Here is a 72,089-nt window from a genome sequence, read left to right as displayed (position 1 = left end):
AAATGGCTCGATAGTGCCACCTACAAAATTTCAATTAAGCACCATTCGCACTACATTTCACGTACAGGTATGAAATTCGGTAGACAGATGTAACAGCCCAATACCTACAAAAAAAGTCCCTGGGTCCAAAATCTGTAAACCCAACAGGAAGTGAGATATTTTGAATTTCCTCTGCAAAATTTTTGCAGTTTTTGCCATTTCCAGACGTTGTACTTTAACAAACTCCTCCTAGAGCTTTAATCAGAGGTCATATTTGGTCAGTCTAATCTAAAGGCCTTAGAGACATTAAATTGTGAAGATCTAGAGTTTTCGCTGGAGGGCGTGTCCGTGGCGGCCTGACAAAGTCGGATGTTTCGCCATGAAGGAGGAAGCTGTTGTAACTCAGACATACAGTGTCTGATCTGCCTCAACCTTCACATGTTTGATAAGAGTCCTGGCCTGAAGACATCTACATGCCAATATTCAGTTAGTCATAGCGCCACCTGCTGACAACAGGAAATGGCATGCTTTGCTCAATAATTCACTCCCAGAAACACATTTAAATATGCCATGAAGTACCAAACATACTAGAAACACGTTAAATCATGCAACACTCTGCTAAGTGCTAATGTATGCGATTAACGCCACGAAACAGGAAGTTGTTGTAACTCAGGCATACAATGTTCGATCTGCTCCAAACTTCACGTTTGATAATAGTCCTGGCCTGAAGACATCTACTTGGAAATATTTAGTAATAGTCAAAGCGCCACCTGCTGGTGGCAACTGTGGTGCATCAAAATGACTTATTTCTCCTCTATTTATCCCCTTAAATGAATATCGCCCACTGTTCAGTTTTCCTAAGGCCACTGGGTGGCGGTAAGCCCGGGTGAGAGGGCCCTTTCATTGCTGCTTACAGCTTTAATTATAATAATTCTCATAATTAATTTATACTGTTCATACTTCATTTTTCTCTAGCATTCTGTCTGCAACTAAAAGCAGACTTGTTTAGGCTTATGGATGTGTAGTGTAATTGCATGCTACTCAAAATTACTGAAAAACGATTCAGGCAAATAAAATGTCACAAAATTAGGTGCAGAAGGCCAAAGCCCTTGGGATTCTGGGATCTGTCTTTTGACCTCCAAAAGCAAAGTAGCAAGTTAATGAACATCCATTACAACAAATCGCACATGGGCTTGGAATGCTAAACGGGTCTTAATTGCAAACCCACTACCAATGGAAAATGCATACCTCTGCAAATGGCAGATGCTTGATCCTGATCAATAGCAGGCATGCAACTATCAATTGCAAAATCAATACTGTTGTATTTGGTTCTCCAATCTTCTGTCTTGTTGGAAATAAGGGCTCTAACAGAGTGGCCACGGATAACGAGCTTGACCACTGAGACCTTAGTCTTTATCTATCAATGGGTCAATCCTCAAATCTCCAATGACCTGATGCTGGTGTGGTTCTTCACCACATCGCCATTTAAACGTATGTGTATGTGTTTTTTCATTGCTTAGAAGGTTAGTGCACCTAAAAATGCAAAATCTGTCACCATTTACTCACCCTTGTGCCATTTCAAATCTGTATTCATTTTTCTACCATGAAAAACAAAAGAAATATGTTATTTATTCCATAGAATAAAGTCAATTTGGTCCAAACAACATTTGACCCTACTGACTTTGTCATTAAAAAAAACATTTTTCAAAATATCTTCTTTTGTTTTCCACAGAAGAAATTCACAACATGAGAATAAGTAAATTATAACAGAATCTTAATTTTTGGGTGAAGTGTCCCTGTAAGCTATCTTTTGACTTCAGTGTTAGCTTCATAAATACCTGAAGGCCTACAGTGTCTTATTATTTTGCAGTACACTGAAAAAGATAGATATTTACTGCTCTGTGTTAATAAGGAATATTTAATGAGACAACACAGGTCGTAAACCAAGCAAATGTTCATTTCTGAGTGCTGTCAAACACCAGAACACACCCTCTTTTTCCATATTTCACATAAGCCTATCTATTAAATGACTTTCAATGCACCAATTTGTCTTTGGCAGATGAATGTTCTTGTTGGCACAAGATTACTTTAGTCCCTGTTTTAGCCAGTAAATGCCATCTGTGATTGACAGAGAGATATGAGCCAAGAGTACATGCCTGGGCAAATGGTGTCCAGTAAATGCTAAAGTAACATGGATTATGGTTTAATTTGCTGAAGGATGATGTTTACTGAGGATTTCACATAAATTCTCTGACGCTACTAGTGTTCAACTGACATGTTTTCGAACCCCTAGAGGATCTTTTTGTATCTGACCTCTGAACTGTAACAGTACATGAAAACTTTTAAAAAAGCATCTTGGTTCAGGTCACACATTTTGACATGATTTGACATTAGACCCCATTAAATCGCTTGACAAGGACAAAAAGGTGGAAATATCTAATGGTTTGGTGCTTTTTTTAAATAGCCAGTAGCCTTAGAAATAATGTCATGTACAAAGATTTGATAGGTTAACATTAGGAAAAAGACAATAATACGTACAATTACTACAGAAAAAACCTAATCATTTAGAAAAAATAAAGTGAATACACTACATTAACATTAATGTTTTACTACATTAAGAAACCATTAGGACCAAAAATTGTAAACATCTATGAGTACAAGATGGGTCATCAATATTGTTGATCTTTTTACCTAGAAGACAAAACTACATTATAAATGTGTATTTTTTCCTTTTTTTTTTTTTTTTTTTGTCAACACATACAGTAGCATTTATAGCATATAGATGAGCTATAAGCCAGGGTTGTGGGTTCAAATGCAGAAAGTCACTTTGTATAAAGGTATAAAAGCATCTGCTAAATGCGTAAACATAAAAGCCACAAACCTCAATTTTAATATCATGGAGCCTTGACTTCCTTTCCTACTAGCATACATGTGCAGCAGGTATATGAATACTTAAATACTCTGAAAACGCTGGTGACTTGTGAAGAGAATTAAAAAGTGAGCTAGCTTTCACAAGGCTTCTTTCACCTTGAGCACAAAGTTATTTTCAGAGAATAATAACGAAGGGCGTCGTAGATAAGGAGCTCGGCAGACAAGGACAAGTGAAAATCATGCCGTGCAAATGCGTCGCAATTGCGGAGGCCCTTTTGAGAGATCACCGGTGGTTTAAATTGCAAAGATGAGCGTCAAAATGGATGAGGCGTCTTCAGGCTCTCTGGCGCTCGCCTTTGCGATTTGCAGTAATTACTCATTGAATGGGGGACATCAAGAAGCTGCTGACGCCGTCTCGTTTTTCAGCAATAACAGAGCGCTTTCCATATCGCTCTGCGTCACAATCACTCAGTCACCTGGAAATGTGAGTCCCTCCCCGCACAACAACACATACTAGCAAACTTTTCACGTGCTTCTGCTGTGTATTGATCAATGCGGAGGAGAAACGGAACATAATACTACATGACCTCTGTTGACATTATAATGTTGCATTATTGTGTAATAGTGAGAAAAGTGATGACAGCTTAAAAAGGCCGCTGTACGAGTATAATAGCGGACCCGTGTACATTTTGCATAGACAAAGATAAGGAGATAGAAACCCCCATGAGGGGCAAGAGAGACAAAGAGAGCAAGAGAGAGAAGTGTGGGAGTGAAGCATGAGAAAAGAGAGTGAGAGGGAGAGAGTGTGTCTGATAATGGAGGGCAGGGGAAGGTTGCTGACCTGCAGATCATTCTAGGGGTTGTGTTACAGAGGCAGGACAAGGTCAGCCTCCTTAGTTTACCACTGTGGTTTCATCATCTGTGTTTTATTTAGTATCACAAACAAATTCGGAGATACCCTTAAATAGACATTACCGAGCATCTGACCCAAACGGCATCATTTCTTTTCTCTGTGATGAAAGGCAAAGCAGTGCACGCTCTTAGAAGAAAAGGTTCTATCTAGAATTTTAAAGGGTTAGTTCACCCAAAAATGAAAATAATGTCATTAATTACTCACCCTCATGTCGTTCCACACCTGTAAGACCTTCGTTCATCTTCGGAAACACAAATGAAGCTATTTTTGATGAAATCCAAGAACTTTTTATCCTCAATAGAAAGCAACGAAATTACCACATTCGTGGTCCAAAAAAGTAGTAAAAACATCATTTAAAGTAGTCAACTTTCAAAAAATATTTTTGTGCACAAAAAAAAAAAAGAAAAAAAAAATGACTTTATTCAACAAATTTGTCTCTCCCCTGTCATTCTCTTATGCTATTTGCACTGCAGCGCTTCCAGGTTCTATGTCAGAACGCCGGCTCAGTATTGGCCGTCTCCTGCGTCAGCGTCACACACATGCGTCATGCTGCTCATGTGAACTGGGTTCACTGCGTATAATTCTGACAGGTGGAGATACAAATTTGTTGAATAAAGTCGTTTTTTTTTGTTTTTTTTCACAAAACGTTTTCTCGTCGCTTCATAATTTTAAGGTTGAACCACTGTAGTCACCTCGATTGTTTGAACAATGTCTTTAGTACTTTTCTGGACCATGAATGTGGTAATTTCATTGCTTTCTATTGAGGATTAAAAAAATATCTTAATTTGTGTTCCAAAGATGAAAGAAGGTCTTACGGATTTGGAATGATATGAGGGTGAGTAATTAATGACGAAATGACAGAAATGTAATTTTTGGGTGAACTAACCCTAACTAAAGGAATCTGTCAGGCGCTTGCTTCATATATAGAACCTTCCCAGCATAGTATAATTTTTTGCTGTCTATATACATAAGGATATGAATATAATTTGGGACAACAATCCTATCTAACAACCTGTCACTCACATATCATTTTTCTTGATTTTGTCCATTGATTGGATCGTTGTCGTTTCTCAACAATCCAATCAATGGACAAAATCAAGAAAAATGGAGATACATCACGATTTTTTCTTGTTCAAGAAAAAATGAATATACATCATGATAAAAATAAAAAAAGACAATCACAAATTTTGTGATGACTTTAAAAACAACTGATTTCATTTTTTTTTTTTTTGTTATATGAAGGTCACATTAAAGGGTTAGTTCACCCAAAAATGAAAATAATGTCATTAATTCCTCACCCTCATGTTGTTCCACACCTGTAAGACCTTCGTTCATCTTCAGAACACAAATTAAGATATTTTTGATGAAATCTGAGATCTCGCTGACTTGTTCATAGACAGCAATTTAATTACGACTTTCAAGGCCCAGAAAGGTACTAAAGATATTGTTAAAATAGTCCAGGTGATTACAGTGGTTCAACCTTAATTTTATGAAGAGACGAGAATACTTTTTATGTGTAAAATACATACAAAAATAATGACTTTATTCAATAATTTCTTCTCTTCCGTGTCATTCTTCTACGCTGTTGTTGTACACACAGTGCAGCGTTTTCGGGTTCTACATCAGAACGCTGGCTCATTATTGGCCTTCTCCTGCGTCAGCATCACACACATGCGTCATGGTGCTCACGTGATCATAGTCGGCCAATACTGATTCTTAATTTGTGTTCTGAAGATGAACGAAGATCTTACGGGTTTGGAATGACATGAGGGTGAGTAATTAATGACAGAATTTTCATTTGGGGTGAACTAACCCTTTAAAATGGTCTTGGATAAAGAATAAAGGAGCTAGACACTGTATTCCAAATATTAGTAAATTTCCACCACAAAATGTTATAAAACACAATAACTCATTTGAAAAGTGGTATGAAAGTGTGTTAGTCCAGAAAAATTAAGGTTTAGAAAAAAAAGATGAATTCTCCATTCTATATTGTTAGTATTAAATTAGTAACTCTCTAGTGAGAGTGTGAAAAATGTGTTGCAAGGGAGTTATTTTTCTAAAAGTCTACATGCCCAAAGCTGAAGGAAACACCCAGTTTCTAATTTCATCATTGTTGTTTTCAGGATTTCTAATCCAATCTTATAGTTTCATAATTGGAATCAGTTGGACTCGAGACATCTACTTCCATTATTTCCAGCTCATAAGGCAACTTTATGAAGCATGTCCCTTTCACTCAAGACCATTTTTGCTCCAACGTGGTCACACACATACACTGGCACAATTTCCCAGGTGCCCACAAGCACACAAGCCACAAACCCCTTATTCCCCCCAAAACATATTCTTCTTACGCTGAGTCATCAGCAGCATTGACCTTAACACTGAGACGAATATTCAGCCCTGTGTTCCTTTGCAAGCAGTGTCAGTATCACCCTAGTGTCTTGCTAGCAGTGGGTAGGGGGTCATTGGCTGTTAACCTTTGGTCCTGTAATAGAGAGTAATGGGATTTTAGCTATGAATGGTGGGGCCTGTCCCGTATGCCAGGGCACGAGAGTACTCTGTGCCCTAGACTACCTCCCGCTGTTCTGGTAATGAGTAATCAGGGCAACAGCATGTCAATAGCTTGCCGTGAACTGGACTGACCCTGCTTGCGTTTTCTCCCTGGCAGCTCGGCAGCAAGAGCCGGTAAGCGGCTTGACCACCCACCCCCATTGCCCCAACATGGCCCACTCTGGCCTTCTGTGTGTATATATATTTGTCTTAAAAACATAACCCTCATGATGTAAGACACTGAAAACACAGAGAGATGTGATACAACAGCCAAAGATCTCCAATGGCACACAAGAATCAAAGCAATTTCATCAAAATATATCATGAACCCATTATTTCCAGAAATTGTTTTTTCTTGTGTAATACATTTATGTAAGACTAAAAACACTAAATTCAAACTATGTTTTATTTAAATTATATATATATATATAGTTTTTTGAGTGCTGTGTAAAACTAAAATGAAATGACAAGAGGACAGAGGGTAAAGTCCGAAAACAGTATGAGGAAGCAAAAACAACATTGCTGGGTAAATTCCACCAAGGTGCCCTCCCCGTCCTCTGTGTTAGTCCTCTCCCTCCTTTGATTTTTTGGCTCACTGAAAGAGAAAATGATGTAGGAGAAGACTGCATTGGCCACAGCTGGATAATTCTTCTCTTTGCCCTAATTAAAGATCCTTTCTGTAATTATGCTGGTTGCTTTGGAGTGGGAAGGGCCTGGGCAAGATCCAGTTTATTAACCAGGGACTCTGGCAATCTGAGAGGGATCATAAAAATCAGAGCAATGAAACTTCAAAATGTACATAATCAAGAAGTAGCTCTGATCTGTTAGGATCTGTTACGAAGTTGTACATAAAAATAAACATTAAGCTTGCATTTTGGCATAACTCAAAGTTAAAACATGCTTTGCATCTTAAAAATAATGAACGCTACGTTACTTGATTAGTCAAACCAGCATAAGATTACAATGACTTCATGATAAAGCGAGTCTGACAGATGAATAAAACCAGCCCAGCTTCAAACAGGGTTATATTTCATTGAACCCTCCGGCACAGGGGACCAACTTGAAGTCTTTACTCTAAGAATAGATAGCCTTACTCAAAAGCACAATCCATTGACTCAGAATAGTCTTTGCGATTACAGGCCAAGGCCCTGGTAAATGAGTTCAAGCTCAGGCCCTTGAGACAATGCCCTTGTTCTCTACTTCCAGACAGTCCTTGATGATTTTCCTGTTTTTTTTTTTTGAGAGACCTTCTCCTGCTATCTGATATTCTAATGAGGGATAGGCATAGCAAAGTGCTCCACCCCAACCACCCGTGGAACGAGCCTGGAGGATTACTTCAAGAGCGCAAAGTAGGTCAACAAGATGGGAAAACAAAGCATGCAAGGAGAATGAATGGCACACCACAAAAGAGCGAGCAGGTCTGACACATCGCCGCAGCGCTTTGGCGGGGATCCACTCCCCCTCAGCCACACATCCACCACGACACATGTGGATCAGTGCCTGACCTGCTTCTCAGCTCCCCGTCTGCATGAGCGAGTCCTAGACGGACAATTCTGACATGTTTTTGAAAGAATATAGGACATGCCAGAAAAAGAAACTCATTAAAAAATGATAAAAACGAGCCAACTGTGTTAGTAATCTCTGGGACACAAAGCCTAAGTCATTTGCATTTTGTGTTGTTGACTAGTAAAATGACTGATTTTCACTAGCCTTTTAGTTTTTTTTTTGGACATATAAAATACAAAATACAGAGCTCTCATATCTCTGGTGATGTATGCATAGTCACACTATGCCAAACCATGCCTTGGAAATGCTTATTTTTTCCACTTGCCATTACGACTCACCCACTGTCAAGCGTTCTTGCAGCACTGACAACAAATTTGCATGGACGAATGCGCAATACGACTGCTTTACAATACTTCACCTATAACCTGCAGAGAACAGCATGGCTGCAACCAAAATCACATACTTCCCTACTATATAGTAGGCAAAAAACATTATGTGACAAAAGAAGTAGTATGTTTAAAAGTAGGCAAAAAAAAAGATGACCTACTATCCCATGAGGCCACTTGAGAGGATTTGTGAATGGCAGTGAAATGGTGGATGTAGTACGTCCAGATTACATTCATACTACACACATTCATACAGAACATACTTTTTTAGCGGTCGCAAAGTAATTACGTATTCAAAATAAGTACCTACTCCAACACGTTAGTATATGATTTCGGACGCAGCCCATGTCTTCTTTATACACTATATTGCCAATAGTATTGGGACACCCCTCCAAATCACTGAATTCAGGTGTTCCAATCACTTCCATGGCAACAGGTGTATAAAATCAAGCACCTAGGCATGCAGACTGCTTCTACAAACATTTGTGAAAGAATGGGTCGCTCTCAGGAGCTCAGTGAATTCAAGCGTGGTACCGTGATAGGTTGCCACCTGTGCAATAAGTCCATTCGTGAAATTTCCTCACTACTAAATATTCCACGGTCAACTGTTAGTGGTATCAGAACAAAGTGGAAGCAATTGGGAACAACAGCAACTCAGCCACGAAGTGGTAGGCCACGTAAAATCACAGAGCGGGGTCAGCGCATGCTGAGGCGCACAGTGTGCAGATGTTCATCTTTCTGCAGAGTCAATAGCTACAGACCTCCAAACTTCGTGTGGCCTTCAGATTAGCTCAAGAACAGTGTGTAGAGAGCTTCATGGAATGGGTTTCCATGGCCGAGCAGCTGCATCCAAGCCTTACATCACCAAGTGCAATGCAAAGCGTCAAGTGCGGTGGTGTAAAGCACACCGTCACTGGACTCTAGAGCAGTGGAGACGTGTTCTCTGGAGTGACCAATCACGCTTCTCTGTCTGGCAATCTGATGGACGAGTGCCTGACTGCATTGTGCGAAGTGTAAAGTTTGGTGGAGGGGGGATTATGGTGTGGGGTTGTTTTTCAGGGGTTGGGCTTGGCCCCTTAGTTCCAGTGAAAGGAACGCTTAATGCTTCAGCATACCAAGACATTTTGGACAATTTCATGCTCCTAACTTTGTGGGAACAGTTTGGGGATGGCCCCTTCCTGTTCCAACATGACACAAAACAAGGTCCATAAAGACATGGATGAGCGAGTTTGGTGTGGATGAACTTGACTGGCCTGCACAGAGTCCTGACCTCAACCTGATAGAACACCTTTGGGACGAATTAGAGCGGAGACTGCGAGCCAGGCCGTCTCGCCAACATCACTGCCTGACCTCACAAATGCGCTTCTAGAAGAATGGTCAAAAATTCCCATAAACACACTCCTAAATCTTGTGGAAAGCCTTCCCAGAAGAGTTGAAGCTGTTATAGCTGCAAAAGGTGGGCCAACTCCATATTAAACCCTACGGATTAAGAATGGGATGTCATTAAAATTCATGTGCATGTAAAGGCAGATGTCCCAAAACTTTTGGCAATATAGTGTACTCTTTCAAACACAAATCATTCAAACATGTCTGTTTTTGTCATTCCATATTCGTGTTCTGTAGTTTTTATTGGTGTTTTTTATTTTTTCATCAGTAACAGGCCTGGCTGAAATTTACGTCATCTGCACTGTGCGCGAGCCATAGCGGCAAACAAACAGTTTCGGTTTTACCTCGGACAGAGTGACAAGCTAGATTACAAAATCGATTGCTGTGGACTGTAGAAGTAAAATGAATAATATTTTAAATTTTTTTTTTTTTTTTCCCCTGCCAAAATAATAATGTATTTACATATAGTTGTTTTTTTAACAAATATTAATTTATGCAATTATTTGTGATTTGTATTTAATCAGCACATCATTTAAGTAATTTGATCATATTTTGAATCGATTGACAAGCCTAATTAAATACTTAGAGGGTTATATGTACTTATCAGACATTTGAGCCGAAAACATTCAATGCCGCAAAGCCCTTTAACATTGTTATGAGAACTGACTATAGACTCAGTGAAAGGTGGGAGTGAATAGCTAGATCTGGGCTGTTCAGTGGTGACATTTACCCAGCGTTAAATCACACAAAGGGCTAAGATGACCCTCTACCTGATGACTTAGCCCTGGCTCTGAGCACCTCACCCTGCGGTCCTATTCAACTCAAAGCCTCATTCGGTCGGCTTTCCTTTAGCATGTACCCTAAATGGAAGGAGCGCACAATGAGAAATGAGATACTTGCCCCATTCAATGTGATCTGTGGATTATAACGTGAGATCCTTCACATGGAGGAGACAGTCGCCCAAGGCAAAATAAATGTGGGACCTCAGCACATTGATAAGAGGTATGCTCATGTAGAGATTAACATAAGCAATTTGTCATGGAAAAGTCCAGCTTTTGATAGGGTTACCCCATTCAAATGTAGGATTATCACATGCCTTCCTCAGTACAAAGAAGAAATATTAACCATTTATGCCACTGAGATTCAAGGGAGATTTACTCAAATGACATTTTATTGCTAGAAGGAGTCAAAGCATCTTTTCTAAGTGGAATGGAATACTGATTAATATATTCAACATCAACGTTTTTAAAAATGCATTTCGGATTTCATAGTTTGACTATTCAGTGTATTGGATAAACTATAAAGCAGGTTAGGCACAGCTCATACATCCATAAACCTTTAGATTCCCCGAAGCTAGGTCAGTGATTTTCCATGCTTAAGCATTCAGATAAAAAGGGAACAAGGCCAATGAGAATTGGAAGTCCCTTTGGGAAAATTTGGGAGACTGTACATGGGTAAGATGTGAACTGTGGTGATGCCACACATGGCTGCACAATGTGCACACAGTGAGGCCTTTCCTCTGTAAAACGCCAAGTCTTCCGCCCCCGCTCTCCGCTCTGCCACACAAGTGCAGAAAGCCACAGTGTGTCACAACCCTGCACATAATACACTCATGGGGTTATTTCCTTTTTTTCTGAGTCTCTTTCTCCTCCACTTCCCTTACATTTGCTCTCTTGAGATACCTTAGATCTTTAACCACATTGCCAGTCCCCGAATGCAACTTCTAGCCATTTTCAAGTCACGCATCTGTGATGTCTTGTAAACATCCGATTATGGTTCTTTGTTATGAATAATAAATGTTTTTATTTGAACTATTATTTGATAAGTTATCACGCACAAAGAAGAAACAACATAATGGTCTCCTATCCACTGAGACCTTTTTGGTACGACATTTGTCTTTTATTTTCAGTGCTGCGTCTTTGGACACTGAAACCATGCCAGATCTTAAGCAGCCATAATAGCAACCTTACTTTCTCTGAAATAGTGCCGTATATGCGGGCTGCATGCATAAACAGCAGTTATTGATCTGCATCGCTCAGGGAAATAACGAGGGTTACATTATGATACAAGACCTAAATCCACAGAGTGTCTCACCTCAAACAAGCATTCATTCAAAAGGCAAAAGCCAAAGATGGTGAAACCAACTAAAAGCCACTGACTAAGTATTATGTTCCATTAACCAATCAGTGAGGATATTGACATACTTCAAGCAAAAACAAAAAATTGACACATTAATGGACAGGAAATGCTCCAGTATACAAGAACGCCAGCCACAGGCCAAAACAAGCAATTAACCCCTCTGGGCAATCTGAATGCTTTGCCAAATTAGTTTAAATGCAACTCCTGTCACTTTAAAAGTACACAACAAGATATAGGGGAGACATAGGCAAGTTGTCACACCTTCTACCCCACTGAATATTTCTTAGAGTAGGTTTAGTTTTAAAAGTAAGTCAAATTTAGACACAAACCTTAAAGTCTTGGCTACAATAAGGTAACTGAACATTTACATTGTTATTGCCCATGAAAAATTAATTAAAAACATGTTGATCAATAGCCAGGCATGTTGTACTGCTATATGGGGCAAGTTGTTAAATTGCCGTTAAACTGCTGATCTCACATCCTGCTAATACTCTAATGAGAGTTAGTAAACATGGAGGTGCAGTGTTACTTATAGTCCAGAGAATGTCTAAAGGGGACCATCAAAATAAAGTATTACCAAAATTATTTAATACCACTTTTAAGTGTCTGAAACCAACGTACAAAACCACTGCTAGAAAAAACAAAGATTTGTGTAATTGTACTTTTTACTCAAATCTTTATAGTTACTGACATCGTGACAACTAGCCCCAAACTATAGGGCCCTATTTTAACAATCTAAGTGCATGGTCTGAAGTGCATGGCGCAGGTGCACTTAGGTCAGCGCGCCAGGCACACGGTCCACAAGGGTTGTACCTAGTCTCTTAATGGCTGGATGTGAAAATGATAACTGCGTCGGGCTGAAACTAGCAAAAAACACTTGCGTCGCGCCTGGCGTCACATTGCGCCGGGTCTATGACAGAGCCCATAGTCTTTGTTTGACACAGTTATAGTTCATTTAAAAAGCTTACCATGATAAAACATCTGAGACAGACTGTAACAGGCTGCTGAATAACATCTGACAGCTTTACTGAACTGTTTTTACAGTTATGCTCTGAGACCTTTGAACAAATTGCTTGAGGAAATGAACATTGTCATATGAACATAAAGTGACAACACCTCATCATCAGCAGTTCAACACAACCCTAGACTCACAGCTTGGTTCTGGGCATCAGTTAACACAAGTTTTCATGTAGCAGTGCTGTGCTGTTAACAATAGAGTGCGTGCGTAGTTAGGCAAGTCGATATTCTGATCATATTTTTTCTGGCACATTTTATCAATTCCACACCAACCTTAACAATACTATTATTAATTTTGCATACAATCATTTATAAGCAGTGTTGGGGGTAAAACATTTCAAGTAACATGAGTTACGTAATCCGATTACTTTTTTCAAGTAACAAAAAATTAGCTTACACTGTTCACATAGTAAACACAGTGCAGTGCTTCCAGGTTCTACGTCAGAACCCCGGCTCAGTATTGGCTGACGCTGTACACGTGAGCAGCACGACACATGTGCGTGATGCTGACGCAGGAACCGGCCAACAACGAGCCGGCATTCTGACATAGAACATGGAAACGCTGCACTGAGTTCACTACGTGAGCAGCGTAGGCGACTGACATGGAAGAGAAGAAATTGTTGAATAAAGTCGTTATTTTTGTTTTGTTTTTGCACACAAAAAGTATTCTTGTCGCTTCATAACATTAAGGTTAAACCACTGTAGTCACATGGATTATTTTAACATTTCATCAAAAATATCTTAATTTGTGTTCAGAAGGTGAACAGAGGTCTTATGGGTGTGGGAAAACATGAGGGTGAGTAATTAATGACAGAACATTTTTGTGTGAACTAACCATTTAATAATGTTTGACTTTTCAGTGTGTTCAATCTTTTTTTTTTTTGGCCAATTTTTTCGCTATTATCTGTAAAAGAAATCATGCTGAATAATTACGCACATCTGAATGTAAGGCATTTTTCACTTCCAGCTCTTGTTAACAATTATATATCACTTAGAAATGATTATATACAAAATTAATAGTAGTTATTAAGATTGATGTGGTTTGGAATTGGTAAAATGTGCTTGGAAAATAATATGATCAGAATATCGACTTCCCTAATAATTATGCACACACTTTATTAAATTACATTATTTTGTCTGCTACTACAATCATATTTATATTTTAATGCAGCTACCTATGTAGTCAGCATTCATCTCTCTCTGACTTCACAATGCCCATTTTCAGTGATTGTGTCAATATTGTGTTAAACAGTAATTTTCCTCTCTATGGTGGCCTCTTTGGCAAGACAAGCAACCTTTGTATTTGAGTCCAAAGGGGAGATGGCAGTTTGTGCTTCTCACCCCATATCCTTGTTTGCACCTGCCTGCCCAGAGAGCCTTTGCTCTTCCTGGTCATTGAAGGTTCAAGGGAAATCAGTGGAATCAAAGGTCATTGTCTCCTGGCAGACCTAATGTTTTCCTTTGTGACCGTCATATGCTGAGGCCAAAGTCCCTTTGTTTTTGCCTTTGCTCTCTGATCTGGGATCATTGTTTGAACTGCTATCCGTTTCTAGAGGCACACAAAGGAAAAAGATGTGCTATTTAAACCTATGATGATACTTTAATAGCTTGACTTTGATTTCACTGTGATAAAAAAGGTTTTTTTTTTTGTTTTTTTTTGGTATCTGAGTGCTGGTGCATTTTTCTATAAATGCACAACAGATGTATAACCAATTGTTTTTCAAATAGCATGATATTCCTGCGAATTTGAGTGTTGTGCATTGAGCATCTCATTTAAAGAATTAGTTCACATCAGAATTAAAATTTCCTGATAATTTACTCACCCCCATGTCATCCAAGATGTTTATGTCTTTCTTTCTTCAGTCAAAAAGAAATGAAGGTTTTTGAGGAAAACATTCCAGGATTTTTCTCCATATAGTGGACTTCAATGGGGTACAACGGGTTGAAGGTCCGAATTGCCGTTTCAATGCAGCTTTGAAGGACAATATAATACTACTATATTGGTTTTACTTCTAGTACACAATAGTATTGTATTATTTTTTCCTTGAAAAAGGAAACTGTTATCACTCTGCAATATATTAAAAGTTGAATACATAGTACACCCTACTTATACATACTTATACATATACCTGCATATACTCATGTAAAGCAATATTATATAGCAAATCACAGCTGCCTGATTTTTATTTCATCGCAAACTGTAACTATATTATCGGCCAGGTCTTTATATAAAGTTGGATATATAAGTATGTCCAACTTTATCTGCATACATACTTGTGTAGTGCGATATATACTTACATTGCATATCTCAACTGCTTGATTGCTTGAATCATTGCACAATATAATCAGTATTATTAATCAATATTATTATCAGCCAGCTCTAATCTGCTAAATGTGACTATGAATATATTAAGATATTATTAATATTAACATCATGATTTTCTGTGAAGCTGCTTTGAAACAATGTGCATTGTGAAAAGTGCTACACAATTAAATTTGACTTGACATGTTTTGGGTGGTAACTGAACATTTCACTTTAAACCTGTCTTTAACCATATCTAGTCAGAGCCCTGAAAAACTGTGAAATGTGTAAACATCACAGCTTGTCACACAGTAGTGAAACATGTGACTATCTTGGGAGGGAGAGGGAATCTACTGTAGTAAGGAGGGGCAGCTGGGATGTTAACATCTCTTTGTATGCAAGAGAAAGCTGTGAAAAACTTGATGGCTGATACTATGTCCCATCAGGATATAGCCCATCTGTAACCTCAGCGGGGCATGTTTACTCCAGCCAGAACTGTTGACTGGTCATATGGGGTCCCAAAAGGTGTGAACTTGGTGTAAAAACTGAGACTTCTTAAAGGCTGAACTAGGCAGGCAAGTCAAAGTTTAATGTTTTTGCATTCATTTTAATAACAGCAAACAAAATTAGATTTTAAACTACAGTATTTCTTATTATAATAACATTACCAATAAGATGTATGTAGAAATTAATTAAAAATAATAAAAAATCTAAATAACAAAGTTACATGTTCGAAATATATTTATATATGCTGGTTACCTTTGATCATACAAGTCATGATCTTATTTAAAGCCCAGTGTTAGGAAGAGGACAGATATTTAAGCTGTGGCTTTAAGGGTGGCGTCCATCAGCATTGTGAAGTCCGATTCATCTTAGCGATTCATTTTAGTGAACCGATTAAAATGATTCAATGATTCATATAAATCATTACTCAGTGTTCTCACAAGTCATTTTACACTTCTTTGTTTTGTTATTGTTGTAAAATACAATTAAATACGGGTAAACAACAACAAAAACAAAAACCCATTTACAGCCAAATTTATGATTAACTATAGACTATTTGATGTATCAAATGTCTCCCACTACCCCACAGATTTTTCCATGGTGATCACCGTTGCAACACGCCACAACTGTTACTTTAATAAGGTTAAGTTAAATTGGTGTCAGCAACCAGCTGCTATCAAAAATGCAAGCAAATCAAAAGACAAATTCTGAAAACTTACAGCATTTGAGGAGGGTCCCATCTCAGCTGTTAAATCCAGTTTAAACTGGTAGGCCTATGTTTTAGCTTGTTTTTAGCTTTTCCAATCTGGTTTTAAGCTAGCCCTGGCTGGTCTTGCTATCTTTAAAAACTATCTATCCTGAGATAATTTATTATAGTGTTAGTGGTAATTATTGTTGTAATTATGGTGTTTTGGTGGAAATGTGGTTACCATAATAGTGTGTATATACACAGGTGATTTACAAACGCTTTGCGAATCGGTTCGGCTGAATCAATATAAGAATGATTCGTTTTCGAATCGGATCTCACTAGCGTCCATGAGGGTAGGAGGAGTGAACATGGCATTGCAGAGTGCCGGGGATACATTGAATAAACAATTCAGTCAAGCGACTGACTGCAGGACTCAAGAGCACTAGAAAACCGCGCATGTGGGGAATAGACACTGTCAGCCCCAGTCATCTTTCCGTTTTTACATCTGAATTGTTCGTAGAGAGAAATATCATATGCGCGTCTCTGACTATTCCCTAAATGCAGCATAATTTTCAACTGGATTCTCTTCATCCGAACAGGTAAGGCTGTGTGTGAAAATACGATTTCTGGTTTATTTTTTCGTCATCATTGCATTTGCAGCAAAGCCAGAATCCGCTATGTATTTTAATGGCTTGTGCGTACCATATAATATAACCAGGGGATATAGGGTGGTGGGAGCTGACGTTTCCATTTTGAGTCTTCATTTATTTCTTTCATGGAATGTTTACATGCAGACATGCACGTATAATGTGTGCGGTTGTTTTAAAAAATGCATGTGATCAAACGATTACATGAAAGCGACAAGGACTATACGCATCCTGTATCAGAATATAGTTACACATGTACATTTATAGAGGGTTCACCGGCAAGCACGTGAAATGTGATATAAAAGAGTGTTGTTGTGCTAATCGTAGCCGAGCTCAGTTAAAGCACTAGATACATTGTTACTGTGGTTGTGATAAGAGGATGACTCTGGCACCTTGCTTACCTCATAGTTTATGTTTAGTCTAACCGAGACTCTTCAAGTGCTTGTGTGGAATCTTTAAAGTGCTCCAAGACCTTGCATTGAGAAACAAGACATTATCTCGCATGCTATAAATCTTTTTTCTGAAATTCAGCATTTATACTTACTGAAAATAATATTTAGTTCAGTGTTGCAGACAGTAGTTTATGAGATTTGTAAGAAGAACATTACATTATTCATGTTAATTCTTTGAGCATGTAGGGAGTTTTACAAATTAAACAGCACTTTTGAAATAGCATTACAATTTCTTACACTAATTTGAGACTTTATTTTTATTCTATGTGGAGGTGGTCGCCCCCTTATGGGCGCAGACATGTTGCTATCACATGACCAACTGGGTCATGCAATTGATCAATTTTTTACTTTACTATTAAATTTTGTTTACATCATATTGCACTTTTAAAAAGTAGGTGATTTACAAAGCATAAACATTAAATGATAAACACTACAATATTCCTTTGTCAGCCTCTGTTCCACCGAGAGAAATCGCGACAGTCTGTCAGCTGCGTACCAGCATGTACCACCAACAACACATGCAATGCGATGTGATTGAATCCAAGAATATGTATTTGTGTAGTTTGTATGAGACAGGAAAAAAGATAAACAGATTTGGTCTGTAGTGGCAGCAGTTAGTAAACATTCTACATGCCTCCAGGCCAGTAGGTGTCAGTATAAAGTTACTGAATGCATCTTTATTTATTATATGTTTAGGCCTCTGGCTTTTGTTGCTTTTCTCAAATCAGTGTGGAAGCTGTGTAACAACAGGACCTGCAGTATATAATGTTCAGTGTGTTGACTCAGGTATTTTAGGATAAATATACCTTATGACATAATTAGACAGTATTGAATGAGCATGGTGTTGTGTCATTAGCTCAGCTGTACTAAATAATAAAACATACTGTATATTATGATCCGTATGGACACTCTTTTTTTTAAGCACATAATGCACTGTATGTGGGAAGTTGTGTTGATTTTTATTTTTGTTAAGCATGACTAAATCAAAACCGCCGAGGTGGTTCTCTTCTTACATCAGACTTTACTTTGTTTGTTCTGGTTTAAAAAAGTACCAAATGTTTGCATTTTGGGAGGATCAGCTTGCTTAAGATCACGATGACATGTAACCCAAAAACCTGAATACCCACTCACATTATGTTAAAGTGTACTTTGTTTATAGTGTGGTTTTGTTTAAAATAATGCTCTTAGGCTTTCTTAAAGAGCTGTGAAGTAAGCTTTTGTAAACGATCTTGTCACTGAAGTCTAGATTAAAGAAGTGGATATCTTGGATAGTGATAACAAGCAGTTAATAGTAATATTTGTGGACTCAGTTTCAACTCAGGTTTTCCATATTTGTAAATGGATGACTTCATGTAGCGTTTCTTATTATTAAAGGGATAGTTCACATAAAGATTAAAGTTCAACATTTATTTACCCTTATTTTGTTTCAAACCTGTATGACTTTCTTTTTTTTCTGTGGAACACTTTTTTTTTTTTTTTTTTTTTTTTTTATTACATACAATGAAAATCAGTGGCATCCCACGCTGTTCTTGACCCCAGTTCATTCATTGTGTGGACAAAAGCGGTTTTTAAAAATGTCTTCTTTTTAAGGCTGGGACTGCTGGGTAAAAATTTTGATTTCTCGATTTTAATCTGTTCTTATTTTTTAAAACAATATCGGTTCTTAAATCCCAAGAATCGATCTTTTAGTCTGTGCTGTTTTCAGTTGATGAATGAATGGAATTGTAATGTGCATCCCATCCAATAAATTGCAATAAGCTTTGTGCTTTGTTACTTTGATATGAAACAAAGTCTCAGATTTCAAATTCTGTCAGTTTTATTACAAAATTCCAACAGTACTGTTTTGGTGCTGTTTAATGTGATGTGACAGACCACTGTAACGCCTCAGATCAAGCGGAGCAGCAGTGCAAAGCATATGTGAGCTGATCATGTCTTTCGCTTTACTACTAGTTGCAGCACAAAATAAACACAAATGAACATCAGAAGGTATGTTGAAAAATACAGCTTAGAGAAATCCTTATGTCTCGTGTAATTGCTTGTAAACACCTAATGTTTCATTTACCTCAGAAAAGCCGTTCTGTGACCATACATTTGCTGCAAATGAACTATAGAGAGGAGCATTTCGCTAAATATATGCACCATATTACATATTCATTATATTTTTATTGTTCTTCAATATTTAATGTATGTTTAAATAAGTCAAGTTTTTATGACAGCCACTATTTAAATGTTTATATTAAAAAAAAAAAAAAAAATAGAGTAGAAACATAACTATGTACTTATAAAGTTAGTATTGTAACTTTATTAGAAAAAAAAATCCTTCTGTGTAATATAATTGTTTGTATACAAATCAGTTAATTTTATCCTCTTAGTAATGTAGTAACAACTAGTTTACAGCATTAGTTGAGAGATTTTTTTTTTTTTTTTTTTCTTTGAGAAAATTTGCTATGTACTTTACCTGATATATCTAAAAAATTGCAATCGAATCAGAATCGAGTCGAATCACAAGCTTGTGAATCAAAATCGAATCAATCTGTGAAATTTGTGTCAATACCCAGCTCTTTTGTGTTCACAGAAGAAAATGTCATACAGGTTTGGACTGATTTGAGAGTGAGTAAATTATGACAATTATGACAATTTTAATTTAAGTCATTAGACAGTAAGAGTCATATATATATATATATATATATATATATATATATATATATATAGACTAGTCAAAAGATATGGATATTTAAGTTCATTTTTGTTTACAAACCTGATTCCAAAAAAGTTGGGACACTGTACAAATCGTGAATAAAAAAGGAATGCAATGATGTGGAAGTTTCAAATTTCAATATTTTATTCAGAATACAACATAGATGACATATCAAATGTTTAAACTGAGAAAATGTATCATTTTAAGGGAAAAATAAGTTGATTTTAAATTTCATGGCATCAACACATCTCAAAAAAGTTGTGACAAGGCCATGTTTACCACTGTGTGGCATCCCCTCTTCTTTTTATAACAGTCTGCAAACGTCTGGGGACTGAGGAGACAAGTTGCTCAAGTTTAGGAATAGGAATGTTGTCCCATTCTTGTCTAATACAGGCTTCTAGTTGCTCAACTGTCTTAGGTCTTCTTTGTCGCATCTTCCTCTTTATGATGCGCCAAATGTTTTCTATGGGTGAAAGATCTGGACTGCAGGCTGGCCATTTCAGTACCCGGATCCTCCTTCTACGCAGCCATGATGTTGTAATTGATGCAGTATGTGGTCTGGCATTGTCATGTTGGAAAATGCAAGGTCTTCCCTGAAAGAGACGACGTCTGGATGGGAGCATATGTTGTTCTAGAACTTGGATATACCTTTCAGCATTGATGGTGCCTTTCCAGATGTGTAAGCTGCCCATGCCACACGCACTCATGCAACCCCATACCATCAGAGATGTAGGCTTCTGAACTGAGCGCTGATAACAACTTGGGTTGCCCTTGTCCTCTTTAGTCCGGATGACATGGCGTCCCAGTTTTCCAAAAAGAACTTCAAATTTTGATTCGTCTGACCACAGAACAGTTTTCCACTTTGCCACAGTCCATTTTAAATGAGCCTTGGCCCAGAGAAAACGCCTGCGCTTCTGGATTATGTTTAGATATGGCTTCTTTTTAGCCGGCAACGGCGAATGGCACGGTGGATTGTGTTCACCGACAATGTTTTCTGGAAGTATTCCTGAGCCCATGTTGTGATTTCCATTACAGTAGCATTCCTGTATGTGATGCATTGCCGTCTAAGGGCCCGAAGATCACGGGCATCCAGTATGGTTTTCCGGCCTTGACCCTTATGCACAGAGATTGTTCCAGATTCTCTGAATCTTTGGATGATATTACGCACTGTAGATGATGATAACTTCAAACTCTGCAATTTTTCTCTAAGAAACTCTTTTCTGATATTGCTCCACTATTTTTCGCCGCAGCATTGGGGGAATTGGTGATCCTCTGCCCATCTTGACTTCTGAGAGACACTGCCACTCTGAGAGGCTCTTTTTATACCCAATCATGTTGCCAATTGACCTAATAAGTTGCAAATTGGTCCTCCAGCTGTTCCTTATATATACATTTAACTTTTCCGGCCTCTTATTGCTACCTGTCCCAACTTTTTTGGAATGTGTAGCTCTCATGAAATCCAAAATGAGCCAATATTTGGCATGACATTTGAAAATGTCTCACTTTCAACATTTGATATGTTATCTATATTCTATTGTGAATAAAATATAAGTTTATGAGATTTGTAAATTATTGCATTCCTTTTTTATTCACAATTTGTACAGTGTCCCAACTTTTTTGGAATCAGGTTTGTATTTTAGTTTGTTTTTGATTATGCATAGAAGTGCCGGAGGTTTTCTTCTGTATTTGGTTGGGCTCCCAAATGATGCTCACATAGTCCTGCGGAGATGTTTGCCAACTTTTTCTTTGCTTTTTCGTTGTTCTGAATAATATTATGATGTCAGTTCATCATATTACAAATTGAATTTCAAAGCTCATGTAACTGGGCTTTGACAGAGTATGCGGTTGGCGTTGAGAGACAGAAATACTGTCGTTTAACACAGGGCGGAACAGTAAATGCCATCTGATCATGTGGAAAGAAAGCCAGGATAAGGAAATGGAGGGATGGAGTGAAAAGATGAAATGGTTTGTGTGTGTGTGTGTATGCGTATGGATGGCTGGAAGGGGTTCATTGTTCATGAGATAATGGCAGGATCATCTACCAGACAGGAGGTCACCACACCCCTCAATCATAACCCATAATTGATTGACCATAATGGAGATTGAAGTACATTATTCATAGTTTGCGAGGAAAAAATTACAGCCGGCCCACTGCGAGATCAGGGTCAGATAAATCAGGAGGAGAGGTGCGCATGCAAGCAACGGCTTGTTGAAGAGACAACCGGCTGAACGTGATCTTGTAAACATCAGGGATCAATGAGATCTCAGCAGCGCACCAGCTTTTAAGAAAAAGACATTTACAGTGCCTCTTAAATTGGCTTGTGTTGTGGTCCATGAGGAGGGGGGTGGCGAAAAAAGACAAATGCAAGCAAAGAGTCCCGTATTAAACTAATGGCGTAAGCAAAAGTGGAGGGCAAAAGGAAAGAAGCATCTTAAATCATGTCTCCGTGTGCCAGCTCATCTATCAGCAGTACACCACAGAAATGATTTTTCCATCTGTAGAATAGAAATGTCAGCCTGAGGCAAGCGATGTGTATCAGTGATGTTTTTATAGAGTAGGCCAATATTAGGTATGCGATTTATGGCACATGTGCAACTATCCTTAACTTCACATGCATTAAGACTCAGAAATCAGAAGCCAAACTTAATGGGTTGGTAGTCAGTGCTGTTTGTGAAGGTTTTTATATGATTTTTTTATCCGTTTATACAATATCTCAGTCCGTAATGTACTATTTTATTTACAGATTCCTGTGAAGATTTATAACCAAGCCCACATGGAATATTTGCCCACAGAAAGTTCCATATTTCTTTAGAATTGGAATACCAGTCATTCATAAAATTCTACACATGCCTCCACCCTATATGTATACAATTTTTGGGTCACATTTTTTGTTTTATATAATAATTGGCAAAATGCTTTTTTTTTTTTTTTTTAAAGTTGGCCTGAAATGAAAATTAATCTGCTTACTAAATGTATGTTTGCATTCATTTTTGAGTGCAATGAATGCCCACATCTCAAAATCCAATTATCAACCCATACACAGAACCAAGTCACCGCCCAACACTTTTTCTTTTTCGATAATACATTTCACTTGGATTTGCCACAATACAAAAGAAAAAACATCACTTCTGTTTCATTGTGAGTTTTAGAGGTAGTTTAGCATTTCACACCGTATGACATGTTAACGTCCCAGAAGTATTTCATGTCAGCTACCAATAAAGGCTCCATTTACCATATTTATATCCATACCACAGATTTTCCTCCAAAATCAGCACAGAATATGTGAACATTGTCTGCAGATTCTGTCTGGGGCTGCTTATAACTTACTACAGTAAATGTCATAATGACCTTTGAAACTTTCAAACCAGTCTTTTAGTTGCTTAAGTTATTGACTGATTCTGCAAATATTTTCCAGAAATATTCACCAAAACCACTTCATTTTAGCTCTGTACTGTAGCCATTACGTTCTAGGTCAGTTTTGAATGAGGACGGCGGGGTGAGCCGATCATTTCTAACATGTATTGCCCTGGCTTCTGCGTCTATGTCTCTAGACAGCTTTAATGGCTGTAGGGATAAAGGTTTTCGTAGGTCACCATGTGGCAGGATCAGCATAATTGAAGGCTTGAGAGGACGCAGTAGGGGCGATAGTTAAATTGGACTTAAGACTGTTATTCAATGGTGTCTTAATTTAACCACCCTGGGTTATATGAAGCAAATCCCACTGAGAAAAGTGGCTCACTCGAATGCCAATCATTCCTTACCGATCCTGAGACTTTTGAAGGTTACAGGGCTGTCTGTGGCTGGGCTGACGGATTGATGTATGTCCCCCGTTGAGCAGAGAATTCAGAGTCCAAGGCCGCCGCAGTGCTGTCCTATTAGGGGGGATTGTCCTTCACAACTTCTTAGCCGCCTGTCCTTTCTGGAGCCTACAGAGCTCAGGCAAGGGCATTGTGTCTGCTACAATAAGCCGAGCCGTGGAGTGCTTCACCCACACATAATTATATGGCTTTAATGCAAGCATCTTTCACCGTTCATCCGCTCACACCAGCAAGCGCAAAAAGAGCGGCATTGTCAGAGGGAGCCGGTGGATGTATCCCTACTTCATTATGACTTGCTCTTCGGAGGGCTTTTTTAGAAATTAAATTGGTTCAGCAATTAACTAAAAGGGGATTTTTAGAATTTATGAATGACTGAGAAGATTGATATATTGCAAGAGTGGAGAGCAGCATGTGCAATGGATGTGAGGCAGAGGTAATGGATTTATTGTCACATTGAGAGGCACATGAAACGGCGTTAGGTACGAGAATGACCGTTTCCACATTTTAGGACCATAACAGTTAGGTGATCAGACTTGGTGGCATTGTCTTTGTGTTTGAGACTGATTTCTGCCAGGTACTGTGAAAGAAAAGTCTTTTCAAGGAGCTCTGTGGTGGCATTACGACACGAGTGATTTCACCGGCTGCATTTTTGTGTACCCAGTTCGATAAGATATGAGGTCATGCTTGCTAGATGTTGTTAGGAAAATCTAATCCAACGGTTGCCTGCCGAGACAAAGACGGCTCTATGCCGAGCAGATCAAGAAAAAAATGCACAGCTTGAACTTAGACCTTCGAGGTGTTTCTTAAGAGTTAATTAAACAGAATTCATTACCAGGTAATCTATAACATATGGTGAGAAAAGATTATTGTGCCACCACTTTGAATACAAACGCTGGGTATTACCGTCTGCTCATGAACTGATTATTGGGCTTTTTAGAGTTTGGATTACAGCAGGGTGGTTTGATGATATATTCTTTGTCACAGTGGATATTTTTCTGTCCTGTTTATATTGCGATATATATTTTTAAATCAGGCTGTATATATGTGCTTATGCTTTTTGTTTTATTATTATATTTTAACAACTTCATGTTAACTACTGTCTTTTTAACTGTGTTAGTCTACATAATGAGAAACATATTTATTATCTAAACTAATATATATATATATATATATATATATATATATATATATATATATTATATATTAGTGCTGAAATAACTATTTTATGTAGTTATACACGCTCAAAGGTGCCAATAAAACCTTTAAGCATTACGAGATTACAAAAAAAATAAAATAAAAAAATTACACAAAGCACAAAAAATTTTATATCGTCACTGTCGGGCGGGAAACCTTGTATCTCCAAAAAAAAAAATCATTTTTTTAGGAAATGGAAAAAATAATTAAACACTGCTTTGTCAAAGTTAATATTGCGGCTTTATATATGGTCAGACACTTGAATGAGTCATTATTTTATCAACATTTTACCAAAACCCAGCTCAAATGGAGTTACAAGGTTTTTGACCAGCAAATTTGTGAGAATTTAGGATATGCGTGTTTTGTCTCTCATTAGAACGGCCGCATCTGAGGTAGTAAGTGCATTGCGTTACACTTTGCGTTACGCTTGAATCGATTGAGCTTAGTTTTTAACAGCAGATGGAACTCTATGCTAGTTTTAACCTCATGCTCAAATGCAAACGAAGAAGAGCACTCGTGCGTTCGGCTATGTACTTGCACCTCAGAATGCTTTTATGATGCAAGATTAATGTAAACAGCCCGCTGCAAACACCCTTGTAATTCACTTCGACCTTTTCGAATTTTATTAATGATTATTTTATAGAAGGTTCAAGTGGTGTGTGTAAGGAATTGGAAGCAAGCAGAATACGGCGGTTTCTAAAGCACGCAGCTCTGCTGTTAAAATCTAAGCTTAGAATCGATTAGAGAGGGAATCGCGATACAATCGGAAAATCTCAGTATTTATTTATATATATATATATATATATAATATATATACACATAATATATATAATAAACATAATAAACTGTAGGGCACTTCATTCACTATAGAAGCGGGTGGAGTTATGAGGTTTTACAGACAGTTTGAGGATCCAGTGGAGATACAAAGTTTAGTCGCAAGCTCTTTTTAATACTTTTCATTGGTTAAATATTTGTAAAACCCACAGACAGACATAAAGGGTAACGAATAGTAATGATTTATGAAAAAAAAAAAAGATGAAATGTGGAGATACAAGGTTTCCGCCAGACAGCGACGATATATAATAAAATATTTCATTTTATGTAGTTCTATATTATCTGATATATACTGTTACTTTGCGTTTGGGCCTTTGGCACAGAGTATGAAGATCTTTAATGGGAACAAATTTTCATTCTGCTTTATTTCTTAATAGTTACTCTATGATTTGCAGCCACCCATTTTATCAAATGGGTCTCTCCAGCTAGTAAATGAACCTCTTATGGCCACAGGCGCTGTGAATAAGAGGGAACAACATGTTCAGCCAAATAATATGTTATTTAAAGACATTTAATATTTTCTTGTATGCTACGCGCTGTTTTTTCTAAAGGTGGCTGAAACCAAAAGTTTGTTCCGTAAAATGTTACAGACATGCTCTGTGGTTGTATTGGCATCACAGAGAGGTGTTCAAGGTTTTTGAAAATGTTTGAACAGTCAGAGAGTTCATGGTCAAGGGCTATTTAGCGTGAGTGTCTGGAAAGTCCTCTGGCCATGATTTGGCAGAGAGCGAGTGGTGATGGCCAGCAGATCCACCGCACTAAAGCATAAACTGGACTAATCTGTTACCGAGCAACAGCAGGCACCCCTTCACAACACGTTCTGGGTGTGTAGTTCATGCCGTTACCCGGGGGATGCGGTTTTGTTGAGTTCAGCTCGTGGCACATTTTTTTGGAGTAGTCTGGTTGCCCTCCGTGTTTGGACTGTGGAAGGAATCTGCGGTGTTGGAGAGACAGAAACACCAGGGACAGCTGGGTAAACATTACAGTTCTGTGTTTTCAACATGCCACTTTGATATGTTAATTCTTAGTGCTTTTGAGGTGAGATATGTAGTCTTTTTGTTGTGGTCATGTATGCTTTTTTTTTTTTGTTTTGTTTAAAGGTTTTATTGCCGCCTTTGCGCTTTGAGTGAAAAGTGTCACCTCATTCATCACAAAGAGGCAGCTGTTTTTCCATTTGATAGTCATCAGTAAATCAGAACATTACCCTTCCCCCAAGTAGCTCATAGTCGCATACTAAAGGGAGCAGCTTTCCAAGACCTTGGAAGTGGCGGACATGTCTTGGTCAAACCGTTGAGGATGACGCTATCGTCACCTTTGCGCGTGGCCTTAGACCTGACCTAGAGGGCCAGATTGTTTCCCACCAGGGTGAGATAATTATCATCCAGGCTGCTTTGGAACAGCACTTTACTGTTCGTTGTTGTATTTTTAGTGGACATCTCCAATAATGGGGGCTGAAACCTGATCCAGCTAGCTCTGTTGAGTGGATTAAGGCAGTTTGTCGGTAGTGTGCCATCCGCAGTTCAAGGTTGACATCCACTTTAGGAGTCAAACCAAGGTCAAGCACGGTTTAATAAGCTGTTTTGTCAGGTCAGGACACATGATCTTCCCTCGACCAGTGATTTGGGTTAATTATGACCAATGATCTCTCTGGAGCTGAGGTGAAAACAAGGCTCCAGGAAGAAAGCTCTGTGTGTCAGATGACCTGAACACATGATTTGTTATTTGTGGAAGGTAACGGCCTCAAGTAAGGTGCCTAGGCACTTTAAGGTGAACTGTGGTGAAAGTGATCATTATTTTCATTTGGGGTGGGTAATTTATATAACATATATATATATATATATATATATATATATATATATATATTCAAAAGTTTGGGTGCGGATGACTTTTGGATGCATTAAATTGTTCAAAAGTGACAGTAATTTATTTTACAAATGCAGTTCTTTTGAACTTTCTATTCCTCATAGAATCACTATGAACATTATCAATGTATATTATTGGATTTCTTAACCTAACTACATATTCAGGGTTGGGCTGGCTGACCAAATGTGTAAATTATGAATCAACAATCAAAAAGCAAGAAAACAAGCAGAATATTGGGTGGACAAGTCCTCCATACGTGATGAGAGCCTGGCTATTTTAATGCCTTTGCCTCAAGACAAATTAATATGACCTTAAAGTGTTTTGTGATGTATGCCACCACCAAAGTTTTGTCCTAAAATGTTATTACGGAAAGAGGATTTTCTAAAACCCTCCACTGAAAACTTGAAAAGCTTTAAAAAGGATGGATTTGGTCCTTTTTTCCCCATGCTAGATGGGCAGACTGATGTGATTGTTCTTAGCACAGACCTCATGGTAATTTTTTTTTTTTTTTTTTTGCTGTGCTGTGTTCATTTGTGGCATCAGCAGAAAGGAACTAGAACACAGAATCAGAACTGCTACGCTAGGGTAGAATTATTTGGGCCAAAGTGCATAAAATGGAGGCCACTTGTTGGATTGTTAAATCTTGCTGATAGCAGGACCTTATTGTTTTAATCTGTACATAGGCTATTTTTGTAGATGTAAACATCTACAAGTTCTAGTCCAGTGATCTCACTAGCACAGTATGTGTTACATAAGATAGGATAACTTGTATTAGGAGTCCACTTACAGGCAAATCGATCTGTTTTCAAAGTGAATCTAAGGGGATTTGCGATAATCTAAAATGACAGTTACGACCTTAATACCCTTTTGATACACGACGACGTGACCCTGTGCAAACCAGACCTCAACTCCGGTCAACTGCAGTGACACAGTTTCACATATGCCTCAGTTAACCTCCATTTTATGCACAGCAGGCCAACAATTTTCAGCTTTTATGTGCCATTTTGTTGTTTATGTAACTGTGGTTTGCCTGACATTCATAGCTAGACGTCTCTGATTTAGCTGGCCTGTTTTTTGAAAAGATATGCACTTTTTGTGGTTTGACCTCGCTGATTAGGAGGAGATTAGAGCTGACCTGAAAACATTTGAATGGCGTAAATAAGGGCAATGATATAATTGGAGCTTGGGTCTGCTCATCCACCATCCGCCCGCTCGGTTCGTGTGGGTGGCGAGGCCAGCAAGGAGAGCTGAAGGTGATAAAACATCCAAGTTGCCTGTAAATGAGATGAAGACTGGAGCAGCACTGGGTTCAGCCATTAAAGATGTTTTATAGCAGCCCTGCGTACTCTTCCCCTCCTGAGGTGCACACACGTAAACCTATCTATCAAAGGGAATTGACCTGCCTTTGAATGATCACTTCACAAGACCTGCTGTTGTCATGAAAACATTCACATGTCCTTCATGTAGACAGCAACACCACTCATTTAGGGTACAAAAGATATCTGACGTGTTACTTGAAAAACAGTTCCTTAAAATGTGATTGCGATCACTCAGATTTTGAAATTTAGAACAAATGTGGAGCTTGAAAGTTACAACACTGAAAACTTTACTATTAAGTGGTGTGACCTTTTTTTTTTTTTTTTTTTGAACAAAATTAGGCCAAAACATAGTTTTTTGTTTTTGTTTTTTTTGCGAATTTGAAACATCTTGCAAAAGTCTGAAACTACCATTGGTCTGTGGCGATTGCGTAATGGGTAGGTTTTATCTGGGGCCTTCTTTGAAGTGGAAAGTTCCTCTGGTTAATTTCTTCTGTTCAGTCTGTTGAGGTCAGACCTCTGTGAGTAAAAGCGCGAACACACTGGACAGCTGCTTTATAGTAGAAATTACAGTTGTAATTCTAATTGAAAACTCTTTTTTTTTTTTTTTATGTTTAATACTGTAACGCTGCTTGTTTTATAGGAATCTGTTATAAAAAGTGATACATAAACGTGATGTGACTTTACTGGAGTGTCAAATTGAAGCACTCATGCAGACATATCCCTATGATCTGATGCTTTCTTAATGGCTGTTTTCTCACCGCTGTTATTTTTGTTGTTTATTTTGTTATTGAAAGGAAAACACATAGCACATAGTTACATATTCATCTAAATGCCGCTTGCAGCAGTGTGGGCTGTCGTTGGGATGTATGCTAACCGTATACCGCTGCTCAGGTCTTTCAAACTTTTTTTTACCTCCTAAGTAAAGAACGAAAAATAACTTTGCTGTGAGTATATCAAGGCCTTTTTAGTGTATAAAACCGAAATTAGGTTCGCAAACATTTTGTTGTGGGCTAGCATCCAACAAGCTATTAGCACGCAGAGCTGTCGTATTTCTCTTCGAGTGATATTTATTTCTCTATCAATCTTCCACACAATCTTCCGGTTTGCCTGTATTCGCCGGATGCCCTTGTATGCCCTCGGTAACAGCGGATAGTGAAGCTGCCCTCTGAGCTCGTGGAACAAAGCAGAAAATAAAGTTGCTGCCTGCAAAGTGCTGCAGTGGGTGGCTTTAACATTCCCATCCACTTTCAGCTCCCGCTAACCTTGCTGAGCTCTGACATCATCCTGGAACAATGTCAGATCCATGTAGATGAATATAATTAAACAAGTGCTTATCATCCAGCCGGGGAAAGTTTAGTGGCAGGTCAACCATGTTTGCCTTTCATTCCGCTGAAGGTCGGACGAGGGTTAGACAGGCAGTTTGCAGGCTGGAAGGTATGTGAAAGACACAAAACACACACTGTCGGCCAACACAAGAATCTTTTTCAGAGCACAAAAAAAATCTATTTTTACACTAGCTTGTTATTTACATTGAGCTCTGTCGGGCCAGACTATATTGAAAATTGAGGACCAATGTAAAATTTACCACAGTAACCACAGTTTCCTCAAATTCCAGAGTTATAACTGTAAAACAAAAATGAATTAATATGTGACCTCTTTTTTGTGTCATTTGGTGGCTAACAGAAGTAACTGTGTATTTTAGTGAAAACTATGGTGGCAAATAAAAAAGACTAAGAATTAATAAATTATATGGTAAATTGTGAATATATCAGTATGTAGTAGCATATATATCAATATATAAATATATATCAATATGCTAAAAAAAAGTCCAGATAATTTAATAACAGACAAAAACGTTGAATAGATATTACACAATGTATTAGTGGACAATATTTTTTATTCTATTTCCATATCAGTAAACATAAACCAATCACTGCCAACAGTTCACAGTAATGTTTTGCAATTGATTTTGTCATTCTGTCTGTGGTAGACTCGGGCTGTTCACATTAGACACGTTTGTGGTATTCAGTCTGCAATGTTTTAAAATTGATGGTCTTTGGTTGTTTGTCAGCATCTCATGCCATTAGAGTCGTGTTTAATACATTGTGTTGAAGTTAAAAGTAGTTAAACTTAAAGTAGTTAAAGTAACAAGTAGTTAAAAAAGCAACTTATGGCTTTTGTTACATTCTCTGCACTCCATGAATGTGTCCTGTGTGAAGAAAAAATATAGTTTTCATTACCTAAAAAAATTAGATACAAAATTGTTACATTTTTGTAAACAATGTATTGAAATTATATTATAATCATAATTATTTTTAAAAATTGAAATACTGTTGATTTTGCCACAAATATAGCCATTGCTGCTGATATGGTGTTAAATCATAAATGAATGAATAAATAAATGCACTATATTAACATTAAATTTATAGCCTTACTATTTACGCAAGATTTTAAAGGGTTAGTTCACCCAAAAATGAAAATTCTGTCATTAATTACTCTCCCTCATGTTGTTCCACACCCGTAAGACCTTCGTTCATCTTCGGAACACAAATTAAGATAATTTGATGAAATCCGAGAAGTTTTTTTATCCTCCATTGAAAGCAATAAAATTAGCACATTCAATGTCCAGAAAGATACTAAAACCGTCAATGTGACTACAGTGGTTCAACCTTAATGTTATGAAGAGACGAGAATACTTTTTGTGGGTAAAAACAAAACAAAAATAATGACTTTATTTAACAGTTTTTCCTCAGTCTGTTAAGCAGTTAGTGCAGTGCCGCGTTTCCGTGTTTATCTCCGAATGCCGGCTCATTATTGGTCGGCTCCTGCATCAGCATCACACACATGCCTCGTGCTGCTCACGTGAAGAGGCGTTGGCCAATACTGAGCCACCGTTCGGATGTAGAACCTGGAAGCTGCAACGAAAATAGCGTAGCAGAGGAGAGACGGGGAGAGACGAATTTGTTGAATAAAGTTGTTATTTTTGTTTTGTTTTTGCACACAAAAAGTATTCTTGTCGCTTCATAACATTAAGGTTGATCCACTGTAGTCACGATGACTGTTTTAACAATGTGTTTACTACTTCCGGACATTGAATGTGCTAATTTTGTTGCTTTCAACGGAGAATAAAAAAGCCTCTTGGATTTCATCAAAATATCTTAATTTGTGTCCCGAAGATGAACGAAGGTCTTACGGGTGTGGAACGACATGAGGGTGAGTAATTAATGACAGAATTTTCATTTTTGGGTGAACTAACCCTTTAACATGCATTAAAAAGGAAAACATTAACATGCAGGTGACTTGTAATAACTGATGAGTTGAAATCGAGAATTGTTACAACTTGGATTTGTGACCTAACCAGTGAGTAAACATGTGGCTCCAAAATGATGCAACCTGTCATGGCCAAAGCCGTGGTGTTAGGTCTCAGCTTTGAATTCTAGCGAGTTCCAGCGAAACCATTTGCTTAAGATAGCATGAGGCACAATATGTTACTTAATAAGGCAAGGGATTTTTAGAGTCCTCCGCCATTAGCTGCTGAAATAATCTCCTCCCTGAATGGGAAAAGGCAGCAGTGAAGGGAGTAAAAACGAGTGCGCTGCATAGCCTTTGGATAGGAGCAGTATTTAATTAAGATCAGCCTGTCTCACATACATGCTGGCTGATAAGGGCTCCAAAGCACATCTGGCAATATGAGAGCTTGATCTCTCTTCGCCGGGGTTAATGAAGGTGGTCTCTGCTGAGTTATGTGATAAAACTCAGCTGAACTTTTCTTTTGTCCAGTAAAAAAAGTGGAAGACTATATGTGACCTATTTTCTCCAGCACAAAGCAAAGAGTCCCACTGAAATAAGTTTAAAGGGCTTGGAATGGAATTCGGAGTCTTGTGGAAATAGAATTACATTGATCTGAAAGGTTATTACAAATATAAATATGGCATTGATTCAGTACTCTCTGTATGAAACATTTCTACATAGTAAATCACTATGGCAATAGTGGAATATATATTTAATATTCTTCATATATTTGCAAGCAATGCAAATTATGATTTTGCAATGATTTTAATGTGTTTTTTATATGAGGGTCAATGACATGACGTGCATATTTTTGTGTCCAAGTGAATTATTTTCTTTTAAAATAATTTGATAAATTCATGTATCACTTTATTCTATAAAACTTATTTAGTTTGAATTTATCTTCAGTACATTTTGATAATAAATATTATTTTATGTTTGGTATGTTTAAATCCCCAAAATGTCAGGTGGCGCAACCATCCTCACAAATGAACAGACAAAATTGTATTTTATGGAGTAATTTTATGTTTGAAACCTTTCATAAACAAATTTCATAAATATCAGTTTTAAAGTTGTTGAGGTAATTGAAAATTTTTTGTCCAGCAATTTGTACATTCTCAAATGTCAGGGCGGCGGCTGCAAACATGGCTCTTTTATTATGAATTGACAAGGTAATAACAGTAAACATGATAATGCATCATCCAGAGGCCCCAAAATGGTCATTGTGGAAGAGAGAAAATATTTTTGTAGACCTCTCTCAAATACTGATTAAAAATAGGCAACTTTCAAGTATGGGTAGGTTGGTACACTTTCCATGTCAGGTGGTACAACCAATGTAAAACTAGGAAAATTCTACTCTATCATAAACTTCTTTGTTGTATTTAAAAATTCTGTGTATGAACTTGCTAGCATATAGGCAAAAGCTTATACAGGCATCCAAGTAGAAGCCTGTTCAATGTAAAATTAGTTACAAAAGTCAGGTGGTGCAACTGCAATGAATGTCCCTATATGAAATAAAAAAACATTATTTAAGCTAAATAAATAATACATTTAAGCTAAGATTGCCTATTGCTATTCTATTTTTTTTTTTATTATTATTGTTCTAAAATGTTGGCTTTAAGATATTTTACACTATTATTTTCATGATGATAATTTTTTAAAAAATAATTTTAGATGCCACTATCGTATCAAGTAAAGGAAAATCAGTCACACTTTATATTAAGTGTCTTTAACTACTATGTACTTACATAAAAAGACAGTTGGGTACGATGTACTTGTTCATGTTGTTTTGCAAAACAATAAGTGCATTGTATCAAGTGCTGCTACTGAGGTGGGATACGGGTAAGGTTAGGAGACGTTTGGTGGTATGGGTACGCTTAAGGGTGGGTTAAAGGGTTAGTTCACCCAAAAATGAAAATAATGTCATTTATTACTCACCCTCATGTCGTTCTACACCCATAAGACCTTCTTTCTTCTTCAGAACACAAATTAAGATATTTTTGATTAAATCTGATGGCTCAGTGAGGCCTCTATTGAGAGCAAAGCCATTCAAATTGTCAAGGTCCATAAAGGTACTAAAAACATATATAAATCAGTTCATGTGACTACAGTGGTTCAACCTTAATATTATAAAGCAACAAGAACATTTTTTTTGTGCGCCAAAAAAACAAAATAACGACTTTTCAACAATATCTATATGGGCCGATTTCAAAACACTGCTTCATGAAGCTTCTGAGCTTTATGAATCTTTTGTTTTGAATTAGTGATTCGGATTTCCTATGAAACTGCTAAACTGCTGAAATCACGTGACTTTGGCGCTCCGATACAGTAATTCGATTTGTAAAACACCGAAGCAGTGTTTTGAAATCGGCCCATGTAGATATTGTTGAATAAAGTCTTTATTTTGTTTTTAAAAAACAAAAAAAAAAGTATTCTGGTTGCTTTATAATATTAAGGTAGAACCACTGAACTCACATGAACTGTTTCAAATATGTTTTTAGTAGCTTTATGGACCTTGAGAGTTTGAATGGTTTTGCTCTCAATAGAGGCCTCACTGAGCCATTGGATTTCATCAACAATATCTTAACTTGTGTTCTGAAGATGAACGAAGGTCTTACAGGTGTGGAACGACATGAAGGTGAGTAATTATGACATAATTTTCATTTTTGGGTGAACCTAACCCTTTAAGGGGTAAGGGAAGGGTCGGCATTGTATTAATTATAGATGTCAGTACAGAAATTAATTATGGATGTAATATGCAGGTGTTTTAACTTTAAACCAACAAATAATATGTCAAAGTGAACAAATGGCTGAAAACTAGAGCGTGATTAGTTATTGTATTGTATGCATTTACTGATATACTTGAATTTTTTTTTTTTCTGTCTTTTAAAAGTAAAATCGGATGCTGAAGATACTAAATACCTGGCCACTTTAATGCAATAATCATAAATTACTATGAATAAAATACACAACCACAAAATAATAATGTGTTAGGCACTGTAGACACTCGAAGGGTTACTTTGCTTATAATTCACTTATATGTATTTCAGAGTTAATCTTCAGCAACATCTTACTTTTTTAATTAAAATTTAATTTAAATAGTTATTTAATATTCAGCTCAGAGAGAAAATGCATAAAAGAATGTGTATGAAATATGTATTAAATATTTTTTATTTTCTCAGATGCCTTAAAAACATTTTATTTATTATTCTATTCAATTTCTTTACTTTTTATTTAAGCCATGTCACCCAGCTCTCTGGATCGCCTCTTATGGCCCGTAATGTTGACCTTAATCTTAAAGGAGAAGACAGACTAATCAGTCCTTTCCATTTTGCCCATGAACGTAACCTCTGATCTCAGGGTCACCTCATCTCGGTTCCTATCAGGACCCCTGGCAGTTGTTCAACATCTTGCCTTATAAGAAATGGATACCACTCTTCTCAGATATCCCTACAGAGTATTACCGGTAAGAACAAGGATTTGTCACGGTATATACCTGCACTTGAGTGTTGTGAAAGGCAAATGTGTCCTAGCATTCCACTTACTTGTGTAAACTTAGCTCTGCAGGTCAACCTGCATGCGTTGTATTTTCAGATAAGATATCTGGCAACATGTTTTCAGCCATACCAGGCTGGGATGATGAACAACGCTGAATTCCGTCCCCTCCTGATCACCCTCCTGAGTATAAACTAAAAACCGCTCTATGCAGGCTAAAGCACACCCAAGTGCAGGACAAGAACAGCTGGGTATCAGTGGGGCCACGATTGGCAGGGTGTTGGGTTTCATCTGCCGAGGGGGTCAATTCTACTTCCTCGGAAGGGGGCCCGGGCCTCTGAGAATCTGTCATCGTTCACGTTGTAAACGCTCTGCATGTATCTGTTTTTGACCTGCCAGAAAAAGCCCCCTATCAAGGGTGGACATCCAAGAAGTGTTAATGCAATAGCATTCAGAGTAGTTCAACCATGCATTGAGGTGGCAAGTTGTAATTACGTAAAATGGTGTATATTTAATTAGTAAAAAAAAGGTAAAAATTTTATTTCTTGGCTGAATTTTTAAATTTTATATTTTTACACAATATTTTTAATTAATTATTTTTAATTTAACAACTTTTTGTACTTGAATTAATTTTTTTTTTTTTCTTTGTAATGCCAATCAATCAGATTTAATGTTTTTATGTATTTGATGCAAGTGATCAACTTCTCTCGAAAACCAAAAATATTTTTAGGCATTTTTGGCCAAAATGTTGTTGTGGAAAGGGATACACTGCAAAATTCATGTGCATCCTTTTTGTAATTGCCTTATATGACATGCATGTGGCATGCGACTGTTACGGATGGCGTTTAAATTGGTGCAGCACTACATCGGTGTGCAAAAGCTATCTGACCTCCTTTTAAGCACCCTTATCCCCCCCCCCCCGTGTCATCTCTTAGAGTAGACGATGCACTGCCTTCATATTGCAAATCATATCTTTGGCTTGACAAGCAGATAACTGTGTGATTCCACTGTGGTGTGAGGTTAGAGGTACACGGCTCTATGAAATTTTTCATCACTGGGAATGATAACACAGGCGGCAATTGAAGAAAGGCAGGATATTTGAGATATCTATCAGGGTACCGTGAAGGTTTTTTTTTTTGTCTTGCAGATTCAGTTCAAGGACGCCTGCAGGCAGCACGACCCTCGCTGTGCTTCTGACGTGACTCAAGGTCACGCACACTCACCCTCTGACATTCACTCACTACAGACAGAGAGGAAGAGTGTGTGTTACTGAGCGAGAGAGTGGGGGAAGGGAGGGAGCGAGGATGGGGTTGCAGTAAAAGTCATCTTCCCCTGTGTGCTCTGAGTAAACAGTTCACTTTGCTCTGTGTGAGCGCAGCCAGGGCCTCATTTGCTCAGCCGTTTTTACTCATCTCTCCCATTTGCAGACAACTTGAGACATGCTGTTCTCTGGCTGCCTCTCGGTAGGACCGTTTGTCATGTCAGGGGGTTTTATTTGACTTAAGTATGAGTTATCTCAAACTCGGCTCTGAAATTAATGCACCTTTAAATTCTGTGCTGTTTCAAGCCTTTATAGTTCTTTTATGTGATCAGTACTGAGCACTCAGGATATTGAGACGGCATAGGCTTCCATTCTCTGCTAAACGGATGCTGTTGTTATAATATAAGTAGATACATTACCACATATTATATATTGATGATCTACCCAAAACTACATATTTTTATAATCAACTTGTCAGAACAAAGCTTTATATTATTAGCCTGGTTTAGCATGTCCACCATAAGCATTTCTTATCCATTGCTGATGACTAGCCAATCACCCTAACCCAAAATAATCTGATTCAACCCATCTAAGTACGGAACATCGATTGACGGCAGGCATGACAAGAACATGTTATCTTTCGTAAGTGTTTCTGCCACTGTTTGACGCTCATTAATAAATAACAAAACAGAAAATAGGACAAGAGGATAGAGGGAGGGAGAACAACTGTGTAAATGTTGCTTTTAAAGAGACAGGCCTGTCAAAGGTTTGCTGACTCGTTTAGCTTTGTGTCTTGCACTGTTATCACCTCCCCATTAAGTTTTTAATCCAACTTCATTTCTGCTAATTAGCAACTGTAGGACTGACAGGCCTTGCCATGTCCATCCGTCTGTGTCAGGACAACGATTTGCCTCTCCTGAGTTGTGTTCATTACTTTTGTCTTTTTCAAGTCCTTCAAAAGTGCTTATTATTATTTAAGTCAAACCAATGGAAAGTGTACTGTCAGCTCTTTTGGGAGCGCGCCGTAGTAAAGAGAGCAGGCCAGGAACACAGGAGAGTCAGTTGGAGGTACATAAAAAGCCCATGTGCTGTGGAGGCCTACCGCTAGCTGCTCTGTGGGTAGCCAATGCACATTTTAGATGTCGAGTTACAATGACGATTGGAAAAAGTATTGCTGCTTCGTGAGGCTTTATGATGATTTCATTTAAGAGTGGTTTGTTATTTAACCTAAAAAGTGGTGTGGTGATACCATCTGTGGTACTTTTACTGTATATATAATGTACTAGGGTACAGAACTATTATCATATTCATATACCATTGTATTTATATTAGACTCCAAAGCACTTATATAGAATATATAAGAATACCAGGGCATTACTAGTATCAACTACAATTAAGTTGCTCTTAAATTAGTTATATTACAAGCTACTAAGAAATATATATATATATATTCGGCGCATCCATTTAACATTTGATATTGCATGAAGAATGTCATGAAGAAAGCTGGCATCTAGCAGGAATGAGTTTTTAAATTTAGCAGATGGTTGGTAGTGTATTATTCATGGCACCTCCATGACACAAAAATGAAAGAAACCTGCTTATGTAACTTGTCAACATATCTACATCCAGTTTCACTAACACAGTGTCGACTTCTAGCCCTCACAGAATTCCTTACGTGAGGTAGGGGTGGGCGATATGACCAAAATCATATCACGATATGAGAAATTTTATTTTATGATAACGATATATATCACGATATAGTTATTTTTGCTGTAAATAAGGTTTTAATATCAACATTTTGATACCACTAAAATTTCATAATTCTTATCACCATTTTTAATATAAATTTCAATAAAAATTTTAACCATTTTCAATAAAAAAATCTATCAAGCTTACTGACAAATAAACAGTGATAAAGAGCAAAGAAAACAAACTACAATATAGCAAAGACACAAATGAAATAGACATACCTGAAAAACCTCAAGCACTATAAATAAGAAATACTACATAAAATAATCAAAAATAAATAAATAAATAAATATATAATAAATAAATAATATATAAATAAATAAATAAATATATATATATATATATATATATATATATATATAAAAAAAACAATGCATAGTATTTACTGTGTAAATTAAAAGTGATTCAGTCAAGAGCAGTGAGTGATTTTCTGTCTTTTTTTTGTTGTTTGTTTAGAATTAATAATGACAGCAGGTAAATTTGGATGCTATCACTTTAAGACCGGCTGCACAGATCCTTTATACTCGTGCATTGTTCCTTCTCAATTCCTCAGTTTTTTTTCAATTGTTTGTTGACTTGATACATAAATGACTTGCAAATACATGTCACTTTGACATGTTGGTATGTGTATTTAACTGTTCAATCCCAATTAGGTGGCAAAAAGCACTCAGTTCAGTTCTCACACGCTCTATGAGCAGCACATCACGTGTGCGTGTCTCTCAGACAGCGTACGCATATACCGAAATGAGTTCTCTTTCACTGTTAATTGCGATTCAGCGGTTTAAGATCAACTGTTTTTAAACCGCAGTGCCTAAAAAAGCATGCAAACAATAAGCTTTTATGACCGCGAAGCACAGTAACATCACGTGAGCGTAACCGCGATAGAGATGATAGTCCAAACCTCTACCGATAAATTTCTACCGGTTAATCGTGTCTACCGGTATATCGCCCACCCTTAACGTGAGGACCTATATTTGATGAACCCCTGGATCTTTGGAAATATGACCAAATGAAATGTCAGATAGTGATTTGTTTTTATGTTGATGGAAATGCCTGCAAAGTAGTGTTGTCAAAAGTACCGGTACTTCGGTACCAAGTCGGAACTGAAATTTTGAAAATGTGACGATACCAGCATTTCTGTAGTACCGAGAATCCCGGTATATTCGGTACCCACTGATAGGGCTGTGCCAGTATTTACTTGAATATGACACGAGTGAAGCACAAAGCTTTGTTTACAAAAGAAATAATAGGTTATCAATTAAATGCGACATCGCACCCATGGAAACATTTTGGTTCATGCCGAATGAGAGAGATACGGGAGTCCATACATTTAAGCTTTGTATTCTGTTTTGCGAATCGCGATCTGTCACCCGATTATCAGAGAATTTAACAATATTCCATTAGTTATTCCACTGAACATGGAATCTCTGTTTCTTTTCCCAAATCTTCATTCACGAAGGGGATTATAAACGTTTCTTTCTTTCGTTCGCATTTAGGCCTATTATAGGCTATTCGCATTCTTTACTGTGGTAAAGTAGAAAAAACACCGTAGGACAGAAATCTTTTTGCTTGCACGTCAATTTCTATTTAACACAGTTTGTGCTTGTTATTAGACTTTATAAGGCGCGTCAAGTTTATTTGTATAGCGCGTTTCACACACGCCGGCGATTTTTACTTTCGCTTTCTCTGGCAGCGCTAAATCAAATATAGCCTGAATGTCTGAAGATAAAACTCGCTCTTCAGACCTTTTACAACAAGTGTCAGCTGCTTGTAACATCAGGAGATAACATGAAGATATTATTAAAGAGAAATGGTCTCTTTCCTGCTCGTGTCCCACATCCCTCTCAAAGAGCAGAGCGGTAGGCTATATGACGCATCTTTGTGTGGAAATGAAAAACGAATGTTTTTAAATAATATTTAACTTTCTTATTATTTAGGTTACCATTATTTACTGATATTTATTTCGTAGTTTTACAGGCTGTAGTGTTGTTTCACTGACGGAATAGCTAAAATAAACAGGCACGTCTGTTACCCCTGTTGCAAAAACCAGCATATGCAGGTTAAGGTAGGTTTTGAAGCTGGTATGCTGGTTTGAGCTGGTCCATGCTGGTCCAGGACCAGCTTAGGACCAGCATCAGCACTTGACCAGCATAAACCAGCTCAAACCAGCATACCAGCTTCAAAACCTACCTTTTTTCAACAGTACAAAATGGATGTTTGAGCATTTATTTATTTATTTTTTTTTATATTTCAAAATTTATTTCATTGAGGTAGCCTATATATACACACACAAACATACACACATGCTCCAAATCATATTTAATATGTTTTTAAAAATAGGCTATATAAAATAGTACCAACAGATTTTGCTGTGGTACAGAAATTGGTACCGAGAACTGTAAAATTTTCATGGTATTGGTACCGACTACTGGAATTTTGGTACCGTGACAACACTACTGTAAAGGATGTACTGCCCATCTAGTAGTGTAACGTGGTGTGTTGACATGCTTTTAAATGAAACATATGGTCATAAGGGATTTAATGTATTGCTTAGATTGGAGATATTACAGCATTGGTATTGCATTGATTCGATGTACTGGTTACATATTGAATTGAATCATTTTGAAGTTTCACAATAATAGATGCAGTTTCAAGTTTGGTCTTATAAGGACTCAAGGAGTTTCTTCTAGTTTTAAGTTGACAGTTGACTCTGTCCGGTCACATCCTTGAAAACTCTCTGCTCCTTCCTCTAGACTTATGCATTTGGCTCTGATGACTGCAGAGACTTTACTGTGTTAATAACTTCTCTCTCATCTAGGGAAAAGGCAGGGGACCCAGGCACTGTCTTCCTTTTAATGTGCTGGCTTTTCTTCAATCATTTAATTAAGAAAAGGAGCGATTATTCAGCCTCGAGTCAGCTCCTTCTCCCTTCCAGTGCCTCATTCATCTCTGATTAAACTTGTAGCATTCGGTAACTGTGCTTGCCTGTTCTTTCTGGGGCATGTGAAACAGGAGGAGATTGTGACAGTAGAGAAAAGAGGAACCTGAGGTCTTTAAACAAGTTGCAGGATAAGAAAATGGTCCCCTTTGGTCTCTTCGTCTTAATAAAGGCTGTGCTTGCAGCTGTGTTATCTCTTTTTGCGTTTAAGTTTGGGTTGTATCTTTTTGTGCCACGTAACCTGTCTGAGGGGTTCGACACATAGTTTAACCCCCCTAATTAAGGTCTGCCCCTCCCCCCCATAGGAATTCAGTAAAAAAGACTGGGGTTGTTTCTGTAATAACAAAAAATAGTTAACAAGATTATGTAAAAGTACAAGTTTACATTGATTTTCACCTGGTGCTTAAATAGATGTTCACAGACAGAAGAAGCATTTACCCGAGAGGATAGACGACTGTGTTTTTTTGTTATGTTCAGTATCAGATGGTGCAAAACATTGACCAAACATTACTAGTCATTATTTACAGTAGAGGTGAAAACTGAAGTGTTTCTTAAACACAAAATCAGCATATTAGAATGATTTCTAAAAGATCAAGTGACACTAAAGTCTGGAGTTTTAGTTTATTTCATCACAGGAAAATATTGTGTTTTTAAAAGATTTTAAAATAGAAAACTTATTTTAAAAAGTAATATTTTACAATGTTACTGTTTTACCTTATTTTGATCAAAAGGCAGCCTTAGTGAGCACCGACCTCAAACTTATGAACTTATAGATTAGTGTATGATTTTATTATAGATTTAATGATCAAGTTTAACACAAAATTGACCGCTTAAGACATCTTTAAGATATATTGGATATGGATGTTTGCCTAACTGTGCTAGGGATGGAAAAGAACCTCAAAAGATTCCCTGTTTCCTATCCACCTTATTCCTGACAAGCCTACTGCGTTTTGAAATATGGGTTGTACTTGCGGTTTGGGGAACTTCCATTCAAAAAGACTGAAACAAATCATTTCAAATCATAAGGTTGCCCTACAAATAATGTTTGACTGAATGAGCTGTCAATTTTCCTTCATGTTTTTCTTTCAGACATCATGAGAATAACGTAACCATTGGTTATTTTAACGTGACATAAGAATATCTATGGCAAGAGCTCTTTTCAGTCACTGCATTCTTTTCCTCGTGATTATTTTCTTTTTTCCCTTTGCATTCTGCTGTAGTATGAAAAAGGACAACATATACTGCATTTGTGGTCTGTTCTCCCGATTTAATTTATGATATACCCCATTAATAATTCACTGGAATGCACAAAGAATCTCTTGTTTTTCTCCTCAAATCCTCACGTCTCTTTCCAGGTTTGTTTTCACAGGTAAATACAATTTATCATGTCAAAATGGTGGAAATCACTTGGAAATAGTATCACGTAATGCTGAAGTTCATGAACATTTTTGATTAAGGCAACGTATATCACATAATACAGATCTATCTTACAACAGTGATATTTAACTCATCCGTTATTGCTGTGGAAAGAATCATGCTTTTGGGGTTATTCATGGTCTGTTGAAAGTACCTTGTTTTTTGAAGCTTTTACACTTTTAAATGTCCTTTTAATGTTCGATGGTTGAAGGGCGAGTAGATAATGTCATCTCATTGTACCCAGTTTAAAAAAAAACATTGCGTTCAGAGTAAGGCTTTCACTGATTGTTTACAGCTTAACGGAAGTTACACCCATAATTTGCGCAAAGCGTCATGGGGTGTAGGAATGAAGTGGATAGAAAATCCTTACAAATAAATTGACCCCCTGAAAGTCACTGAATAGTTTGCTCTTAGTGAAAGTAGATGGTAGTTAATATTACACAAATGAAAATGAGCTGGTGAAAGATTCTGAGAATTTTTTCTTTGAATTTTTTCATTAATTATTTGATTATTTTTTTGGCTGTTGTGAAATTTAATTTGACATGATATATTTATAATGACATTTGAACTTGATCACCATTCATTTTCGCTGTATGAAAAACATTTTTGAGTAAGGCTGAGGTTGAGTGGTTGCATTGAATATCCACTTGGCTCGAAATAAAATCCGCTTGAATGCCCATGACTCTTCCATTGACGGCCTTGTTTTCATTGTCTAGATGTGTAGCAGTACCTCTTTGAACTATTGCTAAATGCATTCCTGTATCATTAACAGACACAAACACACAAATGCAGAAGGTATATAGGGAGGCTTTTCCAGCTAAGCACTATTAACAGTTGAGGTGCTATAATTCGAGTCAAGTTCCTCAGCCGAATGTGACAGCGGTTGTAAACAGACCCCACGAGAGGAATTCCACTGGGAGACAAAGTAAGGGTTAGAGAGCCTCGCTCCCGTCTCCCTCTGCTCTAGGGTGGAAATGGTTAACATATCACTGTAATTGGCACCCGCAGCTGCTTGTCCTCTCCACAAACAGGAGGGGATGATTTTTCCCCCGGCCTCCCCCTCTCTTTCTCCTCTCTCCTCTCTCACTCTCTTTCTGCAGTCTCTGCTTTGTGTGACAGCTGCCTAATTGGGCATTCTCCCCTCGTAGCGAGGCTGCCTCCTCCGGCCTCGACTGCTGACGAATGGCAGCGGATTACAGATGAGGACACAATGACCCATTCGACCTTCCCGCAGCAGGGGGAGCAGAGGGAGGGGCCTGACGGGCCGGGCCCGTGCCCAGAGCCTCAGGTCACTGGAGGATGAGGTCGTGAGAAGGTGGAGGATCTGCCAGGTGGCCAATGACAGAGTGTCACATGACAGTAGCTTGATGTCAATGTGTCAAGGGTAGACCGGTGACCCTGCATCGTCAAAAACACTTGTACGGGTGCATGCACGCACGGTAGATTTTGTGTTAATCCCCAGCTCTCAAACTGATCGAAAACATCAGACGGAGAGGCAGTGATATTTTTCATTCTCTCGCTCTCATTTACATCTGTTTTTTTCTTCTGCTGGGTTCGTAATCATGCTCTTTATGCTCAGAATGGTCTCCTGGGTGTTGTGCCTTAAATCTTATCTGTGTGTGTAATATATGCATGTTGGTAGTAGTTAGTAGTAGTAATTTTTGGGATGTTAAAAATCCATCCATCCATGTGGATATGTTTTGTATCAGTAAACATATCCTCAAATATTAGCATATTTTTTCTTTTATTATTATTATTATTATTATTATTATTATTATTATTATTATCTGTATCAATCTGATTTGGATATTTAAAGCAGGCTTATATTGAGGCTTATTTTTTCCAGTTCAAACCGAACACTAGTATTGTGCATACAGGCCGTTTTTGCCACACCTGCCAATGGTCGGGGTTTTTTTTACCGGCCGTAAATATTTTTTACCAGCCATGAAACTGTTTTTGCAAAAACAGGCAGTTGTGACACCAACATTTTAGATACCAGTGAAAATCCATCATTTTTAGATGCAGAAATTTAATAAAGTAATCAAATGTATAGTCTTCACTGTATAAATTTAACAGAAAGTTAAAATTTAAAGTTAAAAAAGTTATTTAAACAAAAGTAGTGAAGGATTTTCTATTTGTCTTTTGTTGTTTGATTAACATAAACGACACAGACAGCCCCGGGATTATTAGGCTGCTGTCACTTTAAGACCTGCACGGATCCAATATAGGCTACTGATACTGTACATGCATTTTCTTTCTCAACTATTTACGTTCACTTAAGACATAACCGACTATGTTTACTTTGTGTGAATTTGTCCTTTCAAGTGCAAGAAGATGTGAATGAGAGCTCAATTCACTATTCGAACTTTATGGGCCCGCGCTTCAGATGTTTGCGCACAGAAAATTTCCCACTGCGTACAAAAAACTAATTGAGTTCCCTTTCGAGTCTTCTTGCTCTTGAATATTTAAATTGGCAAGGCTTAAACTTTCGTGATGATGCAGCACTGTTCTGATCGTTCATGTTTGTTCGCGTTCGCTGACACCATTTCATATACTCACTAACACTGATTTTTAATTAATGTTAGGCCCGGTGTGCATATATTTTGTGCTGTACATGGTTTTGATGCCTGATTTTACTTGGCATATAAAAACAGTCAGAACAATATATTAGATTTATAATATACAGTCAAACCACAATTTATTCAGACACCTTGAACATTTCATTCATTAATACAGTTTATTCACTATAGTTTATAAAAATGGTAATAAAATATGACAAGATCTCAGTTAAACTGTGTCAGAAAATGATAATCTTAATTATGTCAGATAACACTTAAGCAAAACGTGGTCAGGTCAAAGTGTCTGAATAATTTTTGGTTCCAGATTTTTATCAGTTTTACTGGTAGTCCACTGTATGAAGAATTTTTGGGTATAATATGTCACAGTTTACTTTATTTTGCTATCCTCACTTACATAAATGAACTATAGTGTCCTGCACCCACTAGTAAAAATATATCAAAAATATCAGAAATGTCTGAATAATCTTTGGTTTGATTGTATATCATCATCTTGGTTATCAGCCAACATAAAAAAAAATCTTGTTTTTGTTTATTTAATTATCAGTACCTGCTGAACGTTGCTGATGCAACATGCTTAGTTTTGTTCTATTTCTTTCATTTGTTCAAGTTTTTTTCTCTTTGAAATGTGCCAAAACAAAACTCTTAAAATAAAGTTAAAATAGCTGTGTGTATAAATAGCAAAACAGCAGCTGGTATTTAAAGACACTAGGCTAATGACTGTATTTTTCTTAATGCCAGCACCTTGAGAATTTCACAGTATATGTGCAGCAGACTAATGATCCAAATGAGCCCTTTTCTTTCCAGATCATTTGCTGCACACATTGGAAAGCCATTGGTTAGACTTTCCTCTGTTAATAAAAAGGTGGGGGAAAAAAAGAGGAAATTCTATCACTAATCACTGCAAGGCAAGTTCAAGCCGTAAAGGTCTTGTCTGCTGAAGCATTTCAGCTTGGCTTAGCATTCTTAGCCGACTGTAGTAGTCATGAAGCCACTACCAGTCTCTGCTCCACTTCACCCACACACACATACACACGCACGCACACGCTCTCACACTATAAAAGCAAGTGTGCAGTGACAGAGCGCAGCATCTTCTAAGACACAAAATGCAGGCTGTCAGAAGGGCTGGCGGTGCCTTGTTCCTGTCACGCTGCCAGGATGCAATATCACTCAGCTGAGGTAGAAAGCCGTCAGTTGTAAAATATGATGAATTATCCCTATCCGGCAAAGAGTGGGCCGTCTGTGGGCGTGTGGCTCTCTGTGTGTAAGCGAAAGTACGTGAGGGTGTATAAAGAAGAGGCTACGCTTGTGTGTGTCAGTGTGTATTGTGTGACTGAGCACCGACGGCGTGGTTGCGGCACACATAAGAGTGTGTGGGCGAGAAACAGAGTGAGAGAGACCAGCCACGGGGTTACTACAGGTTTAATGGTGACCTTGTTGTGCATGCACTTAGCTGCTTTCAGTGTTGAGTTGCTCAGAGCGAGCGTCTAATCCCCCGCCCGGGTGCTCGCACACTTGATTAGTGGCCTTGGTTATCTGCCTAGAGGACAAGCCGCTGCCCCCCTCCTTCACTGGTCAGGGCTAGGGCACTGAAGGGTGTCAACCCCAAAGAAAGTAGAAGGGAAAAACAGAAGGAGAAAGAAGAGAGGGGCAGGATGTTGTTGAGGTGTATTAGTATTCAGACAAAGCCTTACAGCCCGCAGAGCAAATTGATTACTACACTGTACCTGTTCTTGGTGTCACTGCTCCGTAAGAAGGTAACATTGTATATTGTATATGAGTTTGGGCATGGCAGAAATATCTTTTCCACATCGCTGGGACCCTTGTGAATTTGAGCTTTCTGAAGTTGTTGATGAGTCTGATTACTTAATATTTTCTTATTTTGCTGCCATTTGTGTGAAAAGTTTAAAATGTTTCCATGGTTTTAGGTTGTCGAAAATTAATTTCTAACCCCTAATTTAAATAGTTTCACAGAAAGTAATCAGTGAAATGTTTTTAACATCATGAACACTCCAGCCACATCCCTGCTGCAGGGATGACATTTATTAATTCAGTTTAAATTCAGTATTTTTTTTTTTCTACTCATTTAAAAAGTTTTCCACCAAGAAATCATTTAAAAATATATTTAACATCATGAAGTCTCCATCCATATCGGTATCTTCAAAGAGTGCTGCTGGGATGATGTAATTTTGTAGGCCAACCCAAAAGTTAACATCACCCTGGTTCCCTGGACAAAACAAGATTTTTTTTTTTTTTTTTTTTTCTCATGGGCTTTTGGATTATTGCAGAAAATAAGCTCTGTGAACAACAAAAGTTTAGGATTCTTGCACATTTTGTTCATAAAGATTAAAGTTTGTAAGTTTTGAAGCCTGAATGCAATCACTAGAAGTAAAAAGCTGAAGTTAGGATACACCGGGGTCACACAATATATTGTCAAATTAAGCCAATATTAAGACACGCTTAAAAAAACATGTGAGTGGGATATTACTGAGGTATTTTAATTGTAGAATAAACGTGAAAAATTATTTAGCTTTATTTAACCACAGACCTTATTTCAGATATTTCAAAAACCCATTAAAAAAAAAAACCATTGACTCTGGGACGATGGAACTTTCTTTTTGAGTACAAAAAATAGAAAATTTTTATCCAGTAAATTACAAATAAATAGGAAAGCTGTGGGGTCATTGAATATTGTTGTAGACAGTGGGGGGCCTTGGAGACAAAGGGAAAATTCCAAACAGCATTCATTGCACCCTTGAAGGACACATTGAGATGTGGACGCCATTTGTAAGGGGCGTTCCAAACGAAAGTGAATACCTGAATCCCTTCACGAAGGGCCCTTCCACAAGTCTTTTAGCAAAGGGAACATGCGATGGACACTTCAGGAAGTAATTTAAGCGTTTATGGTTATGTGACCCAGGGTGAGATGTCCTCACGATTCGTTTTGACTCTAGATATGGCAGGACAGTTGGAGTTAATAGAGTTAACGAACACGCACATATAAAGCATATTTTAAAAACTTCATTATAAATGTAAATTTATTATTTGTATATATCATATTAACAGCAATAATAAGATATTTTGTTCCATGTGAAGCTAATGAGGAAATTACGTGGACCTTCATTGCTCCCTTCGCCAAGTGCGTTTCAAACGGCTTCATTATGACACACAAGTCCCCACTTTAAGGGCTCTGCCCTTTGGAGTGTGTAGGCCATAGGGATGCTCACTTCCAGTTGGAATTTGCCCAGAAAGGTTGAGAACCACTGGCCCAAGGCACCCACACACTACAAGATAATCAGGGCGATTTTTGGCCCAATTCACCCCTTCCGACAATCCTAGGTAAAGTCCCGAATATCTTGATGGTTCTACAGATGATCTTATCAGATTTCCCTGTGGTGTGAGGTTGTGATAAGAGGGATTTAATCTGCTCAGAAGAATGTCAGGTCCACACAGATCTCAAATCGTAAATATCCAGCATGTTGAATATTTATGTTCAGAAGTTCTGTTGTGTGATGGGAACCCCGAGACAAACTCACACGCACTCTGTAGATTGTCACATCAAACGAATCAGTCAGAAAGCGAAATGACGGAAGACTGAAGCATAACACGACTTCATCCAAACCTTTTTCTTTTTTCTGCAAATTTTCTGTAAAAAGCAGTCGCCATTTCAACATTATTGCCATTTCTTCTTGCCTGTCGTCAACCTTGTTTGTTTACTCTAAAGTCACGTTTAACCACAAGAGATTTTGTGAGATTTCCCATCTGCGACTCTGGTTGTTTGTGAATGTAATTTGTTAGTGTGTGGAGTGCTTTCCTGGTCACATTGTAGCACTCCACACACAATAGGAACAAAACTGCTAAATCTATAATTTTATTATTGTCATCTTTTGGTCTCTCACATTTTAAAAATCTGATGAGATTTTATATATTTAGGGTGGGCCAATCTCTAGGCTCATCGTGCCTGACATATACCATGTACTGCTAGTGAGTTGTAATGAGATCACATCCTGGAAAAAGGGGAAGCTGTCTGTTTTGGATGAGGACATTGCTTAGTTATCTCAAAAGACTCAAGCAGATGAGTTCATGACGCACATGCTGTCCCTTCATCTGACCCTTAAGGCAACGGTGCAGTGTATGTTTATTTTATTAATACTAAAAGGGCTCATTGGTTCCCTCTCGATTTGGACTTTCAGACCACTGATATATTGCACTTTAGTCCGCACCATGTGACTTCTGTTTATTTTGTCATGCACATTTTGTGTTTGATTTTGCAAATACAGTTGCACTTTGCAGCACTGTCAGTCGATGTGCTATACTTGGTAGGAGCTGTTTACATAATGACTGGCATAAACTATGATCCTGATAAACATGATCTTTTGAGTTAGGGCAAAGGGTGACTTTTTTAAAGAGCCATGGGCTCTCGCTGTATAGCCATTAGTTTTTATCATCCTTTTTCTCACAACGTCTACTAATGCAAATTTGTTCTTTTCCCTGTGTGGAGTCTAAAAAAGGTCACAGCTTTCTGAAGGTTGGGTACAAGTTCACACAGCCAAAAACTTCCTCCAAAGTACTTAGTGTTTTTTGGTATCTTTATGATCTGTTTTTCACAGACTGATTCCCATGCTCACGTTCCCCAAGTAATTTCCAACCCCGGAAACTGGGCCATTTACCACAGTCAATTAAGAGTACAAATATTTTGTTTGTTCTCATTTCCTGGTTGTGGGCAGTAATTACATTTTTTTTTTTTTCCTTGACAAGCTTTAGCGCACTCAGTATCACTTCTGTATGTCATTTGTTTTTCGGCTGAAAGAGAACCAACAAAGATGCATATTATTCTGTAGTCGAAGATGAACCAGCTTGGTCTTCTCTAAGTGTTCCTGTTAACATTACTCTGCCATCATAAATCTACAAGTCTAAGGTCAAGACTATTACTTGTGTCAGGATTCTGGAATTATGTTTGGAGTCTTGTGACGGTACACGCAGGGGCCCCTGTATATATTTCTGCTGTCTACTTGGGAAAGGGTTCCTTCGGCTTGGCTAAAACATGCTGGTATTGCCCCGTGCTTGCCCATGTGAAAGGGTAGCTTATCATAGGGTCATCATAATGTAGGTCAGACCATGCTTTTACTAGGAGTCAGAGATTGCACTTGGCAAAGCCCTAACTAAAGGGGTGTGCCCCAGCTGGGAAATGTCAATGCGTGATGCCCATAATGCTTGTTTGGAAGTAGGTCACAGTGACCTAGTTTGAATGATGCACGGCCCTGATTGACTGAGTCACCCAACGCTATCTTAGGAATGTGTTGTTGTAGTTCCACAGGCTTTTGTGCCTACGTGTGCAACCCAGAGGATAACAACAACTTAGCAGTTGTAGTGGCACAACTATGTCTGAGATTCCTTTTTATTTCGAGAACACATCAGCTAGACGCCAGGTACGAGTGCACATCGCAAGGGCAGCTTTGTCGCTTTTTATTAGGACCTAATGCTTTGTATGGATGCCAGCTGTTGCATCAACTCAAACAGCCCCGGCGGGGTAAATGACCTTGACTTCAAACGTGGCATGCAGCAGGTTTTGCTCCTTTTGCCTCATCATGCATTTTAAATAGCCTAAATGGATTACAGTTTCTGGACTGTGGATGTAATTTATGATCTGGTATTTTTTGGGGGGTCAATTAATCTTCCAAACTTGCAGCTGAGAAATGAGGAATCCAGTCCAGATATCAGATCCTCTCCATTTATGTCAGGCCACTCATTTTACAGGGATTTTTATTTCTCAGGTAACTCATTCAGGAGCTTCTTCACCCTGCACTGATGGTGATAATATTGTGATGACAAACCCCCGAATATAACTGAGACTGACTTACATATAACTAGGTTTTTGTCAAAGATAGGCTACTATAATCACTTTTTTTTTTTTTTTTTTTTTTTTTTTTTTTAACAAATTTCTTTAAAGAAGAAAAAAAATATATATATATTTAAATGTAGGATACTAAATATCTCTTCAGAGATGAGGTAAGTATGTTAAAATAATTGTTTATCTGTTTAACAGGGTGGAGGAGTTATCAGTATTGTGTTTCCTCTTTTCATTGGATTAGGACAACAGTGGCCTATTGACAGAAGTACAGTGTTGTTGTTGGCCCAAATCAATTTCCCTCTTCCACTCTTTGACACATTTGATATAATGCTTGATCAGGAGCTGATTCACCTTCCTACCAGTTTCCATGGAATTCCTCAACTATTTCTTTGACAAATATTATTATCCCATACCATTACTGAATAGCTAAAAACGTATATCTCACTAAGACTTACATTCAGTATTTTGTCTCTAGCAGTAGCTTTATTCTAAATTAGAGGTATTTAGTGTGGTGGCATAGTAGTTTCTCAGGCCTGTCACTCTGACATCTCTGTGACCGATATCTTGATAAGGTCATGCTGTACTGTCCACTCCCTGTCTGCCCTAGCAAAGTAGAACAACCAGAGGTGCCAATTATTAGCAGAACAAATCAACCGTAGCCATTGACCTTCACTCTGATCATAGAGAACTGACAAGGTCAGTCTTGTGTGTATTCCATGGTTAAGTGCTTACAGTTCCATCTCAATTTATGTTTTCATTTTCTTATGTGTGGATATTAATGTGGTACTGGTGTACCAAGAGGCTTGTGTGTTACTTTCACTGTACGTCAGTGAGTTGTGTGGTGAGTATAGTGTTTAGCAGGCTTGCACATATACATAAGCGTGTCATTCTACAGAGCCAATGGCACTGTGTGATCCAGAGGTGGTATATTTTGAGATAATGTAGTGAGAGCAACTGTGGTAACATGGAAGTGAAGGACTAGGTTGGATCATGTGGGTGTTCCTTCTCCAGGCACTGACACTGACTGCATAGAGGGTGAGAGAGAGATACCTTACACAGGTGTCTGATCGCAAGAAAATTTAGCTATTTCTTTAAACCTATAAGCGATTAACCTGTCTGTCAAAGCAGCCAGAAACATGTGGTAGCCTAAATGTTTGCTGCAAATCAGCAATAAGATAAGAGTTATAAAACAGTTTTTTTGTTTGTTTGTTTGTTTTGGGTTTTTTTTTATTAAATAACAGCAATTTTTGTCACTTTCTGTGGCAGTTTTTTCTTAGAGCCCTGTTTAATTTCTGAACCTGTCAGTCATTATAGATGATATGGAAAGACAGTTCCCAAGTACCTGTTAGCTGTCTGTTGTTGTCTTACAAAGAATTGAGTTCTCAACTGGCAGTTCTGTGGGTCTATCTTGGCAAGAATTCTGTCAAAACATTTAATCCTCTTCAGGATACTGTGCTTTATTTATTTATTTTTTAACCTAATATCAGTAAAAACAATCAAGTAGTCTTTAAAGCTGTGTGTATTCAGTTTTAATGAGATTCAGCAAGCTAATTCCTACTGCTTAGAGTCCGGAGAAAGAAAAAAAAAAAACTCTGAGAAACGTAGATTGTAATTGCTGTCATGGGAGAGAATGAGTCTTGAACGAATCTTTCAGTATATGAGTGAGGTCCATCTTTGGTCATGACCTTTTTGCATGTGAAATGGCTGTCAAAACACTTGCATTTGGATTTTTTGGCCTTGCTTGCTTGCATATCATTTTCATGATTCATCATAAATAACTTTGTTTAGTCATGTTTACAATGTCTTTTGCCTCTAAAACTGATTAACATATGACATGTTAAATATGATTCTAATTATTAAAGATTAGATGAATTTGTTTTGTTGAATACAATAATGTGTGGTGTGCATTTTAGTAGTAATGTGTGGTAAGCTAATCATTTTAATAATTCATGTTTCTCTCTTGTGCAGCACCAGCAGACCTTGTGGACAGATATGGCAGTGATTTTATCCACAACCCTGGAGCTTTGAAGTACAGATTCAGTGCCATGGAATCCCACAAGACTGACTGCATTATGATCCTGTACTTTTCGTAACAATGGCAAACGTGATTATAAACAACAGTCGTGCTTAGCTCTTGCCTCCTGTACGGGGGAATGGCTTGTGAAGCTACATTAGACCTTTCTTTTACATAAAAACCAAGGTTTGGAAGCTAAAAACTGTAAGGTCTCTTGGCAGAACATAACAGAACGATTTTCCCCTCTATTGTAGTGGCCAAACATACAAAGGACTATAGTATTGAACATGACTCATGGGGAAGAGCCTGGCCCTGAAACACACCAGGATTCTGCTGTATTAACATATCTGGAAGGCTTACTCATGCATCAGGTAGCAGGAGGACAGGGTGCGGCAGCAACACAAAGCGGAAGCCAAGAGCAGAGGAATAAGGATGGGACAGAGCATGCACAGCCTAATCATGGCACTCGACAGGAGCAGAACCGAACAAATTCCCACTGTGGAGCCTCGCAGCACCTCAGAAAGGCTCGTCTACTCAACTCCGAGGCCTGGACAGAGAGTGAGAGTCAACGGAGAACAGCACCCTCCGTTTCACTCAATGGGCGAAGTGAAGACCACCACAGTGGTCAGAATGGCTCCTCCCAGGATAAAGGAGAGAGTACACTTCTAGCTAGTTTGCTGCAATCTTTCAGTTCTCGACTTCAAAACGTGACCCTGCCACAGCAGATTATCCAAGGCTTGAGGCCACCAGGCGCCCCATCCCAGATAAGCAAGCCTGCACAAGAGGACAGGGCAGATGTGCCTTGCCACAGACCTGCCTCGAGCCATCTCAAAGGGTTAGTGAGCAAGAGCAAAATGCAGAATCACAGCAACAGTGTGCCTTATCAACATCGACGGTCTAGCCAGGAAAGTTTTTCAGAATCTCCTAAGGCACTGCAGAACAGTACTCCCTCCCCATCTCCCGAGTCTTTATCTTGTACAGAGCGCCTAAAAGCCGTGGCAAACCTGGTAAATATCAGATCGAGCCCTGCTCCATCGCCCAAACCAAGTGTGGCATGCAGTCAGCTGGCGCTCTTGCTCTCCAGTGAAGCCCACCTGCAACAGTACTCACGAGAACATGCGCTGAAAACCCAACTCTCTGGACGATCAGCCAGTGAAAGACTGTCAGCCATGGCCACACAGCAGACACAAGATAAACAACCTACAACTTCCAGCCAGAATCATGGACTAAGCCTCTTACACACCAAGAACGGAATACCTTCACAAATGTCAACAAGCTCCAGCAGACAGAGTCCAAGCCTAACTTCAGGGCAAAGAAGGACGGAAGGTTCCATGCGAACAGGACATCGCTTTAGAGAGCGTCGACCTTTTGAGAAACAGGGCAGACCATCACAGAACTGCAGCAGTCTCCTACTTCAGCTTCTCAACAGTCACAACACCTCACAGCGAATTAATGGGCAAGGTCACTTGAAAGATGACCTCTGTACCTTTGGAACTTTGGCCTCTCCGCTTTTTTCAGACAGCGAGCACTCAAACCCTGACAGCAGTCTCACAAAAGACAGTAGTGATGCTGAGAGCACATACTCTAGTTGCTCACCAATTGACCTTTCTTTGAAGAGCAGAACAAATGTACAAACACCAGTATCTACTTCGTCCTCACCTGTACTGGTCCCAGAGTCTTCGTTAAATAGGTGGAAGTTAGAGAGTCCACCTGTCAGAGTTAGCACAGATCACCGGGAGGTGGATGCATGTTCAGAGATGAAACCTCATCACAAGGTCACTCTATTACAGTTGCTCTTGGATCACAAAAATAACGAGAGAGCAAACAAAGGTCTGGATAATCCAGATTTGCTGCAAGATGTAATCCCTAAGGTCACTAGTGCATCTACAAGTAGCCAGAGTGTTTTCAGTACAGCTATGTGTAAAGACACAAGTGAACTTAGTGGCCACTGTAGATTAAGTTGTAGAAGTCCCAAACTTTTGCCAACGTACTCCCAAAGCCGAGACTCCAACAGCAGTGCATCTCCATATACACTTTATGGGTCTCCCCATTCTCAGTCTGTCCCCTTGGATCTTTGCAAAGCAAAACAACCTACAAGTGATGTAAGAGTAAAAGAACCTGCCTTTAGTGCTAGCAAATTGTTACAGAATTTAGCTCAGTGTGGAAAACAAAACCCTGACGTTTCTCCTCCAGCGAAGGCACCTTTACCCCCTATCAAACTCATGACCCAAGAGCTGAAAGTTAACCATCCTCCAACTTTACTTGAAAGACTCTCTGCGCCAATTCAGAGAAATAACCCACTGTGGGAAGAGGCCAAGGCAAAAACTTCAACTGTGCCTGAAGCAGCACAGCATGTCTCAGAAATTGAGAATCTGCTTGAAAGACGTACAGTTCTTCAGCTTCTTTTGGGCAATGCTCCTCAGAATGAAAAAGTAGGCAGTAAACGAAAACGAGAACACGGCAAGACCAAATCTGTGGAAAAACAAACACATCAGACAATAGGCCTAGCAAATGGTCCTCCTTTGGATATTGCAATAAAAACTGAGCCAGTTGATGAGGGTCATACATATGACCATAACAAAATGTCAAAGCAATGCCAGAATTCAGTGTTGGAGACTAGAAAAAGCAGTTATCATTCTCACGAAAACATCAAGCAAGAACCACTGTCCCCAGAGGCTCCCACCAGAGATGGTCTTCTGTGTCATCTTCTAAAGAAACGACCCAACAAAACCCTTCAGCCAAACAAGTTAGAGGACCTAAACAAGGGTTGTGTCAAAGAAGAATCAGTTGAAACCCAGGGACCAACAATCCCAAAGAAGCGGAAATTTTCGATAGAACTAGAATATCATAACTCCTTGAGTAACCAGGCCAGGGATTTGGAAAATTCTGGTATCATAAAAGAAGACGACAGTAGTTGTTTTGCTGCCGGAGATCTAGAGACCAGAGAGACTAGAGAGGCCAGAGACCCATCTAGCCCCCCAGAGGCAGACAGTCCACCAGCTAAGTTTCCACCAAATGAGTCTAACGAAAACCGAAGTTTCAATGTTCTAAAGCAGCTGCTTCTTTCAGACAACTGCTTGAAAGAATTGTCTCAGCCCAGAGGTACATTCAGTTCACCATCACATGCTGTGCTGAATGGGAATGCAATCAAGCAACCATGTAATGAAGGTGAGCTTCAAAACTTTCACCAGAGCCTGAGCCCCAGCAATGCATCTTCTAAAAAAGCAAGCATTCATAGGCAAGAATCTCCCCATATTACACAGCAGGAGCCCGCAAGGTCAAAAATCGATTACAGCATCATGAAGGATTTGAAGGGCCCTGCAAGGATGGTTAATGGAGACGATCAAACACAAAAGTATGGACCAGACTCACCTCGATTTACCAAGACTAACCCTATTTTGTATTATATGCTCCAAAGGAGCAATGCACAACTGGTTAAAGAGGGGGAGGGACTGGAGGCAGGCTCGGGACAAATGCAGACAAAGGTCAAAAACGAGTCATCAGGTAATACTGAGGCCTTTGAACTTTGAAACAAAATTCACAGAATTACAATGGAACACTTAGTTGTGTCTCACCACGGCTAAACGGGTCATTGAAGAAATACTAGTTTTGAGACTGTGAACCAGCATCTGTGCTTGAACTAGAAATGTGTTTATTCTCTCAACTTACCTGATTGCTACTTTTGTTTCTATTGAGGCATCTCACATTTTTCCCTTGAATTACATGTCATTTAGTTCACAAAAAGACCATGAAACCAAAGTTCATTTGAATAAGCACTATTTCTGGCTGATTTCTCTCTTACATTCTCAACAGCAATGGAAACAAGTTTTCTGAAAGGTGTGTGACAGATTTGCCCTCATGTATTTGTAACAATATCAGTTCCCACTCCGTTTTCCACACATGGTTAGACTTTTGGCCTCAGGCAGTGAGTTATGATGCAACAATGCACATGACAATCTGTATAAACAGATTGTGCCTCAGCAGTTGTTAGTGAATATTCTTCAATTTACCATGCTGAAACGAAGAAATAACTATGTATTGTTACTTTTTTCTATGCCTGGGAGGCTTTAAATGTCACCGTATTTATACATTGAAATAAATGAAATCGGTTGCCTTTTTAAAAAAAAAAAAAACATAGGCATCTCTCATTGGTTCTGTATTGTTCGGATAAACTAACGGCAGTTTTAAAGCTGTATATCTTCATGTTTGGATAATATGGAATATGAATCCATCAGTATTAAAACATGGTGTCTTGATATCTATATGGTATGTGAAGTGTTTATCTCCTCTTTAATTTCTCCCTCTCTCCCATTTAAAACAATGTTGTGATGTGCTTTATTCTTTATTCTGCATTCTCAGCATTTACCTGTCAAGACAGCAATGGATTTTTACAATATTCTAGAAGATGATGAATGAAAATCACAAGAGTTACTACAAATGACTGCTTTTTTTTTTTTTTTTTCCTCATATGTTTTGTATTGTGTATTTTATGAACAGGTCTTGGTATTAGCATGTCATAAAATGTTCTATTATGCAAGATATTGTTGCATCGACTTGAGACAAATCAGCCCAATCTCAGCTGTCTGTCATGTTAATATAGACACGTTGATCTAATTAAAGGGAGTGTTTGTGATATTAAGGCCATTCCCATAAAAATGTTTGCTCATGTGATGTTTTACAGTCTTACATTTGACATGTTGTTTTTCATCAATTTAAAGACTCGTTATAAACTATATTTATGTACATAGCATAATCTTTATGAAAGACAGCTATTTTGTATGAATGAAAAGCATTTTAGTTTTGAAATTTCTTAAAGAGACTTCAAAGTAAATGCCATGTGAATATGTACTTTAGAGGATGATTTTTGTCCTTCTTTTGCATGTGTCTCCTGATTAAACTATGATAATCTGTTCTGCAATATCTTGTGTTATGTCAGATATTTAAGAGTACACTGCTGCCTGTTGCATGCAGATGCATGAGAAGGTTCCTATGTATTACTGGACATGGGGAAATTCAAAGTCTTAAGCATATATATATCTATATATATATATATATATTTTGTCATGGAGCCCAATACAAAAATGTGATCTGTATGTTTGTCATGAGAAATAGACCGCTGGGCAAAATGTTTGAACTTTTGAAACAAATGTGCATATGAAGATATTTATTTTGTTTTTACTCAATTTTATTTTTTACAAGGAGAAAACCAAACAAACAGGTAAACAATCATGTTCCGTACTGTACAGTACAAAGATGGGTTACACTGACGCTTCAAAGACTTCTATTGGTTTTGAAATATTGTTTTGATGCAGGCTAACTGCAATACATTTGAGTATTATTGTGTATCATTATTTCTAAAACTACATTTCATTTGGGTGTTTACTTGCACAGATTTTGAATAAAGTTCTGAAATGCACAATCAGATTAAACCTGTCATTTGTCTTGCTAAGGGTTTTGTTGTTCCTTACCATATTGTCTTAATTTATGTCTCTAGTAGTGTATGACCTGTGCTTGACCTCTGGCTGCACAAAAACAGTGATTTTACATGCAAAAAGGAAGTTAGGAGGAATCCGTTAAGAGTATGTCTGTTGTACATAGAATCATGTCTTTGGCTGACTAAACCTTGCTGTTGACCTAAATTTTATCTGCTGGGCCCTGAGTCATGACCTTAATTCCTGCCGGTTGCAGTGACATAGATGTGAGAGGAAGTGATAGGACAGAGATGACCTCGTGCATCACTGGGGCCAACATCAAGACAGATCAGTGGCCTATAAAAAGGTATTCTGGAAGAAAGGGACACTCTGCAACAAAGAACAACCTGCCTCGGGCCTTCAGGGTTGCTGCTTCTCAGGAAACGGAGGGGAGAAATCCTATTCCCTCACCTTCTCACTCGCATCTAAATACTGAAGCTCAAAAATGACACGCAGTCATATTTTGGTGACAGTCAGCGGAGCACGAGGGGTTTTAATACTCAAAGCAGGGAGAAGAATGCAAGCCTGTTTTTGAAAATGAGCTTTCTTTTATGTTTTCCTCCAAAACTAGGTCATATAATGTAGGCCTACACCTCCTTTAATGTGTCAAAGTGAGGGGGTAGGGGGTGGCTGAAGTGAGAGCTGATGGGATTAACTTAAAGCAAAAGCAGGTTTGTGCTGTACATGAGTGTGAATAAAAAATTGCTTTTGGAGTTTCAGGGTATGCTAACAGATCTGGAAATCAAATTATCATCTACAGTGCTTTGAATGTTAAAAAGCATAATAAATGGCATCATTTTGCTTGTAAGGGAAGGGATGATAAACCTCTGAACAACTGGAAAGTGCTGTCGGGAGGGTCAGTAAAGCAGCGGCGCCGCTGATTAAGTGGAGGACACTCTTCACATTCCTGCTGAGTTTCTTTTACAGATCCTCTCCCTCGTAATTGGACAAAAGCTTGCGTGCATTTTTGATGGATCAAAGAAAGTTGCACAGTTGGCATGAATCCGCCGATGTGGAACAATACATAAAAAGTATGCTGTGCTTGGCTGATGATAGCTAATGCCCCTTGTGCTTAAGCGGGAGATTCTAAATCATACCTGTAATTTATGGCTCTCTGAACTCCTCACATGGAATATGACTTCTTGGCTCCTTTACAGCTCATGCATGCCCCCCTATCCCTGAAGTCTCCACCTAAACAGGCCTTTTAACCTTAAGCACAGGACTTCTCAGTATGCGTCTAGGAGTGCCTCCATCTTTACTACGACTATTTCTACAAATTTAGCAATGAAATTTATCTCATTTCCACATATCTCATCATGTGGCTTATTTTGTAATTCATAACAAGGAATTGTGTGTGTGTGTGTGTGTGTGATCATGCATAATCCATGTTTGATCAAACAGAAAAGTCAAAGAGATTTCATGTGACCCAGTTATGCCTATGAAAATGACATGAACATATATATATATATATATATCACATTAGATATGCTAGATTACTTTGAGGAGAGAGAGTGCAGAAATGAACCGCTGAGAATAACATCACATATTGTAGATTAAAGTAACTTATCTGAGGGCTTTCAGCCTTTTTTAGACCAATGATTACATACACACACACACACAATTTAATGCTTGTTTTGCATTTTATATATATATATATATATATATATATATGTGTGTGTGGGGGGGGGGGGGGGGGGGGGGGGGGGGGGGGGGGGGGGGGGGGGGGGGGCGGCTGTTCCTCCGAGGAGGCAGTGTCTCCTCAAAAAAACTGGATGAGAAAATAATCCATATTACAAAAATAAAACAATGCAAATGTTACAAAATTTGACATTTGTCACTGACACTGTCAAACAGCGACACCTGCAGGGAGTCCTCGTGTCTTGTGCCTCCCTTCAGCTCATAGAAATAAAGCAGAGCCCCCAAAGCCTGCGGTGGGTTTAGTGGGGGGTAATTGAGAATGAATGGGGGAAAGTCACGTGAGAGGAGGCAGTGCCTCCATCGCGCTATGATTGGATATGATTGGTTATGACTGGACATGATTGGTTGGTGCAATAAATCCCGCCTCTTGTTTTCGTGAGCGATCTTGTCGAATCGGCCTTAATGAAGACAGTGATGGCGTTAATGGGAAGACTAATTAAAAAGTAAGTAAACAACTGTCACTTAGGCTAGATATCACCGCTTTATTTCATCTCAAAATCAAACTCGAAATAAAAGGTACATCTTTGTGTCTGTGAGTGACCAGTGTGTACAAGCTTGATGACTGCTTAAAATAAATTGACTATTAAAAAGAAAAGCTTAATATTAGTTTATAAATAATATATATTGTTTAAACTGTTACTGCCTTTATTATTTTTGAATAAATGTAAAAATGCGTAAAAAAAAAAAAAAAAAAAACACTAACTTGATGAAATTTATACTTGGTTTTAATAAATAGAACATTACATAGTGTAAAAATACAAAATAGAACTGTATTTGGTCTCTCTTTTTATGTAAGTATAAAAAGAGAGACTAAATATATATATATATATATATATATATACACTGACATTATGAGCACTGACAGGTGAAGAGAATAACACTGATCATCTCTTCATCACGGCACCTGTTAGTGGGTGGATATATTAGGCAGCAAGTGAACATTTTGTCCTCAAAGTTGACGTGTTAGAAGCAGGAAAAATGGGCAAGCGAGTTTGAACCGGTGACAGGGTCACGGGCGGCCGAGGCTCATTGATGCACGTGGGGAGCGAAGGCTGGCCCGTGTGGTCCGATCCAACAGACGAGCTACTGTAGCTCAAATTGCTCAAGAAGTTAATGCTGGTTCTGATAGAAAGGTGTCAGAATACACAGTGCATCAGTTTGTTGCGTATGGAGCTGCATAGACACAGACCAGTCAGGGTGCCCATGCTGACCCCTGTCCACCGCCGAAAGAGCCAACAGTGGACACGTGAGCATCAGAACTGGACCACGGAGCAATGGAAGAAGGTGGTCTGGTCTGATGAATCACGTTTTCTTTTACATCACGTGGATGGCCGGGTGCGTGTGCGTCTCTTACCTGGGGAACACATGGCACCAGGATGCACTATGGGAAGAAGGCAAGCCGGTGATCAGTGTATGTGTGTATGTGTATATATATATATATATATATATATTGTTACGTACTCATGGTGTCTAGGGATTGAAAACGTAACAAAAGTTTAAAATAAAAGTGGTTTTAAATAAATTAAATAAACGAATAAATGAGAAATCACCTTTTCCTCTATCCCAGCACTTTTCACCTTTTCAGTTAATAATTCTCACAAAGGTTCACACATTTCCCCTCCATTTCAACACAATATAAAAGAACACCGAACCAAAGATATACTTGTATTAGTTTTATTTTTCAGGACTTAACAAAAGCCAAAGTGTATCTAAAGTATATACAAATGTCAGGAAAAACTTAAATAACCAAGGCGTCGGGAGAGAGCAAATGCCGAAAACAACAAACAAAACAAAGTCTTACTTAAGTTTAACAAAGTAACTTCCCTACGCAAAAATAAAATAAAATTAAAGACAATATTCTTACCTCTATATATATACAGGTGCTGGTCATATAATTAGAATATCATCAAAAAGTTGATTTATTTCACTAATTCCATTAAAAAAGTGAAACTTGTATATTATATTCATTCATTACACACAGACTGATATATTTCAAATGTTTATTTCTTTTAATTTTGATGATTATAACTGACAACTAAGGAAAATCCCAAATTCAGTATCTCAGAAAATTAGAATATTGTGAAAAGGTTCAATATTGAAGACACCTGGTGCCACACTCTAATCAGCTAATTAACTCAAAACACCTGCAAAGGCCTTTAAATGGTCTCTCAGTCTAGTTCTGTAGGCTACACAATCATGGGGAAGACTGCTGACTTGACAGTTGTCCAAAACACGACCATTGACACCTTGCACAAGGAGGGCAAGACACAAAAGGTCATTGCAAAAGAGGCTGGCTGTTCACAGAGCTCTGTGTCCAAGCACATTAATAGAGAGGCGAAGGGAAGGAAAAGATGTGGTATAAAAAAGTGTACAAGCAATAGGGATAACCGCACCCTGGAGAGGATTGTGAAACAAAACCCATCCAAAAATGTGGGGGAGATTCACAAAGAGTGGACTGCAGCTGGAGTCAGTGCTTCAAGAACCACTACGCACAGACGTATGCAAGACATGGGTTTCAGCTGTCGCATTCCTTGTGTCAAGCCACTCTTGAACAACAGACAGCGTCAGAAGCGTCTCGCCTGGGCTAAAGACAAAAAGGACTGGACTGCTGCTGAGTGGTTCAAAGTTATGTTCTCTGATGAAAATAAATTTTGCATTTCCTTTGGAAATCAGGGTCCCAGAGTCTGGAGGAAGAGAGGAGAGGCACACAATCCACGTTGCTTGAGGTCCAGTGTAAAGTTTCCACAGTCAGTGATGGTTTGGGGTGCCATGTCATCTGCTGGTGTTGGTCCACTGTATTTTCTGAGGTCCAAGGTCAACGCAGCCGTATACCAGGAAGTTTTAGAGCACTTCATGCTTCCTGCTGCTGACCAACTTTATGGAGATGCAGATTTCATTTTCCAACAGGACTTGGCACCTGCACACAGTGCCAAAGCTACCAGTACCTGGTTTAAGGACCATGGTATCCCTGTTCTTAATTGGCCAGCAAACCCGCCTGACCTTAACCCCATAGAAAATCTATGGGGTATTGTGAAGAGGAAGATGCGATATGCCAGACCCAAAAATGCAGAAGAGCTGAAGGCCACTATCAGAGCAACCTGGGCTCTTATAACACCTGAGCAGTGCCACAGACTGATCGACTCCATGCCACGCCGCGTTGCTGCAGTAATTCAGGCAAAAGGAGCCCCAACTAAGTATTGAATGCTGTACATGCTCATACTTTTCATGTTCATACTTTTCAGTTGGCCAAGATTTCTAAAAATCCTTTCTTTGTATTGGTCTTAAGTAATATTCAAATTTTCTGAGATACTGAATTTGGGATTTTCCTTAGTTGTCAGTTATAATCATCAAAATGAAAAGAAATAAACATTTGAAATATATCAGTCTGTGTGTAATGAATGAATATAATATACAAGTTTCACTTTTTGAATGGAATTAGTGAAATAAATCAACTTTTTGATGATATTCTAATTATATGACCAGCACCTGTATATATATTTCTCAGGGATATATGAGTCTCAAAGAGTGAGGACCAGCCAAATTTTCCTCGCTTACTCTCTTTATCCTTACTCTGATGGTCTAAAACTCAGACTGGTCCTTACAACAATAGTTGTACAAGTACACACACACATATACACCTGATCATGTAATCCATCTGTGAACATCCACAGTGAGTCAACACAGCAGGATCTGATGCTTTCCTGGTATACATTGTTCTTGTGGTGAAAGGGAAATAACTAACCCTTGAATGATTGCAATAGCTTGCTTTAACTGGATGGTCTGAGGGGTTCAAAAGGCAGCAGAGGTTAAAAAAGACCTCAGAGATTGTACGTGTACATGTGAGTAAGACAGAAAGTGGAACAGTGGGGTTTTGTTTGCAGAGGAAAAGGCAGACTGTGTGACACTGTACACATTCCCCTCCTCTGACTTCCACTTTATTTGATCTTCCAAAGATTACCCTTTCCTTCAACTTCTCATAACCTTTAGTCTGGCAGTGAACCCTTCCCAGCGTAGATGTTTGTCAGGCCTGAACTGACAATAACCTCTTGCTTGCCTTGACTACAAAAAAAGGAACAGAAATTAAACAAATAAGTCTGGGACCAAGACCGAGGTCAAGTTTTGGAGCTTGACAACTATTCGTTTGTCAGAGAACACAGAGGGGGGTGGAAATGCCGTACAGAGAACACTGGCTTTGATGTCTTGGTCTGCGGTACAGTGGTCATGGACTTACAAAGGGTCACGGATTAAAAAAACAGAGCTTTAATAAACAGTCAGGTTAAATTAGTAATCAAATCAGATGGTATGCATATGAATGTATGCAAATAGCGTACAATTCCTTTAATAGGCTTGAAATAATCTGTATTTATGCATCTAGGCAAGTTCATTTATATAGAACATTTCACATAATGGGTATTCATAGTGCTTTACATTAACATTAAAGATCATTTAAGAACAGGAATGAGTAAGAAAATAAATATTTACATTATGTACATTTTTATTCATTTTAAAATTTATTTAGAAATGTATTCATGCATTACATATGCATTAGTTATAAAGTGTACCATTTATTTTATTGATTTTTCTAAGGTCAAAATACTATGAAAACCTACGCTAGCAAACATTAAAATGGATTGGAGACCCGTGACAGAGAATGTCTCATCTTTGACAACAAAGAGCTTTCAGACTCATCCCACAGATATTTGCTTACAAGAGGGTGAAACCAGACATACTTGGACCACCCTTTAATCAAAGTACAGGCTGTTGTTTGGTAAAAGACTCAGGACTCTGAGAGCAGAGTAAGGTCACAGCTGACTGATTCTGCTTAATGTCAAGCAGGACATTGTGGGAAGAGTTTTCCAGTTCCATGCACACACAAGGGAGAGTAACAATGTCCGCATTCATCACAGCATATCAGGCCTCTTCTTCACACTACTGTCTTTTAACTGTGCCAAGACATCATACTACCACACCCATCCATAATTTACTCTAGATACACACTTTAGAATTTACAGATGTTTGTCCTGGACATTATATTTGACAAATCATCACAGACTTATTCTAGGTTATTAGTTCAAAGTCTTACTATAAAGGCACAATATTCCACAATTTGTCTGGAAGATACTTAAAGGGAGCAGCAAATAGACAACGAATGAATAACTAGTGATACATCGCTAGATATGTATGGTCATTGCAGAAAGGTGTGCCATGAAAATATGGACGAGGTGCGCCCTCTGGTGGTTAGTACTGATATAACATGCGTTCATTTCTGCAGTAGCAGTTTGTAGCAAGGACTTTACCCCTGAAGTTGGTTACGTATTATTGAAGTTCACTCGGTCTTACACTTTATAAGACACTAATCCGCTAGATTTTGGGACAGTTATTTAACTAAAAGCACAAACTCGAAGACGTTAACAAAACTACAACTACATTCCGTTTGATTTGCGTTAATGAAATACGCTATAACACTTCTCCGGACTAAAGCACAAACCCTCAGCATGTCTTCTGCTGTTCACGAAAACGTGAAGGTAAGCGGTGACAAAGGGCTTTTACACCATGTTTACACTGCAAATGACGAGACGCGACCGACGACGACATATTAATCCATTTGATCCCATCAGTTACACCTATGATCTAAATGTACTTTTGCGAGTGGTCTCATGAGAGTTGACGATGTATTTTTTGCATAATTGTGCACTATAAAAGAAATTTCAAACTGTTTTGATTTCATGAGAACGTTTGTACACGACATAATGTAAATAGTCACATGACCAGAGCTGTTTGATTCCAGTTTGTCCCTCTGAAGTCTGAAAGATGTCTGAATCATGTTCCTCATTAAGTACTACTATATTTGATGCATGTTATGGTTATTTATTTATTTGATTTTTCTTTACAGATTACAGATTTTTCTGTGTAATATTTGTCATATAATATTTGTCATAGATTTCAAAGTGTTACATTAAATGAGGAATATTAAAAAATAAATAAATATTCCTTTATAATATTTAACTAGTGGTTTTGCAATACCAATACATAGAGATATTCACTCCAAAAAAAAAAATAAATAAAATAAAATTAAAAATGGTCTAGCATAGTTTCTAATGGATTCTTGATGACCAACTGAGCAATATTTTACTCTGTAGTTTCCCCCTGGATTACAGAAATAAACATTTGCATATATATGTATTTATAAATATTATATTATTCATAAATAAATGTTTGCATATGTATATTTAAATGTTTCTACCAGCAAAAACTTCACTGAGTGTATACTTCAAGCATGCAATGTGCTTTTATTGGATTGTTCTGCTGTGGTCATCATGTTTACGCTTAAGATTTAAAATTAGACCACCACAACATTGCTTGGAAAAGCTCACTCTTTATTACTTCCAGAATTATTATGGCTCTCGGCTGGAGACTTCAGATGACTTGCAGACCAATGCTGCGTGTGTCATGCCCTCCAGACCTGTGGCCAAGAGTGCATGTGAAGCCCTGAAACAAGTCCACCCGGATGTTTGCAAGAGGTACAGCATCACTGAGATTGTGCCTTAAAACTTTAGTTTTGCCTGATTTGTTTTGAGTAATGCACAGAATATAAATCTGCAGGTATTTTGGCTGTGGCCTGGTGATTCCAGAGAAGCTGGAAGGATGTACGGTTCTTGATCTGGGCAGTGGATCGGGGAGGGACTGCTTCGTCCTGAGTAAACTGGTGGGGGAGAGTGGTCAAGTCATTGGCCTGGATATGACGGACGAAATGGTACTTCACAGATTGATCTTTAACCTATATTGATAAGTTCAGTAAAAAAAGATCTAAAAAAAGGTCTTTAAATAACCAAATGAATAAGTGTTAACCAAGTTATAAGTGAAATAATTGAAATGTGTAAATTAATATGAAAGAAAGCGCAACTTTTAACCTTTGTGTTTGCTCCATAATTAGATCATTGCCTCACAAAAATATGTGCAGTACCATCAGGAGAAGTTTGGATACTCAAAACCAAACACGGTGTTTGTGAAAGGATACATGGAGAAACTCAGTGATGCAGGGATACGGAACAACTCTTTGGATGTAGTTGTGTATGCACATCCTTAGATCATTTATGATGTTTTCCATGATTTGTAGGCCATAAATCTGCCTGTGCAAAAGTATTAAAAAAGGCCAATTATTCTTTCTAGGTCAAATTGTGTAATATGTCTGTGCCCAGATAAGAGAACTGTGATAAGTGAAGCTTACAAAGTTCTGAAGGTGAGTTATTTCCATCACATAATTCAGCAAAGCCATTTACGAAGTCTTGCACTTTACAAATGCTATAATTCATATGCGAGTGATCTCATAGGAGGGTGGAGAGTTGTACTACAGTGACATGTATGCAAGCAAAGTAGTCCCAGACTCTTTCAAGGAAGATCCGGTTCTGTGGGGTAAACTTGAATTCTTTTTTGTTTTCTGACATTCTTTTATCTGTTACATTTTAGAACTTGCATTCCTTTTTTCTGTTGACAAAATTACAAAATGATGTCAAAATTTGTTCTCACTGGGTTCACGCCAGTGTTATTTTTAGTATAGTTAAGAAACTATTATAGTTTTAATTAATGTTTTTAATGAGTTTTTATTTTTATATTTTTCACTCCAGTTAATTTTAGTAGTTTTGTTGCATTTTTGACATTTTTATTAGTATTTTTTAACGTCTATTTAGTTTTTATTCATTTTATTTCAGTTTTAGTTATTTTAGTACATCAAGTTAAACTAAATGCAAATGATAAAAGTTTATATATATATATATATATATATAATTTGTTAACATTTATTTTATTTCAGATATTTTTATGGTTGTAGTTAACTGTAATAAATTGAAACAAAGAAAGCAATAGTTTCCAAATGAAAATGTTGTCATTGAAATTGCATTCTTCAGTAACATATGAAATGTGTCACATCCATGCGAAAGTGAATTAATTTGATTTGGAACAAAGAAGTGGATTCAAATGAGTGCTTGTTACCGTCAGGTGAGGGAATGGCTGGCGCCCTCTACTGGCGAGATCTCATCGCTCTGATGAAGGACATTGGCTTCAGCACTCCACACATGGTTGCAGGCAGTCACATTGTGGTTCACAACCCAGAGCTACAAAAAAAGACTGGTAACTTATTTAACTTTATTTATTTTTTTTAATTCTTGTTTTTACCACTTTGTGTATGTTGAAAGCATTATAGCTAAACTGCATTTATATGCCATTGTGCTTTTATGTAACTTGGATGCAGGCAGATGCTTTAAATTGTAACTAGTGATGCTTTGACCTGCGATGTATCATTATAGGTGATGTTAAATATGCATCTGGAACTTACCGGATCTTTAAACTGCCTCAAAACTCCATCAAGAGCAAAGCTCTGGTCACATATAAAGGGACTGTGCCTGACTGTGCTGACTGTTATGAGTTTGATGCCTCTCATTCCTTCAAGGTAAACTTCTACTATTTCTTTTTCAGTATGTCAGTATGACTTCTTCAGTGGTCAGTTTAGCTAATTCTGTTCCAGACGAATGTCCCAGTGGAGGTGGATGCAGAGATGGCCGCCATCCTCAAGAACACGCGTTTCTCTACGGACTTCAATATTACGATGTTAGACACTCCAGATCCAAACCAGAGTGAAACTCCACAGGTAAATGTGCTGTCTTGAGCTCATAGCTTATTCATTATCTTTTGGTAAATAAGGTTTACTTCACAAGTTATGATTTTTCTATAGAAGCTACAGAAAGAGCGAGAACTCAAAAAGAAATTACTTTTAATCATAGTTTTTATTTTTTCCAGTATTGCCACCTTAGCCCGTTCCTTCTCGCAGATAAACTGGGCTCTTCTGTCAAACAGTGCTCAAAGACAGGACACTAAGGTAAATGTGGAGAGTCTGGTGGATCATGTGATGTCTGGATCACTTGAGAAAATGTGCTGGGAAGTGAGAGTATATGGTGTCTGTAGTGCTCAAATGATCATTCCATATGTTTTCTTTAGACTTGAGAAAGCTATTTGTCCTGCTAATTGTAAATTGACTTTTAAAGATGGTAATCACAGTAACAGCAGTCTCAATGACAAAACAATAGTAATAATTATTAAAATATTAATTACATTAATATGTGGCAACCATGTGCAAAGTTACCCACTTTTTATTCAAGAAAGAACTAAACCAAGATCTTTGTCAATGCATTTGTATTTTGATTTTACTTGATTTGTATTTGACTTTACTTTTTTTGATTGAACTTTAAGATTTTAATTTCAACATTCTCTTTACTTTATTTTTTGTGCTATAGTTGTAAAATGTAAAGCAAATCAAAGATAGTAAACCAACTGAAAGTATTGTTTTCCATTCTACATAAATTATGGCAATGCTGATATTGATATCGATACACAATCTCTCTAATAAATTTATTTGGTAAAACTTTACAATAAGGTTCATTAGTTAAACATTAGTTAATGTGTTAACTAACATGAACTATCCAAAACCAATACATTTGTTACTGTATTTACTAATCTTTGTTAATGTTAGTTAATGAAAATACAGTTGTTCATTGTTTGTTCATGTTAGTTCATTAACTAATGTTAACAAGATTTTAATAATGTATTAGTAAATGTTGAGATTAACATTAACAAAGATTAGTAAATGCTGTATAAGTGCAGTTCATTATTAGTTCATGTTAACTAATGTTGTTAACTAATGTAGTTAACTAATGAACCTTGTTGTAAAGTGTTACCATTTATTTTTACATTTGTTATTTTTGTCTAAAAAAAAAGTAAGTGTACTTGTTTACCAAGGAGACAACTGTGTCAGTGAAGTGAATTCATTAGATGACATACTGTATGAGACATTGATTTTTTCCCCCCACATATCACATGTAAATATCACTTGTGTACAGAATATTTTTATTGTGCATCATTACAATGATGTAATTGTATCAAATATGCTAAAAGTGTGAAAATATTATTTCATTCTGTGTATTTAGGTTGCATAAAATACTACCTTTGAAATTAGCCGTAACATACAGTTGGTTAAGAAGTTATTTTATTTAAAAAATGTTTAAAATGTCATTTCCACCATAAATTTATTGATCAAAATTAGTGCTGTCAAATCGCTTAATTGCGATGAATCGCATCTAACATAAAAGTTTGTGTTTACATAATATATGTGTGTGTATGTAACCCCTCCTGTTTGAACCGCATGCTCGAAGCAGGACTCGAACCCGGGACCACCGGCATGGGAGTCGGCGCTCTAACAAGGAGGCTAAAGACCACAGTCTCTAACGTCAGTCGCTACACGCACAGCTCTTACCAGCCTACATCCGTTACACTTATATATATTGTATATATGTGTGTGTGTCTGTATATCACACATATATTTATACATATATATGTGTGTATATATACAGATACACACACACACTCACACACACATATTATGTAAACAAACTTATGTTAAACGGGATTAATCGCGATTAATCGATTTGACAGCACTGATCAAAATACATAATTTGAGATGTGGTGGAAACAAATTTTTATATAAAAAAAGACAAAATTAATTATTGTGAGTATTGTGTTAGTAGATTAAAAGAGTATCTAAAGTGTGTTTTAAGGAAATTTGCTTTTTAGTATCCAAAAGAGCCCAGAGTTGAAGAAACACCCATTACATTTATAAGCAACATCACATTGACGTTGATTCTGAGAAGGGACAGATGTTAACTTCACTTTTTGATTTCCCTTATTCCTAATAATCATGTGATATTTTTAATAGCAGGATGTAGAGATGTCACTTTCCCTGTAAGTCTCTTGAGAAAGGTTTCATTGCCAGTAATAGGAATTTCATCATACTTTTCAACACGTATTACATACTGCATTTTACCTAATAACAGTGCTATTATAATGAGTAATATTAGTTTAAAGATTATGTGTAATCTCAGTATTCTTGTTCGGTATGGTTGAATTGTGTCTCGTTTTATTGAATTATAGCCTTTCAGTTTGTCACATGGTTTAGCAAAAAGGCCGGATGTATGTAGGTAATTGGACTGTAGGTGGCGCCAAAATCCTCAAAGTTTTCCCACACTAGCTCCATATTCTGTGCTCACTGTTATTGCCTTTTATGTTTTTGCAGTTTGCAGTGCAGAACCAATATGATTAGTCACTGATAAGGGCATAAAGCGGTCATAATTCAGTGATTTGAAGAGGCAAATTACCTGCAGGACAATTCATCCCAAGCAATCAATGAGCATTTCTGAATCTCTTATAGTAGGCTAATTTACT

General features: G+C 37.9%; 2 protein-coding genes across 2 annotated transcripts; both read left to right on the top strand.

Moving 5' to 3' along the window:
• Positions 1-16,576: 16,576 nt before the first annotated feature.
• On the top strand, positions 16,577-59,081 carry nrip1a (nuclear receptor interacting protein 1a). The gene is made up of 2 exons (XM_051862261.1): positions 16,577-16,837; positions 53,607-59,081. Exon 2 carries the CDS (start codon positions 53,940-53,942, stop codon positions 57,180-57,182), a length of 3,243 nt encoding a protein of 1,080 aa, XP_051718221.1. The 5' UTR covers positions 16,577-16,837; positions 53,607-53,939; the 3' UTR covers positions 57,183-59,081.
• A 6,998-nt stretch (positions 59,082-66,079) lies between these two features.
• On the top strand, positions 66,080-71,418 carry zgc:153372 (uncharacterized protein LOC767695 homolog). Its single transcript, XM_051862278.1, has 10 exons — positions 66,080-66,346; positions 67,212-67,342; positions 67,425-67,575; positions 67,756-67,892; positions 67,992-68,061; positions 68,153-68,234; positions 68,817-68,948; positions 69,125-69,267; positions 69,343-69,465; positions 69,615-71,418. Exons 1-10 carry the CDS (start codon positions 66,269-66,271, stop codon positions 69,690-69,692), a joined length of 1,125 nt encoding a protein of 374 aa, XP_051718238.1. The 5' UTR covers positions 66,080-66,268; the 3' UTR covers positions 69,693-71,418.
• Positions 71,419-72,089: the final 671 nt, after the last annotated feature.

This window comes from Ctenopharyngodon idella, chromosome 15, assembly GCF_019924925.1.
Source record: "Ctenopharyngodon idella isolate HZGC_01 chromosome 15, HZGC01, whole genome shotgun sequence".
In the NCBI taxonomy this organism is placed as follows: domain Eukaryota; kingdom Metazoa; phylum Chordata; class Actinopteri; order Cypriniformes; family Xenocyprididae; genus Ctenopharyngodon; species Ctenopharyngodon idella.
Note: the sequence above shows the minus strand (reverse complement) of the source record. Positions and strands in the feature narration are given on the sequence as shown.

Bases quoted from the DNA above. Each gene is read 5' to 3' on its own strand.
- nrip1a (XM_051862261.1), top strand. From the start codon at position 53,940: ATGACTCATGGGGAAGAGCCTGGCCCTGAAACACACCAGGATTCTGCT.
- zgc:153372 (XM_051862278.1), top strand. From the start codon at position 66,269: ATGAAATACGCTATAACACTTCTCCGGACTAAAGCACAAACCCTCAGC. The intron at 68,062-68,152 runs GTGAGTTATTTC...GTGATCTCATAG, and splicing joins AAGCTTACAAAGTTCTGAAG to GAGGGTGGAGAGTTGTACTA. The intron at 69,268-69,342 runs GTAAACTTCTAC...ATTCTGTTCCAG, and splicing joins ATGCCTCTCATTCCTTCAAG to ACGAATGTCCCAGTGGAGGT.